We start from the raw sequence: 72,089 nt of genomic DNA, 5'->3' as shown, positions 1-72,089 counted from the left end.
AGAATCGTTGTCTCTGTACTAGTTGGCAGATCTGGAATGCTGGACGAGGCGGCTCAGGTGGCTCTTGCGCCTACAGCGTGATAACAGTCAGCAGTGCAGCAGGATGCAGTTCGAGGACTCGTCTGTCTCGAAAATGTCTTTAAAAGATAGGCGCTGGATGATGCTTGTGTGGCACTCATCCTAGCTTCTTTGCAGGGCTCGTGACCTTTCAAGGCAGATGGCCCAAAGCTCAGGAGAGTGATTGCAGGCAATGACATTGTCCTTTGTCCAGAGAGTATCCAGAGTGCTTCCCTTTCCTTTGTGAAACTGTCTGTCCACTGTGTTCCTTTACAGGGTGGGTTGTATTTTGTAGTGTGCTATAACTGTCTGTTGTAGTAATAATATAGTAGATATTTGTATACAACCCTTACTGGACAGTCCCTTTTATCATTGGGTAATAATTGTATTTTCGCTGTGTTGCAACTAACCGATGATCCACGCCATTGCGTATATAAGCCTGCTGTTCCACCCACGTTACCAAAATTGGACAAGGAGGTCTTATAATTCACTTGTATTCCAATCTGTTTGGATCCCTTCTGGTGTACTAAAGGTGTGGGGTTGATTGATGGTTTAGAAACTGAAATTCATCCCTGGACCACTGGTGCTCCTGAAGTTGATTTGTCACAGTGCTGTACTAAAATCCATGATGCGCTGGCATAATGGCTGTCAGCGTGACGTTCCCTTAATGAGAGAGAACATAGTGCAGAGACCCATGCTGCCATCACCGAGATCCTAGGAAATGGTGAGGCTCAGAGACGTTTTTATGGCAGGGAAAAAGGGGCACTTGCCCCGGGCCCCCACCTTGGAGGGGGCCCCACAAGGTTGTCTGTTTTAAATAAATGAGATTCCATTGTTCACCAGACTTAAATAGCATACATCGAGACATTTGATGGCATGTTGCTGAGTCTCTAAACCTATTGCACGTCTGTTTTGACAAGTACATTCTGCTCTAATCAATTCATCATGTAATGCTTTCTGTGTTCAGTGCGGCATACATAGTTTGTGTGTTCCTAAAGGCACGACTACTGTTGCATTCTTTCCTTCCTGTGGGAATTATGTTGATCATGTGCAATAGCCAAAGTTCTAATGCATATTGATAAATTGAGTGCCACAATAGTTCTGAAGTTAGCTCAGTGTGTTAAGCACTCATTGCAGAGATGTGTGCTCATATGCAAGATTAGAATAGCACATTCCAACGAGGCTGGCTGAGCCTTTCTTATGTCTGACGTTTATAAATCTGCCTGCATATGTACTTGGTTTTGCAGCACAACAGGTGCTATTATCAGAAATGTACCTGCACCAGATAGGGTCTGCTATAAAAACCAACATGTAATCCGTATGGTAAAGGTCTAGAAATTGGTTTGTTCAGATGGGGTGTTGTAAAACCTAGGCAATCACCTCCAATGATGAGCATGAACTGTTAGTCCAAAAGGTGAATAAGTATCCTAATTCAAGATTGTGGAACCAAAGCCTTCATGCTTGCATCCTGGCTTTGCCAGCAGACGATACAGTGATCCTGGTCAAATCATCTAATATCTCTTACATTGCTGTGCTGTCTTCTGTGAAGTTTGCCTTCTCGCATGGTGGTGGCATTGTTTAGCCCATTACCCGATCTTTCTTCTTATGGAGGCCATTGGAGTGGAAGGGGTGGCAGACAGAAGAGAGCGGACAGAAGATGTTGCAGGCCTCGGGCAAGCATATTTTAAGGTCTGCTCGCTTGACACAAAAAAGGTTTGCAGTTTTTGTAAAAAGACAAAGGTTTTTCTGCATGTTTATGAATGACAATTTCACAGGCTAATGATTTGGAAGTATGTAAAGCTTTAAAATACAAAAGACAACCCAGATTACAGCTGTTAAATCACATTGATTGGCATGCTGGTACTTATATACTTCCCTTGATGATGGAGAGAATGCAGCTAGAATCAGCCCCGTTTGCGTAACATCCTACTATGATATTTTGTTTTTAAAAATGGTCATGTTTGGTAATGTGCTGTGTGTACTTTCCAAGTCCATTTTATGAAATTAGATTATTTTAGTTCATGGTAAGAACTGGAAAAGAAAGTGTTCAAATGCAGAAATTGCAGAGTTGGTACAAATCCCAGCTTCACCCCTCAACCAATGTGTGATCCTGGGCATCTCGCTTAATCTTGTAATGCCTAACCTCTCAAAATTGCCAGTCCATAAACCTTTCAAAATTGTCAGACCTTCAGAGTGATTTCCTTCTCAGGGCATGATCTTCAAAAAAGCTTTCAGTTACGGTTTCACTGGCTGTAGGGTTGCCTCCACTGCAATAATAGGCATTGATATATTGCACTCCACAGGCAGTTGTTCCTGTGATCTCTAATGGTAACACTATTTGAAAACCATGTCCCACTTCTAATCTCAGTCTTTCTGGATACAGACACCTTCCTGGCAGCGTCTAATCTGCATCCACTACCCGTGCATTGGTATGCATAGCTTTCTCCTTCCTTCCAATTGGTCTCCTCTATCCAAGCTTGAGTACTTTTGCATTCTGTCAGGCAGCTAATGTGAGTTCTCTGTCTATTCTTGGTTACATGTACCTTTTACTCCCGGTCCTGCATTAATACTACAGGCTGCATACCTTCTTGGATCCTATTGATAACAAGTATCCTGTATCTATACTAGAACTGAAGTAACCTCTACGTAGATTGCTAATCTTGGCCTTCAAATGCTACTTGTTTATCATTCTGAGTAGATCAAGAATGAAGAGGGTAACGGGACTTGCTTATTTTGAAAGCTACAAGGCAGCATGTCAACCTATGGGTTGTGATCACAACGGATCGTTAGGCGGTTTGGTGGAGGGGGCCCCCAAAGATGTCCATGCCCAGGGCCCCAGAAGTGCTTAAGATGGCCCTGGTGAGGCTTCCCTCTTTGGCCAATTTCCAGTCTACATAGATTTTCGTAGCCATACCGGCTTGTGTAGCCTGGAAATTCGCCAATGATCACGTCACTTCCGATGGACATAATAGCAAATATCAATGTCCATTTTATGACAGAGAAAGGCTTTCAAACAGACCAATGTGCATTAGGACATGTTTTTGCAATGACAATTAGGAATAAATAAAATTAAATTCCATTCAACAGTAACTGGTCAAAAAGAGAAGTAATAAAGAAAATATTGTGCCAGCATAAAGTACTGTTCACTGACCAATCATTGCAATGCTACGCTATTACACTTACAACAAAATGTTTTTTCTAACGATTGTCTTGAATTTACAAATATTGCATTAGTAGTTGTGAAATGTGTGATGCTAATCTTGCAATGGCAAAGGGCCCACGATAAATTGTTAAATTGGACATGGGACAAGATTCCTTTGGACTTCCTTCTCCTGCCATAAATGGATGTGTTGAAAGCTAAGGATAGGAGTTCTGGTCCCTTTGAGCTGATACATCTGGTTAGAATGTGAACAATGTAATGGCTCAGCTAGAGTACTTAAATCTGTTACATCCCCTCACCAGCCACCACTAGAATTAATATTTAGAGAAACACCCAATATATTGTATGAGTTCCATCAAATTCGTACATTGCAAGTGATGCGGACTGCATGGTAGACACCTGGAAAAATCTACGTCTGGTGGCAGGGGCCCCTTCAACAACCGTGAAATTAGTTTAATAAACGACGTGACAGGCAGACCAGCCAGCAGTACTATGCTAATTCATTGTTTGCTTTGGTCAGTAATTTAATGTGTCCCACAACAGACAAAGCAGGGGATGTTTCCACCCTTAGCAGTGCGATGAAGGGCTGAATTCACCGCTATTTGAAATTCCCACCTGCTGTTGCAGGCTGTAGTTCGCTCGAATGCATTCCTTAAAAGTATACAAAAAAGAAGCAAGATCCTGCCTTTGTCTTGGCAACAAAGTATTCCAACCTCTCTAATAAATAGGCACTAACACAAATCGAAGTCCTTTCCTCACGATGCGAATTGCCACTTGAATGCATAACTAAATGTGTGTTGTTTTGTTTTACTGGAATGAAGCTTGCAGTGACATTGTGCATTAGAGGGGAGGCTAATCTCTAACGAGAGGTGTGAATGGGATCCAGTAGCAACCCAAACAATGAGCTATAACAGTCCAAAATAAAGGAATGTCAAATGAAGGTTCTATAAACATATACACATTAATAAAAAACACTGTGTACAGTGAGGAAAGGACTAACTAGAACACACCGTGTAGAAAGAACACAGTACATGCAAAGACAGAAAAGATACAGCACTCTGGGTAATGAGACAAGGAGAGGAAAGGCAATGAATTACCACAATGTTCATAGGACATGTTGTTGAGGCTGCAACTGGGATTAAGATGGCCTATCCAGTTTCTAGTGACCAAAGATGTACCCATGGTGCAGATATCAGTCAGTAAAACCTTTATAAATGGCTTGGTGGTTTGACAGCATTGGGCCAGGATTGAACCAGCTAAGCAGAGAGCTAGTGGGCGATCACTTTCCTCGGCTGGCTCCCTCCTGTGGATCAGCCTCCCTCTGCCTCTGCGTCTTGAGCAAGACCTCCTTAAGTTCTGAAAAAGCCTCAAGTCCTTCCTCTTTACCTCTTCCTTCTCCTCTTCTAGTCCCTGCTAATCCTACAGCAGTGTGACTGATGTGCAGGGCCCTTATGTGTCCTTGAGGCCTTGCCCCTCCACATCTCTCATCCCAGCCACTGTCGTTCTACTGCACTTACTTGAGCTCACCCTACCCATGGGTGGTTGCACTTACATTCTTCTCCTCTTAGCGCTTACCCTTAGCACTTCTCTATGAGCATCAAAGCACCTTATCCCTCACCACTTCACCTCTGCACTTGCATGTTCTGAAAACTCACAAGGCAAAGTAGGTTCTGTCATTTCAGACCGAGTCAACCGGATGGGGTGTTGGCCTCAAAACACAGATGAAGACCAAACAACAACCGGAACTAAGGAACTATTAAGGAACAGCCCAGATTTAACAGCCCTTTCATAGTGGAAAATGTCACTCCTTCGGCAGTAAAGTTCCTAGGGAGGCACGCTTGGTTGCACCTCAGAGATGTGAAAGTCTATGCTGGAGAGATCCTCACATCCCTACACCATTCGGAAGCAAGCCACAGAGAAGAAGTTCAGGACGTGCAGACTAGAACGATGATGAGGAAGAAGGACGCAGAGACTGTCCAGTAGACAGATAAAGAGTACATTGGACTGTGGTTCTTCCGAGACACTCTTTCTAGCTGCTAAGCAAGGAGTGAAAAAGCTATTGTTCTTGAGCCACAGAAATGTGCGAAAAGATTGGACTGTGAATCATTGAGATCCAGAACAAGGAAAATGCCAAATATTGACATCATCTTCGATGAATGGAAAAGGAAGCAGTTCCCTGATTCCTTTCTTACTGAGTTTCGCTTTGGAGGCATCCATGATAGTGCCTAATGGCAACATTCATCTGATCATTCTTGCTGTTTTCCTCTTCATTCTTCGTGCATATCCTGCGCTGGTTGGGAGAACTGTTGAAATTCACATGTTCCTGCAAGATCCGAAAAATGGTCCAATCATAAGGCGACTGCTCACAGTCATAATTGAGCAAATCTACCAGTTACCTCAGTATATTACAGAAAGTGCAGATGGTCATATCTGATGAAGATGCGCACAAACTGATTGGAATGGTCTTTTATTTCTTGATTGAAGAGCATCCTTATCTTGTTGGACGACAAACCAATACTCTTCTATTCCTTAGAGATCCCAGAAATCGACATGTGATAAATTGGCTGATAAGTGAAATTTGTAAGCAGATTTGCTTGCTACCTGAACATCTTGTTGAAAGTACGGATGATGCTGTTGAGTGATGACATTCACAATCTTCAGTTTTTGATCTTTTACTATTTGCTTGAAACTCATCCTCATCTTGTTTGGTGCAAAGATAACAATTTTGTATTCATCCTGAATCCAGTCAATCATCCTGCAATCAGCCTACTGCTTATAGAGCTTGTGGAGCAGATTCAACAGTAGCCAGAATATTTTTCTGAGATTCAAATAGATTTTTCCTTTCTTAAAAGTACTCATAGGCAATATGGGCCGCACTGATCGTAACAACAATGTTATGGCCTAGACTTGCTGAACTACTGACATGGGTGGTAGATAAAGGAGGGCCTTTAAAGATAGTGCCTCTAAGTAATCTGTGTTTCAGAAACAATGGCACGAGAAAACTTGGAGAAAACCAGAAATGAGGTTGAATCTTTGATGTGCTAGGAATGAGCATTGGAACATCAGTGATAATGGATCACTTCTGGGCTTGTGGATCCAGAGCTTACATGAAGCTGCCCAGAGATTGGGGAGGACTATGTTCTATAGTGAGTGTCCATATTCCAGTGTTGCTAATTCTTAAAAGTGACCTGAACATTGGCACATTTCTGAAAGCAGATGCTCACCTGAGAAAAAAGAGAACTGCTGTACTACTGAATAGAATGAAGAGAGAAAACTATTTCTCTGCCAAATCAATAGAAGCTTTTGATTCTATCCCATATGAGCACAGATTGTTCAGCCAGGCTTCATCGATATTCACGATAATCTTCATGCCAAGGATCCAGGTGGCAGCAAATACCAAGTGGTTACAGATAACCAGATGGGAACTGTTACAGACGATTAACACTATCATAATGGGATTCAATGCTATCAAGGAGGAGCTGAGGGCCATACGACTGATGACTCTTCAGAATAGATATGTCCTGGACATGATTACAGCTATGGATGGATGTGTTTGTGCCAAGATTGGAAAATCATGTTGCACATTTATACCTTCTCACGATTGTAAGAATGGCGCCTTGACAGAGGCCATAACGATGCTGACAAAGTTACAAGTCTGCATGATAGACGAAGTGGAAGACATTGCTGATGACAGTTGGTTTGGATCAATCTTCTTGTGGCTCCCATAATGGATGGCAGATATGTTCAACTTCCTTTGATCACTAATAGTGATGTTATTGCTTGGATTTTGTGTAATCAGGATAATTAACGCACAGTGCAAGAAGACTGCAAGAAAGGCAATAGGAATGCAGATTATGATTGATGTTGAATCAGGATGGAAAATGAAAGAGCTGACAGTTGAAGAAATCAGAGTCTATGTGAAGGCCAGCATCCATGCACCTGAGGGAACGAATTTCCTGTATCCAAAAGACCACAAGAAGTATGAGCGGAAATGGATCTACTGCAGTCCAAGTGGACAATGAATGCTTATGTCCTGGAGTAAGGATGAGCATGTGAAATCAGCAGGATGCCTGAAAGGTGTCATAAGAATATGGGTCCCAAAGAAGCATTTCTTTAGACGAGGATGTCTAGATGTGAAGGATGATGAGAGAGTGGTCAATGAATGCCCAGAGGGGGGAGTTTAGAGGTGGAGCCAAATACCCCCACCCAAAGCTCCTCCCTCATGCTACATATATGTTCCCATTGAGAAAGCCATACATGCATTCATGAAAATATGATGGCCATTTGAATAAAATCCCAGAGGAAGTAGGAAAAACAAGCAAGGAAGAAGCCTGTTGACATCATGAAAAGCAGAGCTGACATACTCAGAAGAAGAGGTTGAAGAGTATAGACATTCCATAGAAACAAAGAAGGAGGTGCTAATGATGATCAACATTTCGGGCTCGAGATGAAGATGCTCATGCTACAGAAATAATGAAGAAGATATCAAGTTATTTTACAAGTGTACAGATGCAGTAATGCAAGTAGACAAAGTATTCTTAAAGGCTAGCTATGTAGGGAATAGATTGCGGTGATGCGCCAATGTATATTCATAGGAATGTTTGGAGTATGGATGATTCCACAACGCATTTTAGCAGAGCTAGATCCAGTGGAAAAAAAGGCTTTCAGTGTGTCGCAGTTGGAAAAGCAATCGACATTCAGAGGTGAATCAAAGAAAGGCTTGGTTGGCCCAGCACCAGGACGTCAAGGCCACCATGAATCTTAATGTTCATGCAGTAGTTACAGAACGTGTGAAAAGAACAAACTTCTGTTTCAGATGAGGAGTGAGAACATCAAAGACGTCAGAGGTTCAAAATGTAATAGTGTTTTAAATGCAGAAAGACTCTGAAACATGGTCTGCAGTCACAGGGATGGACAAAAATAGATACTGGGACGAGCTGTATCGAAACCAAGAGACAGAGTATGCCTATACTCCCTCTTATTCTCAAGCGCAGAGAACATTTTCAAGGCCAATTTCAAAGCTTTCATTGACTGGAAGAAGGCAAGAGTGATGATAGATGACAGGCTACTTGGTGGGAAGCTTTGGTTATGACAGCCCACCAGCACTTGATGTTAGCCTGCGTGCTGCTTGCATAGGTGGAATATTACAAAGGGGTACAAGGGTGCCAACCAATTATGAAGGGACATGTACTAAAGAGCCCTATAATTTGTATAACCAATGGGACGTTGTGTATTTCATGACGTTCGTAGTGACCTGCACTAGAGGAGGACTTAGTTGCCCCACCTGACGATAGAGATCCTATCACCTTCCCTGACAAGTATGGAACATATACCTAGAGGTTTCCTGTAAGACTATCACTTTCCCAAGTACGTTTTTGTAGTTTGCAACGTAGAGTGTTTTTTATGAAATGCTTTGAGTGAGAAGATCGAGTGTATTCGTTGTTGTTCGTTTTACTCCCTGTTTTAGATAATTGATATTAAGCCAGGCACACTTTACCAAATTCCTGAGTCAGTTTGATTATTGATGTTTGAGTATCGTCTGCATCCCCATCTATCTCAAAGTATTGTTACCTCATATTAAAGGGCTTGTGTTGGGCACATGACTTGTTGAACATCCATTGGTTTGACTAAATATACAATATCAGTGTATATGGTTGGCAGTGGTCTGCCAACCATATAATGTATTATGTATACATTGAAGACATTTTAAGATTTTGGGCAATTCATATAGAGTTAAGACACATATGTATGCTCTTCATGTCTATATACATCCAATTTCATATATTCTTAGAATTGTTCAATGTCTTTTACAGTGTAACATCCTTTTTTAGACCAGCTCACTGCTAACACCGCTTTCTCCTTATAACAAGAATTCACCAAAAAACTTTTTTAATATATGTCTAACCTATCATTCAGATTTACCACAAGAGTCTCACTGAGTAGAGAGAGAGTTAGCAATCAACTAATTTGCTTTGGTAGGAGAAATGTTTGGGGCAACAATTAATGCAGAGAGTTTGTTCCCCCAATCAAAAGTGCCACTCCAATATCTAAATATTCGTAAGTTCTTCGCTAACACTGTCTTAAATACATATAAGATACATATACCCTTCTAAGCGAGTTCAGAACACACTTTGAAGACAATTACACAACTGTATATTGTATTGCCTAGTAGACTTCATCATAATAAAAAATGCTATCTGACTGCTATTTCAATCAAGCTTGTCCATTTGATTATATTATTTTAATGTTTTTGATTGTGTATCAATTTGGAGTCCTTCTTATCCCCATTGATTAGAAGGTGATGGCTACCTTTTGCACATTAGGCTTTTAATATTGGGGCTGTACCTTTTGCACTTTTCGCATTCTGCCCTTTACATATTTATTATGTATTATTGATATGTGTATTATGTTTACAACCATCTATTGTCTGTGCCAAAGCCAGCAGATTCAGCTACACTAATTATTTAAATAAATTGCATTAAACTTGTTTGAATTATACCTTCATTCCACTCCTGTTTTCTAATTCTTTAATACATATAGCGCCACTTCTATCCCTCACTGCTTTTCAAATAAGCAAATCAAGACTCAAGCCGATATGCATAAAGAATATAGATTTCCAAGTGGTACCACCTGGCATGACCCGGGCCTGCAGCTGGCATGCACATGGGAGTCTGCTATAGCCTTGTGTATGTTTCATTGTGTCATAGCTTCCTATTTTTGAAAAATCACAAAATCAGCAATCTCCTGAAATTACCTATACTGATAGCACAGGGCCGGACCTCCCTCTTCCCTGAGCAGGCAAATGGGTGGGGTTGGTCAAATGTTACTATTGCCAGTACACTCCAGACTGGTATGCTGACTTGTGTCCTAACTTCCTATTTTTGTAAAGGTCACAGAATCGTCAATCTCCCAAAATCGCCTATGCTGATAGCACAGGGCCGGACCCCACCCTGTGAAGGACAAATGGATGGGGTTGGTCAGATTTCTCTATCGCCAGTACACCCCAGACTGGTATGCAAATCTCAGGCTAGAGTTCCAGCCCACCAACTGTTGTGGGGTTGGAGCCAACAATCACGGAATCGGCAATCTATCGAAATGGCCTATACTGATGGCACAGGGTGAGCTGGAGCCAGCCCCAACATACAAACACACTTCCACCTTACTCTGTGGCTCACAACCTTTCCATTCAACAATTCAATACAAACTTTTGGGAGTACATTTTGCAGAACATTTACGACACAAAAACATGCAGTTTTCATCTTTACTTTCTATTCTCCCTTATTAAATAGAAAGACAGGTCTATAGAATACTTCACATACTGGGTCACTCACATACTACCCTTAATAGCAAGGTAATTTAGGCAGCGCCCGAGAGCATGACATGACAATTTTAGCTTTGCCATATAGATTGTAAATGGTCTGACTTTAAATAAAATGTAATGCTTTCTGTTTGGCAACAAAATATACATGCACTGCACTCTTTATTTCAGTCTTCCCTGCACACTTTTCAGTTCTAGCAAGATTCTGGCACAACCACATTGATCAACAACCTCTGTTCTCAATATATAATGATCCTTTTCCTTTACCCGAGGCCCTGAACAATATCTCATTCAATTTGGAGTATTTCTCTCACTCTCATTAGAGAATGTGCTCTTAAATCAATTGTTTCACTTTGTTTAAGCTAGAAACCATTTTCCTGAACAGCAAAGATTCAGATGTTCAGTTGGTATTTGGCAACCTGTCTTCTGTAATGCAAGGCACAGAAAGTGTCCAATAGTTTGACATTTCATTTTGCATCCCCTTCCCTTAAGGGATATTTTGGTTTGCACATAAATACAGTTGATCAAATGTTACTTTATAGGAGTATACCATTATCCACACTGGGAGAGAGGTTGGAGATTTCAAACTTCTCCAAGATCACCTTGTGTCATTTGTCTTTGTTGGAACTAATTAAATTATTAATAAATTACAATGGCTAGGGGTCTACTTCTGGATGCTTTCCCCAAAAATGTCTACATGGGAAGAGATACCAATTCGACAAAACCCCCACCAATGGTTTGTTCTGTTAGGATTAGGTACTTACAATGAAAATCACTCTGGGTTTATGCCCAGAGAGGCCATCAAGCTCCAGAATCATCTCATCGGAAGTATAGGAATCTGGTAAGACTGCCCCTCCAGACTCAATTATAGATCATCTCCAGAATCAATCTTTCTGTCCTGGTTCCCTCAGGATTTTAGTCTTTCTCCAGGTCTCATCCGCCTCTTTCTGTCTCCTTCCAATAGTTTTATAGAGCTCCAGTCAGTTTAGACAGCTCAGATTATTTCCGACAGCTCTCCTCTTTTTAGTCAGCTCATCATTTTCGCGCCTTGAGACACCTGTGTATAGGCGCGTTATAAATGCCATATCATATCATATCATATAATTCTGGACAGACTATCCTCATTTTGGCAAGAGAACCTTTTACACATTATGCATCTACTTTTAAAACCATATTTGAATGCCTAAATATCTAAATTATGAAGTACCAGCTCACTGACTCATGATTCGGATTGGACATTTATTGTCCCCCCCCACTTTGCAATAATTGGTTCCTTTAGTTAGTAGGCTCAATTTCTGGGAATTATGGCTCCACCCATTTGGAAATGGCATTTCTAGACATTTCAATAACTGGGCTTACATTCTTCAACATGACACATTTCTTCAAATTATAAATAAGAGTCACAAACTATATATATTTGAAGTTGTCTGATCATGCTGGACATAACACACTGTGTCTCCGGTCGGCATGTGGTTGCAGTTGTGAATGGCACGGTATTATGATTTATTCAAACAAGATAAAACTTAGAAGCCTCAGATTTTATAGACAACTATACAGTTCCCTTAACTACAAGGAGTGTGGCTCTTTAATCTGTAATTTATTCCAGGGATCTGCAATCACATTTCAGCTGTAACACCGGCTCCATCGGTCAGATTTTGAGAGAAGTTATATCATCAGATGAGGCTTTTCATAAGTCTTTCAAACATATTTGAACCATTGTTGTAAGTGTCATGGTCCTCAAGTTAATGAACACCATATGATTCTACACATAAACCTATTGAACTATTTTAATTACATACATATTATTAGTTCAATAATACAGCACATTTCTCTTCCCATGCCCAGTACGTAGCCCTGGCCTCTGGATTTTGGTGTCCAAAGCCTGCAATAAAGCACTTAACATTTGATGCCCATCTGTGCACTTATCTTCCTCGAGCAGAGGGCATAACTCCCTCCCCTGACTTATGTGACATTGTCCTCGGACATGTCAATTGCCATTGTATTTGTGGAGAGATCAGAAATTGAATTTCAATTCTGACTATTAATCAGAGTTCACATTCATTAGATGGGCACAAGCTCCGGCCCCAAATCTAGCACTTCAGAGCTTCAAGGGAATTCCCAGATGTCCTGTAAGTTTAGAGCAAAAGTCACTATTTGTTCTTTGAATCTGAAGTGGGGGAAAACCTCTTTGGCTGTAACCACAGCTTTTAAAGTCGGCACTGATGAACAGAAATGAGTTCTTTAAAACCCATTATTTCTGCAAAATATACATTTGACATGTTGTCTTGCATCACAGGAGATGCATTTTGATTCCATCTTCATTTTCTGTTGGCTTGTTTTAAAAGAGTTTTTCTGTAGCCACCAGTTTCCATAGTGTGTGCCTTTGAATTTATTTCTGTAGTGGAGTTGAATCTGTAAATGTAATTTCCATGCTGTGGAATGCACACATTTTCATGGTAGCTCTCTGTGATTGCAAAGCTGCATTAGGCCTCAGTCACATGTATTGACAGTAGGTCTCCAGTTATGGGCTTTGTCATTTGAACACAGGGCCCATTTAATTTTAGTTTTTCTTTTTCTGAAACCAACATTCAGTTACTTGATAGTTCAGAATTACATTCTGGCCTTGTCTTTGCCAACAGTGTGTTTTCATATTTCTGCACCATTTGGACTTAACTCGGCCATGGGCATTTCATATGTATCTTGCGGCTAAATTAACCCCACACTTTTTTATAATGACATAAATATATGGCACACACGTGTTATCTTTCTTTTCCTATTGGAATTGATTCACCCCCAGGTGACTATGACGAGTCCTTATCCGTGGCAATTTTAGATCAACAGCTATTGGAGTTGGACAGGGCAGTGAACTCGACAAGCAGCCCAGTGCCACCAATTTAGACTTCATTAAAAGTGACACATTTGGCTGAAACCCTGTCAGAAAATGTGATAGGGGCTTTAGATGCCCCTTCTTGGCAAGTGACAGCTATTCCCTGTTGGAGCAAAGCAAAAGAAATAAACTAAGAATGTGACAACTTTACCAAAACAGCAAAATGAAGGTTCACATACAATTTTGCACACTCTACGGGCTTGTCTTTAACCAGCAAATGTTAATCAAGTCAATGAAGCCTTAATTTCTGAATCGTTGCAAGAGGATAAGAACGTAATTGATCTAGGCCTCACCACTCACGTCCAGGTCGACCTGATTTCTATGGAACCCGTTCTAAAGGAGCAATCCATAGAAAATAGCAAGAAGAAGCAAAAATGCCCACAACTCGACAAAACGTGATTACCCATTTTTTAAATCCAACTCAAGTAGATTATAATAGTCTAAAAGCAAGCCTATTGAATATTCATTCTGATGGTGACTGATTTAGTTGAAGCAGGAAGCCTTCTGATTGTATTGAAAGAACTAAAGTGCAAACAATGACAAATTCTGGGCAGAGATTTTTCCTACTGTTGAACAGAAAAGATTAAGAGTGCAGGGTTTCTCATCCTCAGCTCAGGCTACTTCTTTAGTCACTACTTCTCCTAACATGTGTCAATTAGATGACACTTGTGAAACAAACTGTCTCTCGGCTGAGTTTAAAACATTTGAAGTGTCATCCAGCTCAAGCATTTCCAATATTCCTAACTTTGGAGGAGAAAAGACAGAAACTGTTGGTTTGATTATCAAATTCGAATTTGATAAATGGAGTACAGACAGAAGGGCTGTAACAATAAACCCTGAACGAATGGCAACTTTGACAAGGAGTAAAAAGATCAACTTCATGAGCCATCAAAAAAGTGTCAGTCATCATTGTCTCATCTGGACGATTTTCACACTTTGTATGTGGAATGCTTGTTTAAGGATTCTGAATGTGGCACTCTTAATCGATAGCATGTTCTGGCTTTGTTTTATCAAATACCAAATTTAAGATTGATTAGTACTTGTGATGTAGCCAAGGTGAAATTTGTGGCAGACTCTCACGCGGATTTGGTCCACTTAAACCTTTATTCCAGAATGATTAAGAATACTGTTATTTCTGAAGCATCAGCTCTGCTTTCGTTAGGATTTGATGTATTTGACTCATTGGGGACTGTAAATACGGGTCGGCGTGGGAGCCCTAATTACTAAAAGACAGAGACCAAATGTGACATTTGGTCCAGTGGAACCATTGAGAATTAATATTGAGGTGTCAATTGAAGTTGCTTGTACATTTTCTGTTAGATTATACCCCTATTTTTGTGTGGAATAAAGAATATAGCGGCAGCCACCCCATTGTTCAACCAATAGGCAATAGAAAAAGGAGTCACTGGCCTGGTCTTTGAATCAGTTTGAAGCAATGAGAGGTTCACCAGAAGTACTCTCTTTATGCCTAATCAAAAGGTACCAAGAGAATGCGCCAGGGAAACCCTCGCCAGGGTACAAAAACCTATGTTGCTTGAGAGCAGAGGTAGGAATATACAGGGAACATTGCTAGAGTGTGCAGAAGGATCCCAACTGGAAACTGGCTAGTGGAGCTCTGTATTCTCTTCTCCTCAACTGGATTTGCTCTATGACAGAGACACAGGATTAGTACGGGTTGAAGAATTATGCATGTTCCTTTCTATTGAATGGGATGCGTACCTCTTCCTTAAGTGGAAGGATCCGCTGGTATGGAGATGAGAGGCTGGATCTTGAATACCGAGGAACGGGTAAGACCCATGAATAACAATATATAAGCAGGGTTGAGTGGAGATAGAGAGGTAGAAAAGAATGGTCGTACGTATGTGCGTAAACCTCAACTATCAGAAAGGGCAGTCTTCAAGAAACATATTAAGTGCAGAGGAGCCCACGATGAGGCCATCTGACTTCTGGGAATTGTGGTCCCGAGAACGGCAATCATACACACCTTCTACAAAAGAATTGCAAATATTATCGTGGGCGAGTGATAGTTTAAGTTGGCATTCGCTAGAGGGGATATAAAAACCTACACGGATGTAAGGACAATCGGCAGACAGTCCAGGGTTCAAGTGACTGTTGGAATGGGATGGCGAGCCGCGGGAAAATAAAGGTTTCCTTATGAATGAGAGGAAATGAAAACAAATGATCTAAGAGAGGGCAAAGATTTCAGAGAACAAGGATTGGAGTAAGCACAGATAGGCGGTAACTCATGTAGCGCGGACACTTGAAGCAGTAGCAACGCACTGCTGTGTCGGTTACGGGACCAGATGTACTGCATCCGGATGAAGGGGCAGAGTCTCATACTTTCCCACCTGCAGCACTGTACCGCTACCAGGAGAACAGAACGCCATCCTGGGGGGAGGCATATGAATGGAGGATAAGAGACACCAACGGTGCCATAATCACCAGTACCGTCGAGCCTTTGTAACATTTTCAAACATATCAGTGCTTGTGCTTCCTTTAGAAAGGTAAACTATGGTTGGGCGCCAATTGTTAGTGCATTACATATGATATGATATGATATGATATAATATGATATAATATGATATAATATGATATGATAGGTTATTTATAACGCGCTTAATACCTAGAGGTTTCTAAGCGCAGATCCAGGGATCGAACCTGTGGTGCTCTGTATCGTCTTGCTTCCCAGGCGAGCACGTTGCCTACTGAGCTATCCTCCCAAGACAAAGGGGTGGGAATGTGATGCAGCGATTGAGTTACACCAATTTTACTCGCCTCATGGAATTCTAGGGGACATGCTCAACTCCTGAAGCATAGCTCTTTCTTTAGTAAATATGATATAATCTGTCTTCACGAGACATAGAATGAAGATTTTTTCCATTATGGATTGCTTTACCATTTGCTTTGAAATGGCCAGGAGGGGCCCTCAGGACAATCCCTTTGGTGGGCTGCTATGTGCAGTTGAAAACTCCCTTGGATTTTCAATGGATCAATTATCAACTAGTTGACAGGATATCCTGATGGTCAAACTACAATGGTGGAATGAGGTCTTATATAGATCCTAATCATGTATTTTGATGAATGTTTATTTTAACCAGAGGAATTTTAGCTACTATTTTGGATGTTTTATCACTCTGGTTGTCTGATGATGGGAATCATATTTTTAATCTTGGGGGGATTATGATAGTATATAGTGGATCCGGTACATTATCTTAAGAGGGTTCGCTCGCATGTAGAGGCTACCTTTAGAGATCGAGGTATCAGTATCCAAAATGAGTTACAGTCCTGGGATGTATTGTTTGTGAATGGCAACACTAAGGGCAACTGCCCTCTGCATTTATGTTGCAACAATATAAAGTCATCTTCTACTTTAGATTACATATTTATTTCCAGGCTCTTGAATGATTATTGCAGGTTATTAGATACTCCTGAATAAGAGGAGAGTGATCATTGCATATTGGTTTTAGATATCTCCATTCCTAGGCAAAGGCAATCAGATGTGTTCCCCATCCTTGCCCTAGATGTTAGACCTAGGGATGGTACACTGATCTGGAAACCTGCAATGGCTACATATTTTAATCTTATTGTTGATGAACTTTTGACCAATGACAAAATTGTTCTATCTGACCCCTATTTATATTCAAGCACCATACTGAATATACTTATAGGTTTTAAGATTGGCAGCCAGCTGACTAACAGTGGGATTAGGATTGTACATAAACATGATTTTGATATTATGATTCAGATCAAAAAGAAAGAACTCTGTGGAAATGTTGAGATTGAGGAAAATTAATACGTCTTCAGTCTCCGAAATTAGTAAATTAAGGTTTGTATATAGGAATTGGTTAAAATCACATAGAATTGTGATGACCTTTTGGCATGCTGAAGCTTTGCTTCAATGTGTAACGAAAAAGGATGATAGATTATTTTGAACTTTGATAAAGCAATCAAGCATTCAGGATTCACTACAAGCACAGCCTATTGCTGAAGACAAGTGTGCTGAACATTTCTCTACATTATAGCTGGAGCTTTCTGGTGGAAAGTAGTTATTTAAAGGGGAAAATGCAGTGTCTTGGCATTTTCATTTTAATACTGAGAAAGATTGTTACCAGCATTTTGAGGCGTAAACCTTCTAAAGCCCCATGTCTTGATGGTCTTTCTTACACCACTTTTATAACATATCCAGTTGTATGGGCAGCCATCATGTTTGGTCTATTCCGTAACCTAATAGTAACATCTACAATTGCTTTGTCTTTGAAGGGTGCCTTCATTATTTTGATTTATAAGCAAGGTGACAGATTGAATTCTATTAACTATTGCCGAATGTCTTTAATAGACGCCTCGTGTAAGATATGTTCATCTTTGCTTTTGAAGGAATAACAATCTTGGGCTACCTTGTAGGTGTGCTTGGACACTAGCCAATCGGGGTTCACGGAGGGAGTTGGCACCTCTTTAAATTGTTTCTTACTTCACTTGCTTGCAGATCAGACTGTGTATACCAAGAGACTTCTTTTTGTGGCCTTCTTGGACATCTCCCAGCGTTTGATTGTGTAAATAGGAATAGGTTGTGGCTTAAATATTACAAGCTAGGTTGTCCCGTGGTGCTATTAAATATTTGGATTGTGTTAGATGCTGAAACCAAAGTAAAAGTTAGGCTAGCTCAACGCAGTACCTATTCTAAATGGATTAGAACACAACGGGGCTTGCTCAAGGGATGTGTTATGGCTCGGTTTCTATTTAATGCCTATATATGTGATATAGGTAGGGCTATTGATCAGGTACACTTGTATCCTCCCCATTTGGGAGATGTACAAATTCAGTACTTAGCAAAAGTGGATGAAAATGTTTTTTGTGTCCAGACACCTCCATGGCTTCAAAGAACCTTAATAGCCTTGAACACCTTTTTTGTAGATCTCAACCTTAAGGTAAATGTTGCTAAAACCAAAATTTTAACGATGAAACGGCTAAGGTATCCAAAATAAAAAGTTAGATTTAGTTGGTTAGTGGCACTAAAATATAGATGGTTGTTAATTTCAAATATTTAGGAGAGACCATTATGATAGGCAAGCAAAGCAAATATTGGCTGGCTTTTATCGATCTTCCACAATAGCAGCAGCTGTGCAGCTTCTTATTCTGGATACATGTTTCAATTCCCCCTATACTACAGGACTACCACCAGAAAATGGTGCCAACAATGATATATGGTGCTGAAACGATGGTTAATCCTCTGAATTGGGCCACATTTGAAGCAATAATCTGGAAGAAAACTTTAGCACTTCCTCTGGATGTTTCATTGGGTATTACTAGGCATGGGTTAGATCTAACATCATTTCAAGCATGATCCAATTGGAAAGTATTTCAAATGTTTAGAAAGGTGCTATTATTTAAAAAATGAGTTGTTATTCAATAAATGCCATATGCTCCAGGTTTGGAGTGGGAAATGTAATGCAATTCTTAGTCAATAACTTTTCTGCAAGAGAGGAGATTCTCATTCAATCTCTGAAAATGAAGAAAGAAATCCCGGAAGTAGGTTGGATAGCGAATAGAACTTCGATAATGATGTATCACTTGTTTGATCATTAAAGGATGAAAATCAAAGCTTTTAATTCAATCCCATTATATATGATGAAATATCCATCGTGGTCTTTTAAGAATGACATTTTAAGATTGAAATTGAATTTATTTTTTATGCGTGAAGAGACATGTGCTTGAAATGATATTGCTTGCCAGGATCGGCTTTGTCGATTCTGTTCACTTGAGGTTGAGTAACTACAGCGCCTTCTTATTGGCTGCTTTGTGCAAGCTCCTTTTCATACACCTTTTATGCGTGATTTTGCTCATCATGAAGGCAGTTTATCTACTGATGCCTTTTGGTTTTGAATTTTAAATGTACAGGAAATATCATTGAATATTGCTGTTTAACTTATTAAAAGTTGATTTTAAGCAATTTATACCGTGATGGGTTTTATATGTGTTAGATGAGTTTTAGATACGTCTGTGGGAAACGTTTGCTGTAAACTGTTGCACACTATAAATAAATAAATAAATGAAAATGAATCAATACAATTGTTAAATCAACTACCATTTGAAAATGTTATTGGTTCCCATATTAGTTTGTGAATATGTATAAAGTTGAATACAGCATACCTTTAACACTGAGTTCGTTCCCATAGCGTTTAAACATTGCAGCTTTTAAAGACAACACATACATGTTGCCCTTGCACTAGAGACACTGGATTATGAGGTAAAGGCACATTGATTATAAAATTAAGTGAAAAAGAGGGCAACTGTATACTCATCTAACTATTTTAATGCATGCATTACAAATCTTTTTGAAATACTATTCTCCTGATGTTGACGATTGTGAAATTATGGGGTGGGTCCCGGAGAAATTCCCTTGACAAAGGAAAATACAAAATTAAACTTTTTGCTGCCTCAGCATGACATCACTCCTGTACCCTGTGACGAATCTGAGTAATTCTATCCTTCTCCCCAGAGGGGAACCACCCCCTTTGAGGCTAGGGAGGTGAGCCCACTAGGCAAGAACCTCCCTAGGTTCTGAGCAAGTGGAACCTCACTGGGAATGGCTTCCCTCTTGGGGACAAGGACTCCCATTCCAGAATAGAACTCCCAATTCTAACCACCTTGTCTACATATAAGAATATCGAAAAGACTTTTATATATCCCACAATATATATGCGCGCGCACCAAGCAAGTACCACAAGTACCTCTTTGCCTCGGTACTTTGAACGTGGATTGAAAACGAACGCTGCTTCTGCCGCTTTTCTACTGCAGCGTTGCATTTCATAAGCTGCTGGAGTGACGTGTGCAGAGCCACGCCTCCTTTGTGCAGTTCCCTTAAAAACGGACGTGCACGCGCACCAGCGCGCGCGCAGCAAGCAAGTACCACAAGTACCTCTTTGCCTCGGTACTTTGGACGCGGATTGAAAACGAACACTGCTTCTGCCGCTTTTCTACTGCAGCGTTGCATTTCATAAGCTACTGGAGTGACGGTAATCGCTACATCTGCAAGAAGACTAAGAGACGTTTATTTATAAGAGACGTTCAAGTAAAACGCTCTTTTTTTTACTTTTTTTTTTTTTAAACTTTGGTTTTATTGGCATTTTAAAGAATATAACAAGCAGGCTACATATGTAATCACCAATCGTTCACGATGCACTTGCCCAGCAAACTCCCCCCCCCACCCACCCTCCCGCCCCCCCCTTCAAACCCCTCTCCCCCCACCCCTCGTTTTACCAACTCGAACCATGACATAGGGAGATTTGGACTTTTCTTTTGCGTCCTTTACTTGGTAGTGAGTGTGAGCGCCGGCGTTTTTTGGTGGCCGATGGCCGGCCGAATGTCCCCGGGCCGTGGGCGCCCATCCTGTCCATAAGGTCCCTGGTACTTTTTGGTACAGTCTTTCGGCTTAGTCCCCCCGAGCCCCGCTCGGCTCCCCCTCAGGCTTCAGTGCACATCCCATCCCCAGGCCTCCCTTACCCCCTGCCAATTTTCAAGGAATGACCCAGAATCATTGTTCACCATGGCCGTTAATTTGTCCATTAGAAACAAGTTTTTCAATTTCTTTAGCCAGTCAGCCTTGGAGGGGGTCTCCGGGCTCTTCCAATTCTGTGCCAATGCCACTCTCCCCGCCCGTAGCATCGTTTCCCACATTCTGGGGTACCTGTAGAGGTCCGAGGTCTCTGGCGGGAGGCCCAACAGCACCGTCAGGGGGTCCTGGGGAAGCAGTTCCTCTGTGACCTCAGCCATCCAGCCCCTCACCTCTGCCCAGTATGCCTGCACCTTCGGGCAGTGCCACCACATGTGGCCTCGTGAGCCCCTCTGGCCGCAGCCCCTCGGGCAGTCGGGGGACACCGCCGTAAACATTTTAGACAGTTTCACAGGGTCCCTGTGCCATCCCTGCAGAATCTTAAAGTTATGTTCCATATCTGCCGTGTACAAATTACCGTGAAAAGCAATTTTGAAGATCCTTGCCCAAGCGTCTTCCGAAATCACCTCTCCTGCGAGATCGTTCCAATATGAGCGAAAGCCCCTCCGTTCTACCAAATTCACAGTGTTGAGGATTCTATACATTCCGGAGACGGCTCCCTTTCTAGAGGTCGCCATATCAAGGAACTTCTCAAAGGGGGTCAACTGCCTCCTCAAGTTCTCTCCCCATGATTGGTCGCCGAGGATTCCCTTCAAGCGTAGATACTCAAACACGGAAAGGGACCCCCGCCCAATGGCGTCCCTTAGGTCCTCATAGGGCAGGAATTCCCCCTCCCGGAATAGCTGTCCCACCCATTCCAGACCCGAATCAGACCATGCCTGTGCCTTGGAAAAACCCCTGTTTCCTAATCTGAATGGGTGTCCCCAGAGAGAGGACATTGGGGATGGCCACGTCGTCAGGTGCGCCGTCTGGGGGCCCTCCCTCCAGACTGCCCAAAGGACGCCCAAGGTGGGATGGGATTTCAATCTGTTCGGGATGAACCTGTGTGGCGCCCAGAGAAGATCACGTACCTTGAGGGGGTGAGCGTCCATGTCCTCCAGGTAAGACCAGTAGGTGCCCATCCCCTCCCTCATGTGCTCCAGGAGGACTCGCAACTGGGCGGCTCGGAAATAGAGCTGGAAGTCAGGCAAGCCGAACCCCCCCTCCTCCCTCGGCAGGGTCAAGACCGCCCTCGCAGTCCTCGGGGTCCTACCCTGCCAGATAAACTCTCGGACCGCCTTCTGTAGTGTCCTCATGAGGTGGTCGGGAATGTTGGATGGGAGAGAGGTAAAGAGATACAGTAGGCGCGGTAGCACGTTCATCTTTACTGCCGTCATGCGGCCGTACCAAGACAAGATCATAGAGCTCCACCTCCTGAGGTCCCTAGTAATGCTAGCCAGGGCCGGTTCATAGTTAGCGGGGGACAATTGGGATAAGTCTCTGGTGAGGAGGACTCCCAGGTAGCGTATGGAAACCCTGCCCACTGTGATCCCATGAAATATTCCCACGGGGTCCAGAGCCGGGTCGTTTACCCGCATGGGGAGAAGGACCGATTTGGAAGCGTTAATCTTTAGCCCCGAGAAGTGCCCAAATGCGTTCACCAGGGACAGGAGGGGGGGGAGGGAGGCGCCGGGGTCCACCAGGTACGCCAGGATGTCATCGGCGAACAGGGAGAGCTTGAATTCCACCTCCCCCCTCATTATCCCTCTGATCCCCGGGTGCGACCTCACCGCTATGGCCAGGGGTTCCATCGTAAGGATATACAACAGGGGGGACAGTGGACAACCCTGTCTCGTGCCCCGTGAGAGGAAGAAGGGGTCAGACAGCCTGCCATTCACTTGTACCCTGGCCTTCAGAGCTCTATAAAGAGCCGTCACCCAACCCCTGATGTGTGCACCGAATCCCATTCTCTGGAGGAGTAGCTCCATATATCGCCATTCGACCCGGTCGAACGCTTTCTCCGAGTCCAGAGAGAGGAGGCTCGCGTCAAGGTCGGAGTTCTGGGCGTGGTGGATCAAGTTTATAGTTTTACGGATGTTGTCCGAGCCCTGCCTGCCCCTTACAAACCCCACCTGGTCCCCATGGATCAGTGCCGGCAGAATCTTCTCCATCCGTTTCCCAATGATTTTGGCAAGGACCTTGACATCGATGTTTAGTAGGGATATAGGGCGATATGAGGAACATTCAGTGGGGTCTTTACCTTCCTTGGGAAGGACGACAATTATGGCCTCCATCATGGAGTCCGGGAGGGTCCCCCCCTCTAATACTGCGTTGAAAACTTTTACTAAGTGTGGGGCCAGAGTAGAGCGGTACCGTTTATAGAAGGACACTGTGAAGCCATCTTCCCCGGGGGAGGTCCCCGCCTTCATCCCACTAATAGCGTTACCCACCTCCTCCTCGGTCACCTGCCCCTCCAGTCCCTCGGCCATCTCCCCGGACAGGGCCGGTATCCGGACCGAGTTGAGAAACCCCTCTATCTCCTCGTCCCGCCCGTCATATTCCGAGGTATAGAGTTTTTCATAATATCTCCGGAAGGCCTCTCCTATGTGGGGAGTGTCATAGCCCGTGGTCCCCTCCTCGCTCCTCACTGCCTTTACCATTCTTTCCCTCTGGACCTCCCTCAGTTTCCAGGCTAGGATTCTGTCCGCTTTGTCCCCCTTTTCGTAATACTTCTGCTTGACCAGTTGGAGGCTCCGCTCCGTTTTGTGTAGGAGGAGGTCTCGCAGCTGGAGCCGATAATCGGTTAGCGATTCGAGCCGACCTTGATCCGAGGGGGCCGCTCGGGGCCCCACCGGTTGGAGTTGGGCAATTTTCCCCCTCAGGGCTTTCTCCTGGGCTTCCCTCCCTCTTTTGGCCTGAGCGCTCATTTTGATGAGAAAGCCCCTTAATGTGGCCTTGAAGGCTTCCCATAGGGTGTGTGGGCCCACCTCGCCATTGTCATTAAATTCAAAGAATTCCGTAATAGCCTCTAGCACCTCCTGGGCACGGACCTCATCCCTCAGCAGGGAATCGTTACATCTCCATCTCCCTCTGCGGTCGCTTAGCCAGCCTCTTGCAATGGTGGTTCGAACCAGCTCGTGGTCCGACCATGGGACGGGGTCGACCTTGTGGCCCGAGACGTATGGGTGCAGGGACTCGTCCACCAGGATGTAGTCAATTCTAGAAAAGGACGAGTGGGTGGACGAATAATATGTGTAGGAAGGTGTACCCGTTCCGGGGGAGGGGAGTGTGTCCACCAAGCCCAGCTCTGTGTTAACCTTCCGGAAGGACCGGGCCATGTGGACATCCGTGGGCCTGGAGAGCTGAGGGCCAACACGCCTTCTGTCTGAGTCGGGGTCGATTACCATGTTGAAATCGCCTCCCACCACCAACCCCCCCCGGACAAAGAGCTTGAGTTTCTCCGCCACTCGCTCCCAAAACTGGGCCTGGCCCTCATTTGGACCGTAAATCCCCGCCAGGGTGAGCGGGGAGCCCTGCAGGGATCCTCGCACCAGCAGGTATCGGCCTTCCGGGTCCTTCACTATTTCCTCTTTTACAAAGCCCACGTTTCTCCCCAGTAGGATGGCCACCCCCCTCTTCTTGGCCCTGTGGGATGCACAGAACACCTCTCCTATACCTCCCCCCCTCATCGTGGGTTCCTTCCCTCTTGCCCAGTGAGTCTCTTGCAGGAAGAGGATATCAAGACCAGCCCTTCTGAATTCTCTAGAGACCAGGGACCTCTTCGTGGGGGTGTTCAGGCCCCGTACATTGAGAGTGCCCACCCCCAGGGCCGGCAGACCCTCAGCCGTCATCTAGCGGCTCCACTCTCCGTGTCGGCTCACCTACACCACCCTTGTTTGGATACTCCCATGGTTGAATCCTTTGCACCCCCCCCCTCCCCACCCCTTCCGGAGGGCCTGTAACTATTCCCCAACTGCCCCCCGGACCCCCCCCAAACTGAAACCCCCCAACTCCCGCGTTGACCCCCTCCCCCCTCCCCGGCGTCCAGCCAAATTGTCCCGCCATATCTGGCTTTTGGCCGAACCACCAGCCCGCTCCCCTGGCCGGGCCGATCATTTTGGAAGCTGTTCCTCCTGAGCCCCCCGGGCCCCCCAGGGCCCCACCCCTATAATACATCCCATATACTTGCTGTTCGTCGGGGCGTAGTAATCGGTGCAACCACATGCACCGAACTGTGCTGTCCCAACCTGTGTGCAGCGATCCCTTTCCTAGTCATCCGGGTCTCTCCCCTCCCCGTCTTTAGCCGGTGATGGCGTATTCATTTTTCTGAACTTTCGTGCGCCGGTTCGCCTCCTCCTTTCCCCCGACGGGCCGGGTCCACTAGGTCCTGCCCTCTCCGGCCCCGACGGGCCCCTCCGGTCATTCGTGTCCGTCGCATATTCCAGCAGGGCTCCCCGGATGTCCTCTTCCGTGACCAGGGTAGTTCTTTGGCCCATGTATTCAAAAGTCAGGGAGAAGGGGTAGCCCCATCTGTATCGCACTCCCTTCTCCTTGAGTAACTGCGTGAGCGGGCGGCACATTCTCCGCTTGGCTAGCGTGTAGGCGGAAAGGTCTTGGAATATTGAGACCTGGGCATTGTTGTAGGTGATATTTCTGGCCTTCCTGGCTTCCTCCAGCACCTTCGTTTTTTCCGAATAGTAGTGGAACCGCACCAGTATCGACCGGGGGCCCCCCGGTCTGCCCCCCGCCCTATGCACCCTGTCGAACATAGGTTCTGTGGTCATCTCTTCGGCGAATAGGAGGGTGATGATGTCCCGCACTGCTCTGATGACGTCCCTCTCTGTCTCTCCTTCCAACTCCGGCACCCCGAAGATTCTGAGGTTATTCCTTCTCTCCCTATTCTCAAAATCGTCCATCTGTCGGGCTCTCTCCTCTTCTCTCTTTTCCAGGGCCTCCAGCCTCCCCTTAAATTGTACGTCTTGGGTCACTGATGAGGATTGATTGGACTCAACCTGGAGTAGTCTGTCCTCGACCTTTTCCACCCTCTGGTCCATTTTCTCGAGTTTCTGGGCTATGTCAGAGCGCATGTCCCTGATTTCTTGTAGGATCGAGGCGAAGCCCCTCTCCATAGCTGACGGGGGGGGGCCGCATCCTCCGGCTGGGCCATGGTTCTTTTGAGGCCCGAACCGTTGTTGCCCCTATTGGCTTCTTGAAAGCGGTACCCCTGCAAAGTCTCTCTCCAACTCATCCGGTGTATGACCCGAGGGCAGGGGGTCCGCCTTTTGCGCCCCCTTCAGGGGGGGGGAGGGGAGGCCTCCTCGGCACGGGCCGCAGGCGCTTCCGTGAGATGGGCCCCGCACCGGGGAGAAAGCTTCACCTCACTGAGGGCGGGCACACGCCCCACCGTCTCCCGGCGGGGGCCTCACACCCTATATCGAGGTCACTGTGGCCAGCCGGGGCCCGCCCTTGCTTTTTTTTTTTTTTTTTTTTTTTAATTTTTCCACCGGGGGGGGTCGTGGAAGCGGCCGCCCCCGTGGGACCCGATCCTTGGGGCCCTCAACAGGGGGGTTGCAGCTCCTGTCCCCCTGTCCCCCTTACACTTAGACTGATCCCCACAGTGGGGGGGGATCCTTCCGGGCGGGCACTCGCCCCACCGTCCCTCAGCGGGGGCCACCCACCCGGGTAGTAGCTTGAGGCAGGAGGGGGGCCGGTGCTCGAGCGCGCCCCCTCACCTTCGATCCCCGGCTCGAATCCCGCTCCCGCCGCCCGCGGATCCACGGCCTCGACGGGGGAGGAGGGGCCCGTCCTCCGCAGTGGCCGGGCCTGAAGGCGCGAGAGGGACTCCGGCGCACCCCGACGGGGGTTCGCTCTGGGGCCGCGTCGTCCCGTCTCCGCTCCCCGTTCCCAGCGCTGGTCACCGGCTCCAGTCGGGGCTGGCTTGGACTCCGCCCGCCCCTCGCCGCGTGTCGTCCGGAGAAACGCCTGAAGGCTGCGCTGCCCTGCTGGTTCTGCGGCGGGGCGGGCCGCGTATCTCGCCTTCCCGCGGCTCACACGGGACTCAATCTCGGGCCCCCCGGGGTCTGCCGACTCCGTTCTTTCGCTGCGGGGGTGCCCGGGGGGCAGCCGGCCGGAAAATGCAGGTGGGGCTCCGGGGGGGTCTCAGGGGGGGGCTCAATACCCTCTGACAGACCGGATCCGGCGGGAGCGATGCGATCAGGCAGCCATTGCCTGTGCGCCCCCTGGTGGCCTCCTTTTTTACTTTTTTTAACTTTTTTTTTCCTTGTAAAGTGTGCAGAGCCACGCCTCCTTTGTGCAGTTCCCTTAAAAACGGATGTGCGCGCGCACCAGCGCCCGCGCACCAAGTAAGTACCACAAGTACCTCTTTGCCTCTTCGCCTCGTCGTCGAGACTCGAGGCAGGTCTTGTGGTACGTTAACACCATTTGCTTGTATAGATAGGTAACAGTAACGTGGCCCTGCACATTTTGATTGTTTGTGCCGGTTGGTAACAATGAGAACTTTCGGCCTCAAAACTGGAATGCCGCCGTCTCTCATCACCCGCATGAACTCTGAATGTGCTGTTCTTCAACAAGTAAGCACAAATTTGAATTCTACACCTAACAGGACTAAATGATTCAAAGGGGGGTTGCCTAACATGGACATACAGCAATTTTGTAGTGGTTCTTTGTCAGCTCATAGAGCTAAAACTTGGCGGGTAAACAAACAGACAATTGTTGATAAAGAGAATTATGTCACTATGCCCGCTGAATCTGCACTAGCCAAAGATCTATGTAATGAGCAGTCAGCGAATGCCTTATCTTGCCATTCTATAACGGATACTATATTGCTTGAAAATATACCTGCGACTGTGCAGCATACAGCAAAGACTCAATCAGTTTCATCCTCTAAAGATGTAGTTATAATTGATTTAGATCCTAATGATTCTGCATTTTCAAACAAATTAATGTATGAAAACCTATCGAAATAACCAATAATGTTCTCTGACGTGTCATCTATCATGACAGAATCTAACACCTCCATTTCAATATCAGAAATAAGTGTCATTCACACCAAAACACAGGGATTAAACACTTCATTCTCTTATGAAACACCAGATTCATCCCTAAACATCACGTTACAAGCCATGAATCTAGCCATCCAAGCATTAGGCTATATATATCAAACAATAGATGCACAGCTGGCGACACAAGAGGCCTGCATGCAAAAAAATGTTATTATCACATGAAATGTTAAGGAGCGAGATTCAGTTGAATAATGCTCAGAGATCTGTGAGCCCAGTGCCAAGTACAACTACTAGCACCATAGCTTCTCAAACTGATCATGAACATGAGTCTAAAAATCACAGTTCCACCCTCTCTGTGAATAGGTCAAGTAAAGGAATTACCAATGTTCTCCCCCATATAGCTACCATCATATATGATCCTTGGGGGAGCACCAAGAGCTTATCTCAAACAGAAAATGTGATTCCGTTGGGGAAATCGAACGTGCCTCCAAAAGGGGCTCTATATTTTCACTTCGGCAACATCGAGTGCAAGTAAGCAAAATAATAAGAACAATATTGATGCAATAATTGTATCTGGAGAGATTCCACAACAACCAAAAAACAAAACATCTCAAAAACCTAAGACAGGAAATGTGAAATTACCTAAAAACGAGCACTCTATGAAGCACAAGGGAAGTGCTGCGACAAAACGTTTTATAAAAGCAATCACCCTCCCGAAAAAAAATCAAATACTCATTTCCCAGGCAATCAAGAAAAAATATGCGCAATAAGAGAAATGAGGACGCATCCTCCACTCAAGCTGTCCAAGCTTTGGATTATTCCCCCTTGAACGAACTCATACAGGTGTTATGCCCTCAAAATGCAACTCGTCCTCTGTTAGCTTGCAATTCGACAGACATTAACAATGTGAAGTCAAATGCGAGCAAAACAATTGGTGATAATAATATACAAAACAGTTATTGTGATAGATCTGACATCAGGAAGGCAGTTGATGCCTATATGTCAAACCGTCAACAAGCCCTAATAGAAATACCCAGGAGAGCTTGTGAATGCATCCAAAATAAAGATAAACAAGATCAGATTAACTCAAGCTTGACACTCAATCCAATCAAACAAACACACCCACAAACATCCAAAAAAGAGATCAAGAGGAGCCTAGAAAAAGTAAAAGTTGCCTTAAAGAATCCACTATGGCAGAAACATGCGCACAGGATAGCGTCTTAACGAGTGACCTGTCAGATACTATTCAGCGAATGATTGAAAATGCTCTGGGAAAGTCACATCCCACTCCCACATTAATGAGGGAGTTGGCACGGATGAAGAAACCCGGGAATAAGATCGAGACAGGGAAAAATATCTCTATCAAAGCGAATCCAGCTCCCCACTCGTTGATCTTAGCATGTAAGCCTCCGCCATTCACCCAATACGACCTAAATCGTAGGGCTGTTATGGCGATATTCTCTGACATCCAACAGCTTGAAGACGTTGTGTCAGGTGATTTGGTTCTGGTAGAATTTGTGGAATGCAAAAATGTGAATATGGTGAGACTCTGGATACAGTCGAGGGTGGTGCAAAATCTAATCTGGCAATCAAAGGATGCCTTAAACTCATTGGGTTTTGACCTTAGTATTGACTGTATCATCCAAGATGCAACCAAAAATTAACAATTGCATGTGGATCAGTCAAAACCTATAACACATGCCAAAACACAAAATCATGTCTCATTTAATCTACCATGTTCTTGTACACATAATAGTGAGCGCAAATAGCTAAGCCAAAAAAGTTATCCTATCCCTCACTTTAATCAGCCGGAACACTAGAGGTCATAAACATCTTGCCAACAATGATTCGCATCATTTGAATAGTTTTGACCTAATACTTCTGCAAGAAACTTAGTTAATTAATCCCCCAATTTGGGACAGTTATGAAGTACATTTGAATCCTGCTATTAAGACACAAATGGGTAGGCCAATGTCGGGTCTCCTTACAGCAGTCAGGAAAAGATGTGGTATTCTGTCACAATTATGGGCAATACCGAATGATTTCATGATGTTGGTCAAGGTTTCCATTTCCAGTGATGTTGCTTATGCCGTGCTAAACTTGTATTGGAACACACTCGCAATTACTGATGACTGCTTCTTCAGAGATCTAAACAGTTTACTAGACATGGTGGCTGGTGACCGGCACACAAGATCACTAATACTCGCCGGCGACCTAAATTTGAGGTATCTGGAGTATACGAGTGAGCCGGTTAATCAAAGACATAGACGGTGGCTAGCCCTAGTTCAGCACAGAGGGTTGCATGTTTTGAATGGAGCTTTCTCAGCAGATACACTGCCGGCTGCAACTTGGCACAGAGGTCCCAAGTCATCCATTATAGATTACATCTATGTAAACACGGTTTTATGGCCGGCTGTCCGTAATTTTTCTGTCATAGCTTCAGAAGCTAGTGACCATAACATGCTGACTGCCGTCTTAGGAGACCAAATGCAAAATGAAATTGCCGCAAAGGGATCGACGGAGGGCTGCTTGGTTGTAAACTCAGGAGGATGTCGTCTATGATGGTCGGAGGATGCTCTTATACATTTTAGTGATCTCCTTAAAGAGTCAAGTTCTAGCAATAAGAATACAATAGATAATTCGGGAATTGTTAAGTAATATGCTGCAAATATTTCGACAGACAAAAAATACTACAAGTAAACAACAAAATGAAAAACATCTGCACACATTTGACAACTTGGTAAGCGTAAGGAGAACAGCGTATCGTGCAGGATTGAGGAAACTTGTAAAGCATCCCCCCGCCATTCGATTACATCTTGCTGGGAAGTTACGTAATGAATATAAAAACTGGATAAGGTGTCATCGAAGTGTGCTCTATCAGAAAGATGGAGCGGAAATGCTAAAAATACTTGCTAGTAAGAATATTTCAAAAATGTGGGCAGAAATGAATCAATCTGTTGGTCTACGTCAGGTCTGTGTTCAGTCAACCGCTGTGGATACACAAACTTCGGTCTCGCATTTTACCAAACTTTATGCTGCACCTTGAGGTAGTTCCCCCCCTGGTAACCTCGATAGTATCATCCCATTTAACCTGTTGTTTAACAAGGCTGGGATATTCCAATTGATAACAACTGCTAGTAAATCAAAAGCAGTGGGGCCAGATGGACTGTCTAACTTTGCTATGCAAAAGCATCCTGAAATATGGGCAACTATTTTGCATTGCATTTTTACTGCAGTTAATTTTCATTAGAAACTTCTTCCAACATGGTCCCAGGCGATTACAGTTCCAATCTATAAAAAGGGCGATCGTCAGTCTCCAGATAGCTACTGCCCGATATCACTACTAGATGCCCCTGGCAACATTTTTAGTAGGATTATACTCAATGAACTTAATGATTGGGTTGAAAAGAAATCATTGCTAGACCCTTTCCAGTCAGGATTCGTCAGGGGACTAGGAACAATCTCCAATATATTTGGCCTCGCTATGATACAGGCTCAGCAGCTAAAGCGGGGTCTACCATTGTACCTTGGATTTATAGACTTTAGAGCCGCTTTCGATTCAATTGATCGAGAGCGACTCTACAGCAAACCTAAAAAGCATAATTGTCCAAGCACTTTACTTTCCTTGATAATCTTGCTTCATTCGAATACATCTATGCAATTACGTATATCCCTCAATGGCCTGCTATCGCCGAGGATCATAACACAGAGGGGTCTAAAACAAGGATGTGCCATGGCATCCTTTTTGTTCAATTTCTACATACTTGAAATGGGTGGATTTCTGAACAACTGTGTAGGGGACCCACCGATAATAGGATTACAGCGAGTCCCATATTTATTATATGCAGATGACCTCGTTCTCCTGTCACAGACTCCAGGGGGACTGCAAAACATGCTAAATCGATTAGGTGAATATGCTTAGGACAATAATCTAAATATCAACGTACATAAATCCCAGATAGTCGTATGTAATTCGAAGATACACTCAAGAGTGAACAACTTTAAATGGCACCTGCAGCAAGGTACAATGGACATTGATAGTCAGTACAGATACTTAGGCGTTATAGTGCAACACAAAAAGACACTGGAGCAATATAAATGCGAGATAAAGATCAAGTTACAATCTCTGGTGTCTCAATCCCGAATACTTCTACGAAAGTTCAGGAAGTTTTCAGAGATGCACATCATCACGTTTTATAAGATGAAAGTTACACCCATCTTACTTTATGGAGTTGAGGCCTGCTCACACAAGAAACGCATATTCTGGGATAGAATAGAATCCTCCTATTGGAAACAAGTATTGTGTCTTCTGAATTGTGCACCGATGGCGTTAATTGGCTTTGAACTAGGACTCACATCGCTTTACTCACAAGTAGTGTGGAAACAATGTGCATTCCTACGAAAAGCACTAACTGGCCTGGAGAAACCAACCATTTTGAAGGTTGTAGCTCACAATCTCCTTACGTCAAATTGCGCCTTCCCTCGAAAATGGCGCAACCATACGTTAGATGCACTTAGTGATGAGGCAATCACCATTGATTTACTGATATCAAATCCTGATCGGGCCAAGGTAAAAATATTTCGGCATGATTGGTCTGAAAACATCATCAAATGCTCAACCTATAAGGATTTTAACATTGCCCTTTTCGGGTTGAAGAAGCATGGCACAATCGCATCCTATCTTAGAAAATATCCAAGCTCTCACTTTAGGAGAAAGTATATGAGGTTTAGGTTGAACCTATACAGCACCTGTGATATACTTCACAGAAGAAAGATCATTACAAGTGAGCACATTTATTGCAGACATTGCAAGAATAGAGAACAGATTGAAACTATACAGCATCTATTAGTTGATTGTGAAGCAGTAACAGAGACAAGAAACAGGTGCTTTAAGAATAAACGGACATTTCAGAGTCATGTAACCCAATTTCAGAAATGGCAAACGCTTTTCTCTAGTCCAAGAATTTCAATTCAAATAGCAATCACGCAATTCTTGGATTTAATTTTATTAGATGAGCGCTCAAATGAGCTTGGAAAAAAATTGATTAGATGATCGCTCAAATGAGCCTGAAAAATTTTAACCTTATAAAGTGTGATCTATCTATGCTGTATTTGATCTGATGGGAAAGCATTATGCAATGCAGACATAGAGGACGTGTCGAGGAGAGTTGTATTAAGAGTTTAGATTACTTTCTTCCTAATTCTCTCTATGTCTTCAATGACAAAATTGATGAAATAATGTTGACTTGTATCATGTAATTGATTTGAAAAGTTGTTTTACGACTAAACAAATTAATAAAAAAAAATATATATATATATCACCTCACATATATATATATATATCCCACAAGAAATGGATTTCACAAGAATCCTTCTTTCCGCCTCTTGGCTACAGCAAATGATGAACACAGCCTGAATGCTGTTGTCAACGAAGATGTACACTGCTTCAACTATGCCTGTGACTTTTATAAGAAGAGGATGAATGGTAAATCAGGGGGGAACTCTTAAAGAGTCAAGCAAACTGCTATGCAGAGGCAAGCCTCTGCAGTCTTGACGTCCTGGAATAATAGAGCCATTTTGGGCCACAGGGCCAGTTGAAGTAACGAGGAGGAATAAGACGCTAACTGAAAGACTGCGGGTTGGTGTTCCATCTGACTGAGAAGCCTAGGTCAGAATGGGAGTGAAGACTGAGAGATATCTGGCCCCTCTGATGGCGCTACAATGACAGAGCTGTAGTGGCTTGGAAGCCTGGCAACTGATGCTGAGACCAGACCGTACGAGGGAGCTCGGATCCCCAAGCTGTGCGCTCGTCGGGCTGTGGTCGCAGAGTAGAATAGCCATGGGGAAAGCTGACAATAATAACTATTGGAAAACATATCAAGGTTATGGGAGCCTCAGAAACTAGAGAGTGGAAAAACCCTGTGAAAGTGGGATTGAGAGAAATGCAAACCTTCTAATTAATGAATGGGGAATAGGATTGTTTCCTTCAAGAAACAGTTTTAAATAAGGAGAAACTGTAATCCTTAATCTGGTAATAAAGACGGGGAAGAATATCCTACTGTAACAAAGGACATTTGAAGACTGAGAACAAGTCAGGTGGTCAGGTGTAAATTCAACCGCACTGAGGTCTTTCTGAGGCTAGTGTAAAAAGGCTCCCCATTTTCCCTTTTTGTTAACTGTTTTCTGAAGTGGTAGGGCCAGTTAGTTGGATAGATTCAGATTAAAGGACTTTGATAGGTAAGAAACTTCTCCCATAGAAATAGGGCACATTTGGCATATTGAACCTTTCATCGTGTGTCTTGTCTGGTTTTATGGGTGCCCTGAGGCCTACGGGCATGCAGCGTGGTACAAAAATTTAAATAAATAAATAAAATACATATATCTAAAATAAAACCCGAGTGCTTCTTCTGCTTTGCCACCATCCCTAGTGTTTATTATTATTCCTTTAATCCTAGCAGACATCTGTTAGGGCATCTGCTACTCCTATTGGCACCCGACAGTGCTGGTTGTTATAATCTGGACTGTGCATGTGTGCCCAAAGCGCTGACACTGAACATTTGGCCTCCCTCGGATGACAGGGTCAAGGCCACTGGTTTTTGCCAATGGATTGTGCTGGTCTGAGTCACCTCCAACAACAGACTGTTCACCTGCAGCAGAATCCGTATGAGGGGTGGAGGCCCTATGCCCCTTGCCTGAGGAGGAATCACCTCCATGATTCAACCAGAAGAGATCTATACTGTGAGGCCTTATTGACATGAACATTTAAAGAGGGGCATGCGTCACTTGAGAAAAATGCTTCCATTGTTTTAGGCAAGGTGGGAATGGTGTACTAAAAGGCCGATTAAGTGCCGTTCACAGGGTCAAGCATCTGTAATGTATGAAAGGAGAAAACCTCGAGAGCAGGGCAGGGTAGTGAATCAGGAAAGAGTTAATGCTAGAATGGTGTCCATGTGTCTTGCAAAGCTAACTGTAATAAACCCTTTTGCTCATCTCATTGTCTGAAATTAAGACTATTCGTTTTTTGACGTCTACAGATTGGACCTGGTGCTCAATGTGGTATGGTGGGCTGCCTCCTCTCCCAACGTGCACACTGAGAAAATATATGTGTCCTTATTAAAATGTCCATGGGGTTTATCGGGAGGACGTAAGGCAGGTTGGTGAGTGCTATGCATGTGAGGCTGCTCAGGTGAGCTGAGAGTTTTAATAACATGGGTAAGCCAAAAGGTGATATGTTCAGCAAATATGGTAGAATTGGTTGGATACTTTGCGTGGGGTGTGGTGACTTGATGTCTTGATGTCTTGATCATTGGTTTTGCCTGTTTTATTGTTAATTGTCTTTTTCTTTACCCTGAAATAAATCTGGCAAAATGTTGGGAATGGTAATTTAGGTAGGCTGGAGTTTTAGTGGAACACTGCAGGTATATGTATATGTCTACCACTCTGCCATCTGCTCTCTCGGCCTTCTCTCTCCTCACGACTCCATCTCCTCCTCTCTCACCTCACTAGGTTGGCTCTCCTTTCACTGCTAGCTCAAATTTAATTTCCTCTGTCTCGTGTTCAAATCCCTCTATGGTTTTACCCCACCTTACCTAACCTCCCTCCTCACTTTCTATACTCATTCTTGCTCACTCCACTCTGCTGATCTTTTCCTACTCTCTCCTCCTCCTCCAACCTGTGCCCCTTTCTGCTTCCCCTCTTTCCAATTACTCGCTCCTTTCCACTGGAACCACCTCCGTCTCCTCATCCACTTTATTCCCTCCAATTCTACGTTTCGGCACTTCTCTAAAATCCTACCTCTTCCATTCACCTCCCTAACACCTTTTTGCTTACTCTCTCAACTATCCACACCTCCTACTCCCTCTCTCACTGTGGTCCTTCTCCACTCATGGTTAACCACATCACTTACGTAAATTGTTCCTTATACTGTTTTCTGGTTCATGATTCAATTGTTATGTAATGCTTGTTGTATTTTTCTTGTTCCTTTTGTAAAGCGATTTGGCGTCAAGCGCTATATAAAAATTTAATAAATACAAACACAAATATATGCGGGTACAGTCCAAATTCAAAAGATATGTGTTGTGAGACAGGCATGGTATCAAGAGAGATGACACAGACAACACAAATATAGTTCAACCAAGCTTTATTAATAATCAGGATGGTGTAACATCTAACTAACCCTATGCTATTGCAGGTATTCCCTGCTTAAAGAAATCTAAAGGATGTCTGTGGTCCTCATTACAAGTTAGACAGAATAAAATCGTAAATACCGGCATGCCAGTGCTACCTTGTTCGTGTGACACAGCTGCCAGAATCTACGGTTGATTCTTTGTCAGCATGCACGTGCATTCTGGCATGCCGGAAATGGTTGTACGGGCATGCCGGTAATACCACCAAACTCCCTCAAAAAAAACACACAAGCACCCTCACTGCAGCTGACTCTGTTTAAGGGCTCCACGCTCCTGGACCTACCTCCACTGTTGTTACCAGTACTGGTATTACCGTGACCGGAAATAATGTGATCGCTGTAACAGGAAATGCACCGACAGCCATTAATAAAACACAATCCATTGCAATTCTCAGTGCACATGAGTCAGAGCCACATCCAAAGCACTGACAAAGAACCACAGACATGTCCTCAGAGCTACCAGCAGCATGGAGGCGCAAGCCGCGGTTCAGCGAAGCTGAACTAAACATGCTGGCGGACACGCTAGTTGAAAACTCTGATGAAGTGTTCAACATTTATCTATGGCGGCAACCACAATTGTGCAAAAGGGCCATCTGGAAGGAGGTGGACCGGAAGGTCTCAGCGGTCGGGACAACCACCAGAACAGTTGGGGACTGCCACAAGAGGTGAGATGATCTATGTCTTAGAGTGCGGAACCTCCTGTCTGCACACGGCAACCAAGGGCACGGCCACAGGAGGTAGACCTGCATCTCCTATCCAACTCCAGCACTGGGAGGAAACATGCAGCAGCGTCATGCACCTGGAGGCGATTGAGAGAGTAGGAGCTGCAGAGGCTGAAGGTGTAACATCTGATGAGGCTGGGGAGTACCCGTAAGCCCAATGTCAGATCACACACCTTATAGCCTGTATGCAATTTAGTAGGCCAACATGTGAAGTATGTTGTACCCAACGCCAGTAGAGCACTGCTGGCGGCCCAGCCCCTTCAACCTGGTTACACACATCCACATAGAACTTGCTCACAACCCACAGCCATACACCACTGACACAACAGACAGGCCCCCTGAATGGTCCTCACAAAATGCACCTGCTGTTGTCTCTGCTGTGCTACCACATGGCCAAAGTCACGTCAGTGTCAAGCACCTCTCCCACCAGCAAATGACAAGATGCACACATCAATGATACATGTGGCCCACTCGTCCCACCACCCACCATGGCCCATCCTGCTAAATCATCACCAACGCAGCAACTGCCATAGGTAGCAGTCGCATGTGTAACACATCTGTGTCACAAGCAGCCACAACACCATGTCATACAGCTTGTGTGGGACACCCACAGCACCCAAAATGGGAAACACCAGTACCCCAAGCAACAGCTACTGCATATGCCATGTCCACACACCACACATGCACCCACACAGCATCCCCGACACATGCATGTGTGCAGCATGCCATGGCCATCACGATGTCCATGACAAACACTTGTGAATGAGCGTGATGCAAATAAAATATCATATCATATCATAACGCACTTACAACGGAAAATACTAGCACTTATGCCCATCACTGATACCCTGCCTTTCGGACCCCCACAGGCACATCATCTGCCAATGAGGATGAACAGCCTAGCACATCCAGGACCACCAGGCCATGCCACCGCTGGACCACCACCACATCCTCCAGGACTTTACTGCATCCACCAGCAGAAAAGAGCGGGGAACAACTCCTGCACCACAGCCACCCACAATCCAGGAGGCACTTGCTGTCCAGCCACCACCCGGCCAGGTGGCACATGCCCCCCAGCCACCACCCAAGCCAGTGGCACATGTCCCCCAGCCGACAACCGACAAGGAGGCACCTGCACCTCTTCCGCAATGCGGTCCACCTGAAAACATTGGGATGACGGTGGAGTCGAAAGTGTTCATAGCAACCACAGCTATGCAAAATCTGAGGATTTCAGTCCCATGGGCCAATGGGCACAATGTGCCCCCAACCCAAACAACCACCACCCCTATGCAATGTCAGGGATATTGAGGGGGGCCTGTCCAGGATGGAGGCACGACAGGAATCCCTCGCCTCAATGGTTCAACAACAACACCTGTATGAGGCCCAGCTCACGCGGGAGGCACTTCAGGACATAACCAGGAGGTCCGCATAAGCAAGCACAGGACAGAGCCACAGGAGCCATTTATCATATGGCACGGCGTGTGAGGGAGGGGAACGGTGTCATGTCATCCCTACTGGAGTAAATATCTGTGTTGGTGCAAGCACTCTTGGACCAAAGGCACATGCCCATGCCACTGGCTCCATCCACAAGTTCAACTACAGGGAGTTCCCGTCCAAGCTGCCCAAGGCGTCGATCTGAGCAGCTGACTCGCCTAGCAGAAGGGTGCACCCCTCAGCCTAAAAGGGGATGAAAATAGGACACAGATTGGGTGGGTGTGGGGAGTTATAGTTGGGGAGGGGGTGTGGGGATAGTTGGGGGGTGGGGAGGGATAGTTGGGGAGGGGCTGTGGGGAGGCATAGTTGGTGAGAGGGTGTTGGGGTAGTTGGGGAGGGGTGTGGGGAGTGATACTTGGGGAGTGGGTGTGGGGATAGTTGGGGATGGGGTGTGGGGAGCAATAGTTGGGGAGGTACATGGCTGAGCAGTGCATCAAGCACCTAGAAGAGCACACATGAGAAACAGGGTTGCGAGATCCCATGCAGCTGTCCAACCGTGTGCTGGTATGTGCCTGTGTCAAGGAAGTGTAGCACAGACACAACCTTCAGCAAGGGGGGGCTGGCTGTGCAGATATTAATGAGGCTCACCGGGTCAGCATATATCAGGTCCTCTATTGTGGTGATGGTATCCCTGTCTAGCCGGTACAGGGTGCGAATCTGAGTGGGAGTGAGGTTGAATGGTGTGGACCTTAAGCAAGGGATGGGTGGCTGCCTGCGGGCTGCAGCCTGCTGGACATTGGGGATTTGCTGAGCCATGAGAGCCCTCCTTCTCCTCAAGCACCTCTGCTGCATCCTCCGCCTCACTGCCTCTTCAATTTATAGCTCTGCAGGAATGGCCTCCAGCTGCTAGCATTGCGGTGTTGGAAGGGTGTGGAGTGTGGGACAACCCATTGGGTCCACCTGTGCTGATCCTGAGCACCTGTGGCATGATTCTACACACCAGAATCCACTTAACGCCAGGTCCGCGGTGCCCATATTTCTGGCATCGTTTTCACATTGTTACCGGCATGAACATGCTGGTGATTGCGTGTCCGTGCACCTCAGAATTTGCACTTACTTATGACATGTGGGTATCTCAGGCACAGCTGCTGTGTGTCTACGCAGATACCCGCAATGGTGTTGCCAGATGAGGTGGGTCACTTGCGAGGTCAGTGTTTCCGCCATCGCGACTCAGACTATGCCAGTACAAAAAAAGGTGCCAGATGGTATGCCGGCACTGCTACTTCTGGACTGGCATACTTACAATGAGGTCCTATGTCAGTAAGTGCAAAGCAAAAAGTCTAACCTTGCCACAACCTATGCTTGTCTTCAAACTATAACAAAACTAGTGGGGAAATGAGCTCAACTAAAAAGTCAGTGTTTCAAAACAAATATTGAAAGAGCGGAAATGTAAGTTCCTCTAAAGCTCTCTGTTTCAAGTTCAACAAAGCTCCAATGTAATCTTCTTTCAGCAGGGACTGAGCAAGCTCTGAAGATACCTTCTGTAGATTCACACATATTACAGTTCACATCAAAGGGGTCTCCCTTCTCCAAAATCAAATGCAACAAATGTTCATACACAATACTGGAGTCTTGGGACTCCCTTTCCCAAGACAAATGTTCTCTAGTATTACGTCTCATTGTTCTCTTCCCCAACAGTGCCTTACAGTAGTTACTTTGCTACCAAATGTTGGTTGCCACCTCTTAGTTGCTTGTCAAATATTTTTGTGGCTTCTGATCTAGGCACAGTTGTCAGACCACATGGTCCACTCGTCATAGGTTATGCATCCAGTAACCACATAGCTGGCATATGATTGGTGTCTTGATGTTAGCAAAGTTGACCCTAGGAAATGTAATGGACTAGGTGCTGTTGTCAGATCAGACGGTCCACCCATCACAGGTCATGCAACCATACATTTCCTATAGCTGATATTCAATGATTCACAAGTTTCAGTCTTTCACTTTACTCTGGAGGTGTCTCTTTGGCAATGATGGTGTTTTGCCAAAGTCAGCAACATGTACAAGTGTTCATTGTATGGGCTCAGTAGCCCATCACTTTTTCAACATTCTATGTTCACCTTTTTTGTGGTTTGGGTGCAATAGCCCCAGTTGCTATGTTCAGTCAGACATTTCATTATGGTCAGCATTCAAGATTGCAAATGTTCATCTTTTGTTACGTTCAGTATTCAAGATTTGCAAATGTTCAGCTTTTCGCTGCGTTTGATATTTAAGATTGCAAATGTTCAGCTTTCCATTACTTTTGGCATTCAAGATTTGCGGGCCTCGGGCTCACTAGCCCTTCCCAGAGGACCCCTGCGTCCCAAGTGTCTACTGACACTGATCAGATTGCAACTCTGCTTCACCGGGTGTTTCCCTCTTCGCTACCGGCCGTCGTGCTGGGCTCTGACTCCGCTCTTAATAGCGGTTGCTCTCTGCCTTCCTGAAAAGGGTTCCCAGTCTGGCACTTCACTTCCAGCGGGACTTCCAGGAACCTTGTCAGTGTTTTGGCCATTTGGCATCTCATCCCTTCTGCACAGCACTTTTTAGGTTCTCCAGTCCTCATGCACCTTCTGCAGCACTCTCACTTCTCGAACCTCTCTTTTCCTCCTTTTGCACACCACCTTTTATATGTTCCCTGATTATTGATGGATTTCAGGTAGAAAAAATTATTCCTAATTTCCTGACTTTGTGTAAACTCATTAGTGTGACATGCCTGATATTCATGGCTACATGCATCTAAGCCTCTCACCCTCGTCACAGTACCTAGTCGTTTTTACAATGGGAAATCTGCATTGCCTCTAGTTTCCTCTTCTTCTTCCCAGTACTGAAAGGGAATTTACAGGGGAAGATGGAATGAGACTGACAATAGCCCATAAAGGATAAGGGAAGGGAGGGGAGGTCATTATAAGGAACGGGGGATACCATGTCTCGCCTTCAGGTACCCTCTCTCCAATCCACAAACACCCTCCACTTAGGTGATCCTCCCTTGCTTGTCCACCCCCAGGGTCAGGATCCAAAAGCGATGGCCCTTTCCTGACCACCTGACAGAGGATGCCAGGGGATAAGATGTGAGAGTAACCTCAGGTTTCTCAAAGTGGTTGCACTTTAAAGAGGCCAATCTGTCTGTGTTTCTGGTTTAGATAGGGAAATAAAACAGGAAAGGGATACATGGTATTTGTTTGGTGGGACAGTAATGCCCAATATATAAATAATTCAAAACAGATTGTTGAAGGTCAAGTGCCCTTAGACCTTTTCAGGATCACTCCACAGAGTCTCTTAGTATATCCCCTTGCCTTCTCAGGAGCACAAAGGAGTGGAGTCAAAGAGTAAATGCTACAGGGGTAAGAGAACATGGGGCACCACAAAAACATAGTTAGGGCACAAAATGGGCAAAGGGCAGTCTAGGCAGGCAGAAGCCCCTTGTAAGGGCTTGCCTGTGCATTGTTTGTTTACCCACTTTAACAGTATGACTTGTGACATTTTAGACTCTTGGCATTTCCTGACACAACTTAAAAAACATCATTGGATTTGTGATAAGATAAACCGGAAACGCAAATAATTGGTATTCCAGTCGTATATTAGTATCAAGATAACTTGATAACATGAATGGGATATTAGAATTATTTTAAAAGTAATCATTCCACCAGTGTCTGAGTTTTGAACCATGCTGACCATTCTAATGGGTTAGTTTGAATGGCTTCTGAGGGGCTACTGTAGAGTAAGGGGTAGTTTCAGCTTTCATAGAGTACTGTAAGATTGTTTAGCGTGTTTTGGGAGCACAGAGCGCAGCACCACTGCACAGGATCAATGTATAGCATGTTTTTTTTATGCAGTGCCACTGCATGTGTTTAATGCAAATGCTTCAAGCTATGTGTTGCCAGTGCAACATATGGAGATGTAAATGAAGACAGGCTACACAGGTTAAAAACAAACCATTTTCTCATTTAAAAGCGCATTTTATTTTTCATATTCAAAATGCACACAATTTTTTTTCTTTTTACCTGAAATTCCTCTGTTGCAGGAGACACATTTGAGGATTAATGAACTAACCGCATTAACAAAAAACTAACACGCTAACTCATTAATAATATAATGTGTTCTACACTGCAAAATGAGGCAGGCTGAAACTCATTTCAGACTACATTCAGATTTTTTTTTCTTTGCTTCTATTTGTGCTCTGTCCACAGTATTTGCAGGATGCAAAGACTCGAATAAGCAGGAAATCAGTTTGGTTACAGTTGCAACTGTATAGGCCAAGCCATTGTGTGCAGAGGGTGGATAGGGCATGATAGAATTTTATTGGTTAGGATCCTTTGGTAGGAGGTAACCAGAGTTTTCTTGTATAATCTCGAGGAAGAAGCTAGGGAGGGACATCTTGACACAGTTCGGAGAAGGACTGGGTTGATAGCTGGGGATGCCTGATTCCTAAAACAGATTCAACTTGGTTGCAGAGACTGGGATTTCCAGTCAACAAGTCCCAGTTTGAGTGACAGCAAATGCTTGTCCTTGCTGGGTGAACCCCTCCACAAGGCGACCAGCCAAAGAAGTTACATGCTGAACAAGCCTGGTAATTATCTCGCTGAAGTGTGGGGGCTGAGTGTGTGTGCGAAAATATTCAGTCAGCATAGGAAAGGAGATTCCTGTGTTTTACCCAGGTGTTTAATGTTGCAAATTGAATTCCTGTTCCTTGCTACTCTCTTCTCAGTTTATCACAAATAATGCTGTTACTGTGCTATTTCATTTATTTCTGTAAAAAGAGTGAGATCGTGTTTAAATGCAACTTTTATAATACACAAAAATATCTGAAAGCAGACGGGTGGTGTGTTTTATTTTCTCTTTCCTTTGTGCATTTACCAATACAGTGCTGATGATGTGGGGAGATGTTTAGACAGTGCAATTGTCATTTTTAAGGTAGCTAAAAATAAGACTTGGCTGCAGCTGTGTGTACAATGTCATTCAGTATGAGCAATTATAACTAACTGTGTGTGTTATAGTCTGCCGGAGGTCTATGAGTCGGCAGAAAGAGAGGCCCTGGATATAGCTCACCAAACGTAAATAAGTTGGTGATAGATACCGCATGATAGCTCGCTGCCATAGATAAGACTACAAGAAATTGCCCATGGTGGCACACTAAAAATGAAAATGTGGTGTTCCTGAAATGCAAGCCTGAGGTCTTTCTAGTGATCACACGAAAAATCTAAACAAAAAAAAGGGGTTCTGGATATTGGGGCCATATATAAAACAAAGGAATTATGCTCACCAAAAATACCACCAACCACGCATACCAACCACGCATACCAACCACGCATGTCTGTGTCCTGAAATAATGCATATCCACTGTATTATTATTTTACATAACCCAATCTGAATACAAGGAGTGATTGTTGCTAAATTATTTTTCGGCGGTAAGAAAATACCGCCAGGCCCCAAATCTACACAAAATACCCAACAGTACTTGCTAAGTCCTTTCCTTGCTCCCCATCCATGTGACTTGCATATTTCAGTAAAAACATCATCTACTTGAATGAGTGGAGTGTGAGTGGGCGTAGATACGACTTGGTCCTTTCATAAGCATTCCTGTTGTTAGCTATGTTCCATTAATCATTTAGAGGGTTGTCATCAAAAGCACTTTTAAAATAGTTGGCTCCAATTTCCATTTTAAGACTGGGTATTTGTGTTCCAAAGGAGAAGGCTTCCGGCCAGAGAAAGTGGGATTTGTATTTCTGCCCCTCAACCGTGTCATGTTGACATTATTTTCCTCCTGTAGAAAACCCCCATTTTGGTTCTCTGGGTTCATTAAATATTCAAGGAAAGTTGTTAAATTGAGTTTTTCTTCCCTGCCTCCTTTTTTTAGACTGCTTGTTGGCATTGTGGCCAGCTGAATCTGATACAGCCTGCTATTTTGCATCTGCTTTAAGTCCCCTATTTTCGCAAATCCACTGAGGGCGGCATAGCTTTTTTAGCGGCTGCTCCGGCCTTATGGAATTATCTTCCTATTTCTCTCAGGGCTATCTCTGATCATCTCACTTTCAGAACAGCTTTACCAACTTTTCTCTTAAATCCTTGAGTTGCATCTCTTTCCTTCTCTTTCTTGTTTTTGTCTCTCACTCACCAGTCTGCTGGTTCTTTTGTTATGAAGACCTGTTTCCTAACACCAGGATACCTTTGGGTCATTGCAGCCCTTTATAAGTTTCATAACATAACATAGCAGAGTTCTGTCTCAGAGGATGTTTGGGCCCATGTAAGATTCTTACGAAGGTGCTGCCCCATTGAGAAAGGAACGTCTTGTTGTTTATCTTCTAGTGTACTCTAGGTTATCCTTAGATATTCTAAATGCATTTTAACTCATTTCGCTATCATCTTCTCAACAGATGTACTTACACCATGGTGCAGAGGGGGTTCTTTCTCATGTCAGCATTGTCAACTTTGATATAAACACTTCCCAATATCTACTATGCTCTTGTGATGGTTTTGCGGGCATGTTTATGATGTGGTAGCCTTACCAGGAATTTTTGACTTTTGCATTCCCTGTCCAGTTAGTTGACAATTTTTTGATATGGGGTAAGAGTTTAGGATTCTCTCTCATCATGGGCTTCCAAATTCTAAAACAATCACATACCCAAGCCCACCAAGTCCTTAATGTTCTTCTAGGTAGTTTGATGGAATCTATAAGGAGCAGTCTTCTTCTTGGAAGTCAGAGGTCTTGTTTTAGATGAGGTGTCTTTCCAATTTGCCATCGAAGCATCACTACTCAGGCCCATATTGAGGTGTGAAAGAATATAGTAGGTTGATTTGTATTAGTGGTATATTAGCCTCTTGGAAGACGTACATACCTTTTGAAGATTGTGCTTCTGTGAGCTCTAGTTAGATTAGTTACTAGAGCTTAACTCATGTCATTTTTATCAGCTGGATCCAAATAAAGGAAAGAAATAGACAAACCTTTTTAATATTGTGTTCTACAGATGATGTGGCTCTTCACAATGTCTATGCTTTAAATTCCCCTTTGCTTCCTGTTTTTAATTCTTCTCCAAATGTAGGGTCTAGCCATGCAGAATATTTACGACTGCATCCTGACTTCTTCTAGTGTTTGGGAAGTCTTTTTTTTGACTGGTTGTTTCTCCTGCGATACTGTCCAGCACCATTTGACGGCGTCTTAATTCCTTTCACACATTTCACCTTGCTCCAGGGTCTGTTAGGAGTTCCAGTAGAAGGGTAAACGGGTCATGTGGAGCTTATTTTTTCAACCAGAGATTATGATTATCTACCTCTCTTCTTTTCTAGATCACTTGTGGAGAAGCCTTGTAGAGTACATGTCTCTGACTAGCAGCTTAGCTTCTGATACTGATACTGCTGTATGCTTATCTCTCTTGTTTCACTATTTTTGGGCTTGTGTTCAGAAGAAGGTGTATCTGTTCAGACTAGTGGCACCATTCTGGCATAAATGGATTGGGCCCTCATATAAAATAGCTGATGCTAGGACCAACATGTTTTTTTTTCAAGGTGACCAGATTCTGTGCCTATCCTCTGCACTCTCAATGCGCTCACTCAAAATAGAATCTATTTCTGTTAGTGTGAAACCTAAATGGAGGGTCATCAGCACTTTGTTTGTTCATGGCTTGTCCATGGCTATTCAGGACACTTGTAGAAGGATTTGGATTTGGGTTTAGCATATCTATTCTGGGGGTTCAGCAGTCAACTTTAAGAGCCTTTGCAGAACCTTGTCAGGCATCTGGAATCTATTTCGGTCTCAGTCAGCAGATTTGTAATTGTTTTTTTCACTTGTTTTACTGATGTTCTGATAATTTTCTCCCACATGGCTTGCCCTCAGGTGTGCACTTTTGAGCCTTTTGAGGAAGTTCCATTCAGGATACTCTAAATCTTTTACAGCCTCTCTTTGACAAAGGAGACTTTTCCTGCCCCTGTTGAATATGTCTTTGGTGGCATCTATTCGCTCTAGCATGCTTCCTCTCTTGGAGGGGCAGCAGTTTAGTTCAGTCAGCATAGCTTAAGACTTCTGACCTCTTGGTCAGAACCTCAAGCCTCAAAATGAGAAGCAATCATTCTATTAGTAATCACCATTTTTTTAATTTTGATTCCCCCATTGAATATGAACAGTCACAATTTGAACATGTATTTCATTTTTTGGGATGGTAGATATTGACCTACTTTGTGTAGTTCATTGTAGTTGAACAAAAGGTATCTTTGTATGGTAGCCATATGTTGAAAGTGCTTTGGGTGTGCAATGACAGTTTCAGGGAAAGCATCTTGGTTTTTTTTACCTTATTAAAAGCTGCATATGGCTAATGCTGGTAAAATCAGCTACTGGCATTGCTCTGGGCAACCCTCCAGACTGACATTTTTAGCATGCCATGCCATTACAGAAAAGGAAAGACCACATGCTAATCAGGCTTAGTCCATCCCCCAAAAGGTCACAACCCTTCTTATTAATAGCACAGACAACTTCTGACATGTTTTGGCCTCATTGGGCATCATCGGTGGGACAGAGAGTAGCATGAGTCTCTAGGAGCAGCCAGCTTGTGACCCATGTACAGGCATGCTGATCCCAATAGGGTCAACTTCATCAAAACTGAAGAGTGATGGCTGAAAGGTTTTGAATGAATAATATACGACTGTCTCAAGATATCTGTGAAGATATGAGGATCATTTGCCACTACCTGTATATTCAGTGATTCTGGGAGCTCTCTGCTGTGGTATGTGCTTTTTGTTGCTGCTGTTTGAATGGTGAGATGAGGGGCTCATCTTTCGCATCTCTCAATTTTGGGTAAATTGTAAATACTACAAAATAATATTTTGTCATTTGGAGAAATTGGGCTGTGATATGCGTTATATTGGCAGAAAATTGACGTTCTCAGCAGTTCTTGATAGTTTAGAAACTTTATAAGCCAAATTGTCTGGATTTAATAAAGTTCTATAATTTCTTTTTTGACAGACATTAGTACTTTTGGTGTGAGATCCATAACAGCATTATTTCACAATGTCGTCAGAGCCACTTTGTTTGAGTCCTGCCTTTATTGGCAACACTGCAATGAAGGAGGACATAGCAGATCCACATTGTAGTCTTGCCTATTAGGTAGTGCTTTAGTGCCACCTCTAGGGGTGCACTCTTAGATTTATTTATTGGATATTTGCAAGGTGTGTATACAACAAATGGTGTTTCAAGGTGCCACAAGACAAATAACGGGGGGAACAAGGGAAAAAGACAACAATAACGGTCCTACTCTGCCTTGTGACATTTTGATCGTGCAAGTGCTGTAACAAGAAGTGGGAGGGAGAGGGGGGAGTGCTGGTAGGGTGAAATGTTAAGTGCTAGGGTAATAAGGGAAGCGCAGGGTAAAGAGGAGAAAGTGCAAGTGAAAAGTGGGGTGAAGGAGGGGGGGCGAGGGACAGAGGAGCTGGGCGAGTGCAAAGCGTAGGTCAGGAGGGCAAGTGCCAGAGATTGCATGAGGTGCAGGTGGTGGGGGTGCACATGCTAAGTGTGAGTAGGGGACGGACTGGGCGGTGGGGGCCTGGTGTCCTGTTGAACTCAGAGGGAACAAGGCAGACGGCCACTGAGGCAGACAGAGGTGTTAGCAGGGGAGAGGGAGAGGGTAGTAAGAAAAAAAAAGGAGGGTCTTGAGGAGCTTCTGGAACTTAAGGAGATCTGGCTCAAGCCTGAGACTGCAGGAAGACCATTCCAGAGGAAGGTGCCTGCATAAGAAAGAGAGATTTACCCCCCACTCTATGCTTAGAGAAGTGTCTGCTCTGCAGAAAGTTGGAGCTAGAATACCAAAGTGTTCTAGCAGGGAGGTATTTATGGACAGAGAGTTGGATGTAGTGTGGTCCCAGGCCTCAGAAAACCTTGTGGGTGATGCAGAGGGCCTTGAACTTGATCCTAGCAGCAACTGGGAGCCAGTGAAGATATTTTAGGGCTGGGGAGATGCGTCCCTGGGCTTGAAGTCAAGGATAGGTCTTGCAGTCCTATTCTGGATTAGTTGAAGGGAGCAGAGGGATGATAAAGGAAGATTGAGGAAGAGTCTGTTGCAGTAGTCCAGCCTGGAGAGGACCAGAGTGCTGGAGACACTCGGGGAAGGTGAGGAAAGGCAGCTGATAGTGGGCCTTCTTGGCAAGGTCTGCGATGTGAGGAGAGAAGGAGACAGAGGAGTCCAAGATGACACCAAGATTTCTTGCCTCAGAAGAGTGTAAGGGGAGGGGACCCATAGAGGGCAGCCAGAGGGTAGGAGGGAAGGAGGGAGCTGGGGTCCCAATGAGAAGGATCTCACTCTTACTGGCATTAAGGCAGAGATCATTGGCAGCACGCCATGCCTGAATAGCAATGAGGCAGACAGGGATGAGAGAGGAGGAAGAGAAGGCAGTAGAGGGAAGCTTGAAGGAGAGCTGTGTGTCATCTGCATAACACTGGAAATGAGGAGAGAAGGAAGAGATCAGGTGGGCCAGACGGGGAAGCTCTATGTTAAAGAGCCACAGCGAGAGTATAGAGCCTTGAGGGATGCTGCAGGTGGAGAGTGTAATACAGGAGAGAAAAGGGCCCAGTTGAAGCTTGGAAGGCAATTGGGTGAGGAATGAGGTCCACCAGTCAAATGCCAGGCCTGTGATGCCAAGGGTGTCACGGAGCTGATTTTTCAGGGTGGCATGATTGACTGAAGATCCAGAAAGATAAACACGGATGGAGAATTGGAATCGAGATTTGAGAGCAAGTCTTCACGGGTGGTCATTAGAGCAGTTTACATGCCTCTGGCTGCTCTGAAGGCAGACTGGTGGTTGTGGATTCAGTATGTTGGATCAGTTGGGAGATGACAAGCTTCTCCAGGAGGTTTCCCAGGAAGGGGGTAATGGAGATAGGGTGGCAGTTAGCCAGGCAGGAGGGGTTGACAGATGGCTTCTTGAGGAGAGGCTGCACAAGGGAGTGCTTGAGAGGTAGCGGGAAGGAGCCAGTGGCAAAGGATTGATTACAGAAATCTGCCAAGGCTGGTGCAAGGGAGGCAATGTTGTCTATGATAGTTCTGGAGGAGCAGGGGAGCATCGGTTTGGAGGAGACTTTCATAGAGAGGATTTATCTAGAGACCTCACCCAGTGCTATGGGTGATAAAGAGGAGAGTAGGAGGAAAGGGAGTGGGGGCCAAGGGAGGCCTGAGAGCTGTGGTGGGAGGGTGGGGGGAGTAGTGGAGAGTGAGGACAGGATTGCCTGAGATTTGGTTAAGATGTGGGAGGCCAGTGAAGTACAGAGGGTCAGGGAAGTCAAGGGAGAAGTTGAGACTGCAGTAGGATTGGCAAGTTCCTTACAGGTTTTAAACAGTTTGCCCATGCTGTTCGTGGCCACACAGATGCAGGCATGGATATGGGCCCTCTTCTTCGAGTGAATGGAGAGTCTGTATTGCCTTTGGAGCAGGCAGAAGGCCAGTCTGTCAGAGGAAATGCCTGATGCCTGCCACTTCCAATCAGCAACTGCACTTGTGTTTCAGAGAGGCTATGTCGGAGTCATACCAGGTGTTGTGCTTGGAGTCAGGAGTCATGAGGATCCTCATGACAGGGGCAAGGATGTCCAGTGTGTTGGTGATAGAGAGGTGAAGATTATCAACGGCAGAGTCAGTGTGGGAGTCAGTGGCAGGAAGCAGAGGGAAAATCAAAGTGGCGTCAAAAGCTGTAACAGACACTCGCTTCATCAACGAATGTCAGAGAAAGAGACTGGCATTGCCGGCAGAGGCTTAGCTGAGGGACCTGAGAGATCCAGGTGAGAGGACAGGAGAGCATGGTCAGAACAGGAGAGAGCTGTGTTGAGAGGGTTGGAGATGGGGATGTCCGCTGTGATAAGAGCATCCAAGGTATGTCCGGCTGAGTACGTCAGACCGGAGGGATGGATGGTGAGGGAAAGAAAGTCACAGAGGCTGCAGAAGCGTCCAGTGGCCGAATCAGGAGAGTTATGGTGAATATTGAATTCTTTAAGGAGGAGAAGCTTGGAGGTGGATGCAAGAAGAGAAGAGGTCAGGTGAGACAACTCTGAGTGGAACAGGGGTCCTTTGGACAGTGGCAAGACAGAGCTGGCAGTGAATCACATCTCAGTGAGATCAAGAATGTCAAGGTCTTCAAGAATGAGACAGATATCAGAGGAGTATTTAACAGCAGAGCGAAAGTTGAGGGTAGCTCAGTGAAACTGGTTGCCATGTTTGAAGGTCTCCCGAGGAAGGGTACATGGATGTGGTACGCCCAAAGGTGGTGGAGAAGGTGAGAGAGGGGTGGCAGATGGAGGAGTGGCAGCAGAAGGGAGGAAGTTGATGAGAGAACGAAGACGCCTATCAAGAAGCTGGAGGTTGGGCTGAGAGCCCTGGGTCATGACAGTGCCATTCAGATAGACACTAATAATGCACCTAGAGGATGATAAGTCTGCCTAGAGTACTTCCCATCTGGGAGATGTAGAGAAAGGGGAGAGGACGGAGACCATGTGGGTAGTCCATAGGTCCGGAGAGAGGGCGACACAGAGGATGTCTCTGACAGTCTGTCTGGATTAAGCATTGACATATGTGTCATTGATGAGCAGGCCTGGATTGGAGAGCAGGAGATTTTTTTTTAACTTTTTCCTTCCAGGCTTCGAGAGAGAGAGGTAGGGTAAGTGATAGAGTAGCAGTTAGAGTAAATAGGAGAGATGGCGAGCACCATGGAGGGAGGGAGAGAGCAGAGAGATGGAAAGGAGGAGTGAGAGGGAGAAACTACAATGCACGGATAAACTGCAATGCACAGAGAAAATGCACAATGCACGATGAACTCACCAGGCGGCCTAGCAGCAAGACAGTTGCATACAAGTCATTGGGATGCTTCTTGCTCCAGGCAATAAAAGGAGATACCACTGCTCAGAGGGGGTCTTGCAGATATCTTGCTTCAAAGGCTACTCTACGTCCATTTAAGTGTCTGCATGGTATCCTGTCCTGAAAAGGAGCAATATCAGACATTGGGCCTCATCACGACCCAGGCGGTAAGGGGTTTACGGCGCCGTAAACAGCGCCGACCCTTACCGCCTGAGTACGAGGTCCCTTAGCGCCATGGCGAATTTAACACCTGCTTTTAGCAGGTGTTAAAATCCATGGCGCTAAGGGACCATGGAGTTAATTACGCCACCGTAATTTACGGTGGCGTAATTAACGCCTTCCCCACTCCCATTATGCCCTATGGGGCAAAAATGGGAATGGGGAAGGGTAAATGGGGATTGGGGACTTACCGCCCCACCAAGGTCCTAATGGGGCGGTAAGTCCGCCAACCACCATGGCGTAAACGTAGTTTACGCCATGGTGGTAAAGTCACGGCCCAGGCGGTAACTTACCGCCTGGGTCGTGATGAGGCCCATTATCAGAGGGCAGTATCAGAGGGCTTGCTTCCTAGTCGATGGCAAAGAGTGTGAAAACCCACAAACAGCCAACAGACGACCCATTTTATCTGTGTGACCTGTCCCCTGGCCTTTCTCCCTGGCATGAAGAGGTTCAAAGAAATGCCTCTGCTGTAGCGATGTTGACCTTTTCCAACACGATAGGACACTGCCCTGGGCATGTCAGCACTCTAGCACTCTACTGGACTGTTTCAAGAGCCACAGCACCAGTGTCAGCAGTGCACAGAATGCAGGATCCACAGCAGCAGTGACACCCTCTAAGCACATAGATCCTGCGTGTGCTGCGTGGTTGTCACTGTCCTCACGCCACACACCATACTTCGTCTGTAGTCTCAGACAGTTATAACTTAACTGTAATGTTGCAAAGGGGGTTCTCTCTGATTTCACCACACGAGTTCAGTTACACAGACTTCATAATTCCTGCTGTGCTTGTCTCATCGACGACAACTCATATGTACCTTCCGTCACAATTCCTCAAGCCTGGAAATTGTCACCACATCAAGAGGCCTTTAACTGCTGCCGCTGAAACCAGAGGAGACACTGTTGTACGCCTCAGGCCTCCTGCTGATACTGTCACCTGGTCCCACCTCAAAAATGCATTAACACTATCGCGAAATCAGATCTTCATTCCATGTTTACTGTCACTTGGGTATCGCTGCAACTTCGCTCACCGTCGAGGGGTGGGGTGGGGTCAGAGCGCCTGTCTAGATTTCCTTTAGTGCCCCTGTGCCTCCGAACTCCCAAAAAAACACTCTTTGCTGCTCCCTGTGCAGAGAAACGTTATTGTTCCGTGACCTTAATCATAGTCACGCTCCCAGGCACCATCTTGCTGATGCCCAGGTCTACATAAATGACACATTGTATTATACATAATTACACAATCACTTTTGAAGGTAAACAGGCCACACTTTATTTCAGCAATATTTTTGTCACAGATCATGGCGGTGACCCCAGGTGTCTTTTACATCAACATAATCGGTTTACCATGACCTTGACACTAACAGCCCTGCTGACCCGCCAGATGCCTGTTTTGCCCATTAGCTGCCTGAGCTGCCCACAGGGTTAATTTCAGAATCCAAGGGCCAGCCGGACAGTACAATGCCCAAGCCTGGGGTGAAATTCCACCGAATGGGTAACCCGAGGGGCCACACCAACCATCCATGCCGGCTTTGCCTATTGGACGCAAGTGGACCCCTCAACCAACCACCCGGGTATCAAAATCATAGTTCATCTTAGTTCAACATTTGGTCATGGTCCGAACATTTTCATAATACATTGTGTAGGTCCCTGTCAACAGCACCAACAAAATGCGACACTCAAATAAACATACAGTATAATTACACACACCAATCTTCATAACATGATTGTAAATGCGTAACCCAGTTTATGGCTCAAAATAAACCCTGCCAGAATAAGGGGTTGGGAGGAGGGACTAACTTCTCCTAGGCACGGGCGGCGAGAAAGAGGAGGAAGTCACAGCTCAGTGCCCCTTTCTACCTCGGCCCAACAGATGCAGGTAAGGCACCCCCTCACCTCGAGACACAGCACCACCTTCCCATTGTCCCCCCGGATGTCCCAGCTGTGACCACAAAACCTCCCGCCATGGCCCACAGGGCAGCCTCTAAAGGCATCACTCCTGTAGAGCCATGACAGCACCTCCAGAAGCCAAAACTATTGCATTGGAGTGCAGCTAGGACTGAGATGACATGTGAGGAGGGGCAAGCTCTGGGGTGTTGTTTGGTTATTTACCCACCAATTGACTACCAATGGTCATGCTAAAATTAATAGCCAGCCATTCGCCTATACTACCTCTAAAAAAATGCATTCTTCTGGAATATTTTGGAGCTACCTCTATCAAGCAGTAACATCTTAACTCTGCGCTGAAGTCCTGTTGAAATAATCATTGACACAGCCAACAGCTCTGGCTTTAGTACAGGTATTAGACAAACCATTTTCCAGGTCCTAATATAACATGCCCAGGCAATCACACCATTCTCCAGCTATCTTGTGGTCAGGTAGTGCCATTGTGGCAGAGCCTAGCAAATGCCCATTCTATACATACACAAACGCCATTTGTTGTTCCATTATAAGTGTGGCCCTAATGGGTCAAGGTTCCATCCATGACATGGAGCCAGTGGGCAGTTCTGAAGTTTCTAATATGCTTCATGTCCAACATGCAATCAATATGCAAGTTTAAAATCGTGATATTTCATACATTGCTGCCTGCTTCTAATCATCTTCTACTGAATGCATGTGTTTCTAAATGGAGCACATACCATGTTATTTGGCTGTTGTGTTTCTCTTATTGAATACTTTAATATAACGTAACACTAGATCGTGTCGACTAATGTGCTCTGGGAATGATATTTCTAGCAGGCAAAAATGTTAAGATTTCATTGCTGGCATAATTGCTCGCCTGCCAAGGTGGGGTGTTTCATTCTCTGGTATTTAAAAAACAGAGTTTGTTTTAAAGTCGTCCACCATGGTTCTAATCAGCTGACAGATTCCCGCCCGTCAGCCCTCTGCCAGCTGGCGCGAGCAGTGACAGACGTTCTTGGCAGAGGGTCAAATGCGCGCCACATTTCGAGCAGCTGGATGAACCGAGGAGCTGCTGCGTCGAATCCTTTCATCTGTGTGTCGGCGATAGCGCAGTGACATTTAATTATAGTCTAACGTAATTTTGAAAAACAAGTCGGTGACTAATTAATTGGGGGTGAGAGCATTCGCGCAGCCATTGGGACGCTACATAGCGAAAATCGTGCATGTAAAAAATACATTTGATGTGTAGACTTTGTGTTCTGTTAACAATGAGCAAGCACATCAGCTAGCCAGGCAGCTGGTGTCTTGCAGTCTAATGGGCTTGTTTAAAAGGATACATCTGGGGTGGGGACTCTTGACCCCCCCTTTGCCCTCCCTTCTCGCACACAGGTGTTGCCTGTTTTGCTTGATTCTTCTACCCTGCTCCCCCTCAACCTCCTCCAGCCTACTTCTGCAGGAGTCTGTCCTGATACATTCTGGTTTCACCATCACCGTCTTGTGGCCAATGCTGGATGTGACTTTTATGGACTTCATTCATTCACTGTGCGCCACTCTTTCTCAACTGTCATGCTGGACTTCCTTTGCATCTTGTACTCATGGTGGCCCCGAATCATGCTGTTCCCATCTTCATCTTGTATCCTGACTTGCAACATTGTGTTACTACTGACTTCTGCAATTGTATTCGCTCTCCACTCTTGCTTCTCCACTCTTTTTGACTACTTACTGTCTGTTTTCTCCTCCTTTCCCTTCTCCCTTTTCCTATCTCCTCCCCTTACTTTCTTCTATGCACTTACTCCATCAGAATTGTCCCTGGACCTAATATGTTTGCAACCTCGTCTGTTTCCTCCCCACCCCCTGTCCAGCACTATCTGAAATGTCGTCAGGCCTAGTACGATAGTTAATTTCACATCCTTACTGTTCATGGCCTGTAAGAATGTCATTGTATTTTCCCTTGTTCCCTCCCTTGCCTTGAAGCGCTTTGAAACACATTGTGTATATGCGGTATATAAATAAACTATCATATCATATATCATAAGGTCTCAAATTCCACCTTCCAGACATGGCATGGCAGAGCACCCAGCTGACGCCCATGTTATTCGCATGGAGTTCATACACACTGGGTCAGATTCACAGAGCATTTTCCTATGGGATTGCACCATTATGAAACGCTTCTGTGAATCAGGCCCACTGTCTTTCTTTCCATGTCACATGGCATTTTGGGTTGTATAAAATGGGGAATACATGCTTCTTCAAAACGTATTTAACGGGGTTGGCCAAATCTTTGACCAATTTACGGAGGGCGGGTCTACCCTCAAGTGGCAGACGTGTGGTAGAGGTTCAACACATTTGCATTCAGCCAGTGCTGCAGTATAATATGGGCCTGATTTACAAAAAAAATTAACACGGGACAGCCCCTGTTATATAGTGCTTGGGATGACTGCATGAGCTGGTAATGCAAGATAGAAAGTAGGTGTGACTGAGAGAAAGTTTATGTGTGAGTGAGAGAATGTGGTGAGAAGGTTCTAGAGGCAGGCAGTTGGAGAGCCCCTGCCTGGGTGATGGGTGCCAGCGGTTCCCTCTGTACAATCTCAATGTAACTACATATGCTGCAATAAAGGAACTTATGTTGGACCCTTCCTTGTATGCCTAAGGAACATACATTATTTCGGTCCATTGAAAAAAACGTTCCTAAATCAGGCCGCACGTGTGTTATGCAGCATGGCTTTTTATTTCGACAGCTTTGCAGTAATGACTTAGTTCACATATCAGCAGAACAGGAATACTGGACAATAAGTACTTTGTTAACATACATGATGTGTTGATAAAAGTCATATGATTTAGCTACATGTATATTGTATTCATTTTAGTAACTGGTCACAGTGATGAGTTCGAACATTACTATATATGTGCTCTTTTTAAAAATTCGGCATATGTGGCTACTAAATATGGACTAATTTATAAACAGTAGTACTTTACTTCAGTACTTTACTTCAGCTTTTTTTAATCAATGATACAGTTGTTTCATAAACAGATATAATTGCTACTTTGCTTCTACAGTCTGCCCAAGATGCAGTTGATACAGTCAAAGGAAGTCTAGCCGATAATTTCACCAGTAGGTTTTGTCATTCAACAAGGGGCTATAGTGCCTGCACCCACATGGCCTGCCCATTAAAACAGGCACACCCTCATGCTTGAGCGCACTCACCTTTCAAGATGGTTGAACATTCGCCCAGAAAAGTGAATAGCCATGAGAGCTCAGTTTGAGCCTCGTTACAGATGAACAATGAAGCTGTCTGTTAAGAGCCAAGAGGCATGGTATAAGCCATCTAAAGTTCTCTGATGGTTCTCCACAACCCTGATCCCACCAGCCATACAGAAAATCAAGAGCGCATCCATTGCCCAACGGGGGCTCCACACGTACGTAGCCCTCGTATGATTGGACCCTTGGGATAAGTCAGCACCCATTGAATGAAAAATTGAGCAGCATTATATATTGCAACATTCTTGAACACCAACACAGAACATGAGACACTTCTTATGCAGGTCAGTGCTTCATATTTATTTTGCAGATTTCAAATTCATTTAAAGATTGTAATCATTGGATCATAATGAATAACTGCTTATGAATGTATCCAAGGTGTACTCAAGCACTGTGCACCCATTATCTGGCCAGTTCCTATATGTGGGACAGTGCTGAATTAATTTATTTAAAGTGTGAAACAGCACCAATGCTTATAATGCACTAGGAACATGTTTAAAAGGGGCACTTGATGGGCATTTAATCTTCCAAACTAGCCATATATTTGGTAAACCAGTGGGGCATCTACATTTACTTTGGTGTCACTGAGCCCCTGTTTCTCAACGTATTGGTTCCCTTATCAAAAGGGTGCTCAAGGGTGCAGTGGGTAGCTGTACTAGGCAAATGATCATCACATTGGATGACTATTGATGGGAAGGGGGTGACCCCGTCCCACCCTCCTAAGCACTTTAGAGTAAGGCAAGCAGCATTTGAAGCACCATGATGGGCCTTAAGGGGGGGACTGTGGTAGGACCCCACCCCAATATACTCAAGCCACATAGTGTAGCGCAGGGTTGAGGGCTGTTAGTAACCATAATTAGGAGACAAGGCCTGCACGGTGAATGAAGTATTTAATTCACTAGGCCCTAATTGTGAGACGAGGGAAACTTCCAGCCATGCCCAAGCTCTCATGAGGACAACCCACACCAGCAACTTCCATAAAGCTCATTCATGTTCTAACAGTGTTGCAAAGATATTTTCTATCCGAAAGGAATGTGTTCTACAAAGCCGTGATCATAGACCGGCGTCTGCTGTGCATGTTATCTCACACTGGCTGAAACCTGACCCGGCCCACCCCCAGGTGACCACGAATTAAAGCCCATATAACTGACTAAGTCCCAAGATCTTTGAATTTCATGGTACCAGATGACCTTCGACCACTAACCCTAAAGTAACAAGTCCTGACTGTTCAAAGAGAACAGACACTGCACGTCTGTGAGATACAATCATATGATTTGTATTGCAGGGTGCTGGGAGGGATAACATATAGTTCAAAATTAGGATTAAGAACTAGGAGCCAGATGACGTGGAAGGGAGTGTGTGAAATGTGTGTGTGGAGGTTAGAGTGCCCCAGAACCTCCTATGTGCCAGTCTTAAAGCCTGCCAGCTGCACAGTATAATGATGCATTTGATGGAGGCCAGAGCATGGGGGGATGGAAACCCGGTGCTTGTAGCCCTCGATGCCGAGGAGACATTTGATTCGGTGGATTGGAGGTTCCTGAAGGGGGTTTTCCAGAAATATGGGCATGAGAGGTATACATGCACTTTTTGCAGCCCCAACAGGGAGAATGACGGTGAACGCACGATTGTCTAAGGTATTCACATTACAGAGGGGGACGAGGCAGGGCTGCCCCCTCTTGCCCCTCTTGTTTGCTCTGACAATGAAAGTGTTGGCCAAGTTACGGAGGGCCCCGGCGGTGGAAGGCGTTAGAGTGGGTGGGCGGGAATTCAAGCTGGGACTTTATGCAGACAATGTATTTGTGTTTCAAGATGGTTTCCTCTTCCCTCATTTCCAGGTCTGTCAGGCACGCCTCATATTTCATGTCCAGGAAGTCTTCTGGCAGTTGGTTGTTTTCCATCCCTTCAATTTTGTCTTCCAACCTGTCCACTATGCCCTTTAGGTCACATATGGAGGCCTGAATGTCCATCCTGATCGCTTTTATTTCTTAGGGAATTTCTTTAAGGTTGTCCCTGGTGAGGGCCGGGCTGGGCGTGCCCCCTCCTGTTGCCATCTCCGCCTAGGTTGGTTGGCACTCCTCTTTGCTGCCCACTGCGCTTCTTCTGAATCGTTGGAGCAACTGCACTCCCGCCTGGGCTGCTCTGCTATGCCCCGGCCGGCTAGGGTGTTCTTCCAGCCTGACCCTCGGCCCGGTTCTGCACGAGCCACCCTGGGCCCTTACCACCTCTTTGTGAGTCTGTCACCTCCTCAAGGTCCTCCCTGGCCACCAGGTGTTTTGATTAACTCGTACCCGTAACCAGGGCCTGGCCCTTGCTCATGGGGCCTGAGGCCCCAAGTGCCTCATTCATTTCCACAATGTGAGTTGTACTGTAGGCCACCGGCCTCTCAATCCCTGTTTCACCCCACTGCCGGTCAGGTCGAAAAGTCGTTCTCCGGTGTCTTGCTCCACTGACCAGCGGGGTACATTTGTAACTAGGCCCGCTTTACACCATCAGCATGAGTGTGGTCTCCTATATCCCTGTTGGGACTGCCTGGGCTTGGCTATGCAGGGACTCCAATGCTGCTTTGTTTCACAGTCTTTTTCCGGGTCTTGCCCTATTCTGTACACTTTCACTTTATGGGCATGGTGTTCCCCACTCCACTGCTAATACGTCTTGTTTTTTCAGCCCCCAGAGCAGGGGAAGTGAATGTCACCGCAATTATGTATCTCCAGTATATTCCTTCGAGCCACAGCTCGTAGGATTGCCAGGGGGGGAGCGTGATCCCCAATGCCTCAATGTGCGCTCTAGCGTGGAGCCCAAGACGACTGCTGGCTACACGTGTAGGTCGATTGCCCTGGTGCCTCCTCCGCCTGCCCTACTTCTCACCTGGTATGTTGGGGGCTGTGGCACCTCTACCGCTGTCTTTCTTGCCTCTGAAGTGGAGGTGGCGGGTTTGTTCCCGCTCCTGGGGCTCTCAGGACACCCAGTCTGAGTGTTTTGGAGCCCCTGCGTCACTGGAGCTCCTCTCGCATTCCAGCTCCCAGTCCGCCAACGGCTCCTGAGTTGGGGCTCTCTGAGGTGGTCTGGCCCCTCTCACCTCCAGCTTCCTTTTGTGGATGGTGACTTCCAGACCCGCTCTTCGTCAGGAGGTGCCAGTCCGCTGGTCCGATACGGTGCGACCTCCCTTCAAGTGTGCTCCATCACGCCATTCGGCGTGTAGCACTGCTTCTAGGTGCTCGGTGTCACGGGGGATCACGGCACACTGTTCCTTGCTGAATTAACGTGGGGTGAGCCCTGCAAGTACTCCTGCTACAGAGCTTGGACGGAGCTACAGCATTACACAGCCATCGCAGTCCGCGCCTACTGGTGGTCTCGTTATAGCAATCTTTGACAACATTGTTGCCAAGATTTTCACTATTGTCACTAAGACTAAGCCTGATTTGAACATTTACATCATCGACCTATTTCACTGTTGGACTCTGCTGGGAAAGTGTATGCCAGGGCACTATTTAAACAATAAGCCCTGAGCCGGGGGTGGGGGATGTCATTACTGCATCAGGTAGTGCCCCGGGGCCCATAGTTATACTTAACGAAGGCTAGTTAGGGGCTTATTGCTATTAGTACCAGGCCCATTAGGCCTTTGACGTTGCACAACTTAAAAAAGAAAGAAAAGGTATGGCCCCGACGGAACAGGAAGAAGGGACTATACAAAGTCCCTTCTCCCTTTCCGTGGTGGCCACTGAAAAACAAAGAAAAAATGTAACCAAAAAGATGGCTGCCAGGATGCGGGGAGAAGGGACTACATATAGTCCCTTCTCCCTTTCCATGGTGGCCAGGAAGCGGCTGCAAACGGAAAGGTGACAAAGGCTTTGTCGTGCTGATAACGATCTGGCGAAGGCCAACAAACTTGCTTGTTACAATCTCATTGTCCCTCACTGGGTACTTATAAAACATATACAAGCATGGATTGAAGAGAATAATCTGATAGCGACCCACAGGCCGAGTTTTGTGCTGGAGGAAGCACTGTAGAGCAGGTCTTTAGGCCTAACCTTCTAGTCCATAAATATGATATATTGAGAAATGGATACTTAGATACAATATTTATTGACTTACAAAAGGCATTTGATGAAATTCCAAGGTGAAAACTCTGTGAGAGGTTGATCGGCTTGGGAATTCCATGTTCATTGTATAATGCATTCAGGTCTCTTTAGTCATATAATGAAGCCATTGTAATACGGGATGTGGGGGGTACAACTGTACCTTTGAGAGTAGAAAAACGAGTGTACCAGGTCTGTGTCGTGGTACCAACATATTGCAATCTTTATATCAATGGTGCTATAGAAGAAGAACTTTTTTCAGCGACTGATGCCTCTCGTTAGGAACAGATAAATACCCAGTGTTGATGTTTTCAGATGATGCAGTATTGATATCCTTGACTTTGTCTGGGTTAAGAGAACAGTTGAAATTATTTACCATATTTTGCAACAACAACGGTGTTCTAATTAATTATTCCAAAACTAGGTCTATGGCATTTAACAACCCAAGGGAAAAAACACTGAAGCTAAACCTGGAATTTGAAGGGTTTCCCTTTGAACAAGTGAAGATATTAGATTATTTGGGTGTAAAGTTTATGGGTACAGGAAGTTAGTCAGAGCACCTTCACAAATCTAACCTCACACTGAGCAGGTGTAGCGTGCCACTGCTCGATTTGAAAGAGAGCATGAGAATGGTGCAATGAACCCAACTATTAACATGTATGAACTGCAATCCCGCCAGGCTGTGCTTTAAGGATCAGAGTTATGGGATCACTGTAACACTATAAAATTGGATGTTACTGAGAAAACGTTCATAAAGCCTCACAGGAATCCCCCCAGACAAGTTAGGACTAAGTTATATTGGTCGTGAAGCTGTACTTAAACCATTACAACATTGGGTGCATTTTTGGATTCCACCCGCACTTAAAAGATGTCATACAGCAAGGAAGGGGAGGTAGCTTACCTTGGGTGAAACATGTGAAAGAGTTATGATTGGCTTGAATGTCAAACGAGCCATAAAATCGGAATTCTGCTGTGAAGAGCTGGAATAGATTCTTGATTAGGGTACGAACAATATCTTGATTTGATTAACATGAATTTGTCTCGCAGGTTATCAAGCGAAGATGTGGCATTTTACCTTTAGGCATAGGTGTTTTTTCAATGGGGCATGATCCCCTAATTGAGTGAACGTTATGCTCATTTGCCCATTGTAACTTAGCCTGGGAAGAGCTTATTTCAAACCTAGATTCAATTAATTGAACATTCACAATACTTCCAGAGCCACTAAGGCATTTAGATTTACTAACAATGTATCCCGTCCTCTCTCTGTGGCACTTTTTTTTATATCATGCATGGATGTGTAGGAAGAGGGTAATAGATAATTATATGTAATGAACTGCCAACTTGCAGATAATTTGAATTGGTAATCATATTGGTTATTAGTAACCAGCAATGCTGGATGTTCACTTATGAAGTTTTGAGGGTTATGATGTAATCACTAGGAGAGGTTTTAGCATTTCTATGTATAGATGTGGAAAAGCTTTGTTCAATATACATTTTATGATATAGCTATTCCATCGAAGCATGGGCACTTTGTTATTGTCTCCTTTACCTGGAATGTAATGGGTCTGTGTCACCTGGTTCTGTGTTCTTCCTTGCTTCGGTTTCACTGTTCTTCAGGATGGCTTTTCGGCTTTTTCGCCATTTCTCTGGAGACCTGCTCCAGTGTCTAAACATGGTATCAGCTCCATCGGGACTCTTCTTTCTCTCTCCCTGTTGGCCTCCAACTCTCATACTTATTTCCCTTCTGGGATATGCTTCAGTCTGGCAGACCTGTTGTGGTCTGTAGTCAGCGTGTTTTACCCACGGTACATCAAGTTGGGGCTCTATGTCAGCCCTGGTCAAAAGTCCCTCCTGGGACTATCAGCCTCTGTACTCTTTCTGTTGGTTGCTCACTCCTTAGGGCTTCTCGGGCATTGTTTGCATCATTTAGTTTGCCGCTGTGCATACCACTGTTCTACTCGAGTCACTGGCTTCCCTCAGCCAGCCGGTTTGAATCTCCCGGATTTCTCTTCTTGGTTCTCTGGATACTAACAATTTTATCACGCAACACTAGTGCTTTCCCAGCCTCTCAACATAGTCCTTCCTTTGTGTTGGACTTGTATTCTTTATAACTCTGTATGGTTTCTTTGTCTCAGTGGTTGACAGACAGTCATTCTTCAGTACTCCTGCGTTCTTACTCTTCACCATACCATACTGATTTCTTTCTTCAGTAATTACAATAGCATATGTAGGAGCAGTCTTGGTGTCTGTCGCTTGATAGAACTGTATTGGGTGTTTGAGAATAATACAAATGGGGTTCCTTATTAAAACGGGAGTCTCTCCCTCTGCTTTCCCAATTACCACCACCCCTAGGGGGAATGTTGCATAGTGGGCTCACCTCCTAGCTTCACAGGAAGGGGCTCCCCTCTTGGGGAAAGTGACTGAATTCTTCGATTCATCACAGCCCTCATATAGAATGCAGTTTGATGAGGGGAAGTAGGAGTCATGTAGATTACAAGTATGCACTCTGAGCATTTGTTGAGACGTTCTGTATGGTTGCGCCATACAATCGATGTAATCACCTGTTTAGCACTGTCTTATCTGCCACAATGTTGGTCCACGGTGCAATCTGGGTCTTCGCTCGGGGCATGTTGTGGGTTGTGCAGTGATACTATTTTTCTCAACTGGATTTTGCACAGATTTTATTGTGTGAATCGTCTCACTGAGCAAGTTTGCACGATGTAATTTTAGCTGTGGAGATACGGCTTTGCTCCTTTTTTTAACACTTTTTTGGGTAAATCAGGACCATGGTGTCCAACCATTCTGAAGTATGGGGCATGTTACCATTCCTATTCTTGAGGGGACCTAAAGCATTCACATTCAATATCACCCACCTTCCGTCTTTCAATGTGACATCTCCACACCCCTGGATTCTATCCTGGCTGCATATTGATAGTATGTCGGTGTCATTATCAGCAGCTGGATCATCATGTCTGCTGGCATGCTTTGCAGGTCATGAGATTGATGGTGAGTTATTTTGAGTTACATTCTTTTGATTTCTGAATGTGCACAGCCCAAGAATGCACTGAACACTGCTTTAAAGCTTCCAGCATGATACAGCCAATTTTCAAGAGATGTTTACATACCAAGCACACTTTGTCTGTCTGGGAGGGAGAGAAGATGCCTAACACTTCCAAATAAATGTTGCACGGATCATCATTCATCTCGGAGATTTCAAAGTGTGTGGGAAACATGCAGCTCCATAATAATGGGAGGCTGTAAGCAAGAGGAGTTGCACAACATGCAAAACACCTACTTCTTTATGGAATGCATCTTAGTTTCCACATCACAAAATAGATCTCATGTATCTTTTGCTATGTTAAATATGCAGTATGGTGGTGTTGGTCGGGTAATAATAGTGTTCAACGTTCTAAACAATAACATCTACGGAGCTAATGCACAACGATGCAGCACATCATTGCCTTGCTACCTTCAATGTAACTATCCCAATCTGTATATATTTGTTGATACACAATGTGTTATGTTATGGGTGATATTTTACAAATTGTGTTTCACTCACCCAAGGGAATGGCACCCAATTCTTGAACTCCCAATGCAATTTCAGTATTACAGAAGGTGCGCAACTGAGAGACAGGGAGTCAAAGGCTACCCCTGTTCAGAGACACAAGGAAGCTAGGTTAGGGTTGTAGCATGGATTAGATGTACCACATACTAGCCCGGAGGCAGGTCACAAAGAGAGAGGATTATGAATCCATGGAGAAAAATACTTTAATTGAGATTTAGACATACATCTAAAAAGTTGCAGGCCTATAGTTCAACAGGAGGCCGTAAAAACATAAACATAAACCAAAAGAGAAAAAGTACATTTACACAGTTAGCTACAAATTCTTGTGAGGGTTAGTAGCAGAATTATTTGTGCATTTTCCTGAACTACTCATCAGTAGCTGTACGCAATTGTTGTTGACACGATTCACAGTAGGTGTTTCTAGTTTGGAACAAGAATAGCCAACAGGTGTTGCTGAATGAAAGGCTGTTGTCTGTAGGGACCGAACTGTCATCAGGACAGTATTAATGTAGAAGGTATTGTGGTGTACCTATAGGAGAGGAATGACATGGAATGTGTCAAAAAGGGAGTGACCTGGGTATCAACTCCGAGTAGAAGAAGAAAGAGGTGCTGCAGGTCCAGGACCTACCTTGGGGATGCTGTCTCATGAAGAGGATTGGATGAAGAAACACAGGCCAAAGGTCCTGTGAATTGATTGATGATCCTGCTTTGTCTAGGATCTAGAAAGAAACGAGCGTACTTACCTAGTGACTGAATCTAGGATGAAAGCTATTAGGTCTATATCAGAGGGGTATGAAACATACCTTCAATAGAGATTCTTAGATTCTTAGGACCAGATCAGGATGATGTTGGTATATTGGCAGACGTAGTAGATTTATCTCTGTGCTGGTGTCCAAAAACAAATGGCTGCTGCAGCAATTGGACGTCCGCTGGTACCTAAATGGAAGAGTGGAGTCAGGGACTATGCATCTTCAAGGCAGCGTTATTGTGTTAAGAGTATCAAGGCTCCTGGTGTGAGGAAAGGCAGTGCGGTGTAGTGCAAGGTCATGTGTGGCTAACGGTGGCTCGCGTCAATGGTGGCGATCTTGGAGAAAAAGTGAAACATTAATGAACGCTTGAACCCCATCGAAAAAATGGGATGCCGAAGCACCCAGACCCCTGAGGGGGGCTCCCGAAGTGCAGGTGTCAGACTGCCAGGCTGAGCAGCACGTAGGTGGCCGTTCGCAGCTTGCCTGGTCTGGAGGGAAGAGCTGTAGCGTAGTCGTCTCGTGGGTAGCGTTCTATCTCTGCGCATGCGTGTTGCGGGGCAGATGGAGCGTTAGTAAATAGAAGAAGGGACAGCAACAGGCTGCTAATTGCAGCAAGGCCACTTCTATAATACTAAAGGTTTGTGGTCTACACACAGAAGGCCGTTTTCCAGCATTTGCATTGGGGCAATCCCTGTAATAACAAGCATTGGCAAAGCCAATAGTTTGGGTGTTTGCTGCAGTTTATTGTTTTCACTATATAGATGCAAGAATGCAAAACATACTTGGGCCGTGTGGTTGGTTGTTTGTGAGTGACCACGATGGTGGATACATGGGTCTGAGTGAGTTTTGTCTGCACACCCAGTAGCAATGATCTTTAACAGAATTACACACAATTTAACAGAAAGTCACTTGCTTAACAGGAATACTCAAAAGAAAGGGGCTGTTTACAAAGCAAAGGGCCTCATGACAAGTTTGCTGGTCCGGAAATAAGGGTGCTTGTTTCCGGACCGGCAAACTGCGGGTTTGCCTGCCAGAGCCGCTGTGCCCAACAGGTCTGTCCCTGTCGGGCGCAGCAGTCACGGTAAGCAAATCCGTTACGGAAGCACCAGCACTGTTGACAACCGGCACCGGGAACTCAAGCACCAGTAATTTTTTACGGGTCTCTATAATTTCTTATAGAGCGCCTTTTGCCCATAGGCCTCAAAGCACTTACAAGAGACAAACATGAAACAATGCAAATATACATAACATAGAACAAGGACAGTATACAGAGAATCCAGGGAACCCTGTCTAAATACTATTTCAGACAACACAACAAAGTCAAATTACAAGACCCAGGTTCGAAGAGCCCATGGGGAGATATTTGCACAATCTCAAATACAAGGACAGGGTACTGGCTCCACACCCCACCAAAATACAATCTCTGTTCCCCTGGGCACACCAATCTTCCAGTTCTATCCTGTGCAGAAACTTCAGATCGAAGGAGCACACAACCCTGGCCCAGATCTTGCACAAAGCCAGGCAAGGACTTTGTTACAAAGAGCATATCTTTGTTCTCTCTGAGAAAGTTTCATGACATTAGTGATGACAAAGTTCCTATTGTCCATAACCAGGGTTTTGATGGATTCATCCTGCGGTATTGGCAAGTTGGATTTTCTTAAATGCACACTCCTTAAATTCACCTGTCTGGGATTCGTTGACTTATACTTACCATCCAGACAACCCGTCACAGGAGCAGCAGCAGGCCCAAGTGGGGCGAGACTCTAATTCTGTGATGGCTTACTTCCTGAAAAGGGGAGGGATGATGGTGCTTTTTTCTGACAGGCAACAACTCGAGACTAGCACCGATGCAAGGTGCCCCCAAAGTAAGTAGAGGGTTATTGGCTTCCTTTAAAGGCAAAACTGTTTGTGAGGAACAGTTCACTTTGCTAACAGGCAGAGGGTTCACAGATTGAGCATGGGCTGCTTGCATGTTTTTTTCAAAAATAAAAAGGTGGTATTTCTTGGCAGAGAAGTCCAGAGAAACTAGCCATGCATCAAAATCAACAGACGTGTCACAACTATTCAGTTCTTTTATAAGGGTTTTCTTCCAATGTCACCAGGAATTCCTCTCAATATCCTCTAATGGAACTGTAGGGGAGGTGAGGGTGAATTTAACAACCCCCTCCACCCGACGAGAAGATGCAAATATGGTTGGAGTTGACCAATTCCCATTATTTTGAAGAGCTTGAGGGGAAACCTGAGTGACCTTCGCGACCCCATCCACCCAACAGGGCATTATCCGTGGGGTAGGGGTCGATGGTTCAACGCTATTCACATGATGGTTTTTAGATCTGACTACCCCGGGGGCTGTAGAGTTTTTTTTTTAACTTTGCCCTTAGTTACTGGGGTCATTGAGAATTGAGCCAGGTCCAAACATTTGGTTGGAGTTATACAGGCTCATCATAGGAACCCAAAGACTCAGGAAGTGTCTCAAATTGCCTACCACAAACGCGCTTTCTCCTATGAAAGCTAAGGTCCAAGACTTCTGACACCCGGCCCCTTTTGAGCGGGGGTAGGGTGGCCGGAGAGTCGGCACAGGTTTAATCAATTTCAACATCAGGTGGCAGGTACAAGACGTTTATTAAAGCAGGAAGAAACAAATTAGGAAATCATTGTAGCACAAGTGCTAGGAAGCTGGAATCAGTATAGCTTGCTGTCGGACTGCTGACAAGAAGGGAAGAACCTCAGCAGAACGTACCTGTTGCACAACATTTTCTGTGAATCAGAGCAGGAGTGTGGGAGGCTGCACACTCATATCAAAATACATGGGGCAGCAGGACCAGGGATGTCATTTAGGGGTCGCCAGAGGTCGCACCTGCGACCTCTGAGGTCTCCCTTGCGACCTCTAAAAAAAAAAAGAAAAGAAAAAGGATTTTTTTTTTTGTAATGCAATCTCCTGGGCTGTGACCAGCACCGTGTGGCTCTTTTAGTTATGGAGTGCACAAGTCTAACACTTTCAGCACTGATCCTAAATAAGAAAGAATATGCCTCAACTCAGCCTTTCATCCTTCTGAGGTCGATAAATGAGTACCAACACAGGTTTGGTGATAATGGGTGTATATTTTTTCTATATAAAGCGCTTAAACGTAAGTGCTATATAATAACACATCATTATCATTTGGTCATGGACGTCTGCTTTCATTCACAGTAATTTGATAATATGGACCTATACACACTGATCTTAACGAAACATATGGCGATCCATTCTTTTGTGAAATGTATATCACATTATAGTGATATTGTAACCAAATTTTTCGAAGTGTACAATGCTATGTGATGCCACTTCCTGTTTTGTCAACGGGTGAAAGGTTGTGTTGCATTGCTTCCCACGATATCACTTCAGGGTGGGGTCAAATGACATCACTTCCTGTGATGTCATCAGGGGTCAAGGCTCATGTGATGTCTCTTCTGCTACCCCTGGCATTCTGGTGAAATGACGTCCCTAAGCAGGAGGCTGCCGCCATTTCCCAAGGCATGGAACCCAAAAAAGGTTCCAGGGGCACGTTTCAGCAGAGCTTGCTGCAGCAACTTCTGGAGGACTGGAAACCACACGACGCAGTGTGCACACACCCAGTTAGAGGAACAGACCCTACTGGGAGGAGCAGGAAACTGGAAAATGGAGAGGCCGTCAAGCCGCACTGCCGTGCTACACGGACAGCCGCTTCCAACAGCATGATTCAGCCTCATCTGCAGATCAATGGCACGTTACTGAAAAATTACCGCCGGACCTGTAATGAGGCCCAATGTCTGCATAAAAAAGGGCTGCCTACATTCCCAGGAAACTGTATTTAACACACACTACCTACTAGATCTGCAAATGAGCAGTCATATGCACATTAGGCTGTGTAGAAAACGTCCCCAAACATACAGCGAGAAAACGTGCTGACTAGCCAAACAGTATGGAGTGATTGTCTACATCCTAGCCATCAATACCAAATAATGGTTGTTGTGTTTTACAACCTTACTTGTGTCGTGTTTTATAGCCTTACCTGAGGCCCTTGGATTGTTAGGACAGGGTGTACGGGTTAAGCACTGACGTGATGTCTATAATAATGATCTAAACATTGTATCCCTGACCTAAATCACAAAAGTGAATGCTACCGTCCCACAAAACTTTGCTCGTCCCACAAAACTTTGCTCGCGACATTGCCATGAATTGTTGTTTTGCATGTTACATCCTATAAAGCATTCCATTCAGGGCTAAATAGTGAAATCACTGTGCTTCACTCACTGAAGACCATCATGCTTATTGCCTAATCGAATAGCGCTCACTCGGTGAACCGTGAAAGCAAAACTGGTATGCTGCTGCCCCAGAACATGAAAACAACAACCGACGGGTTATCAGTCATGAGCACTAAATGTTAGTGGACACAAGAGATTACAATGTATCTTTTTTCTAGGATCACAGGTAAAAAGAGGAAGCCGCGGCCGTATTTGTGTTACACTCTGGCAACTGGCCAATCACCTTATGATCTGCTCCTTGGTGAGCATAATGACCCATTGCAAACAACTCAGCAAACCCTTAGTCAATCGCTTCCTTTTACCAATCACTAGGACTTTGATTTTCTGAATCTGAACTTGCCGTTTGTGATGCCAACCTTGCCTAGCCTTCATAACCTTGCAACAGAAAGTCCCCATGTACTGTTGTCACGCGTTACCGTGCGTTTCTCTTAGAGCAACAACGTAAACCTAGGAACGGCTCCGAATGTCTCGTGAGATTTTTAGGAATTTGAAAACTTCTTCAAAAGGAAGGGCAGGTGTCTTTAGCAAAAGCCGCTTGCCCCAAACATTCCAACATAACACCATTGAAAGATGTATTTTGGGTCATTCAGCATGGACTGGAGGTTGGGGGGGCTGTCTTTAAACGTTAAATAAAGCTCCCTCCCGTCCAGTTTCTAAATAGCTGGCTGTCTGTGAATACATCATGTTCTTACTCAGTACATAAGCAATTCAATCAGTGAGTAAATCGCCTCAATGTTGTGTCTAGTTTTTCCAGGACCAGTGTTCTTAATAGCTTTCTAAGTGCTCATTTAGGGTTTCATCTCCCCTGCAGGCTGCCTGTCCCATCATAATCTATAGCTATTAACCACGGCCTCAAATACATTAGGATTTTGCCACAGTATGACGCAGTAAGGATGTCTTATAATAATACACATATTCCATAGGGCGGCACCAGTCTTCTTTAACCATAGGCTGCCTCTCTTTAAATATGCTTTTGCTGGCCAAAGACAGACCTCTTTCAAAGGTGTTAACTTATAGGTGACATATTTTACCCTGACCTCGGTTGTTCTCTGTGGGGCAGGCCGAGCCAAGGGGGGTCATTACAGCTCCACCGGACCCGGTAAATCCCCATTGCCGGATGCCAGTAAATATTACTCGCCATTCCCATTTGAGTCCCATTGGAGTTAGTGGGAATGGGGAGGCCGGATGCCCTGGCACCATTCATGAATGGTGCTGGTGCATCCGTCAACGTCTGCTTGCGGGTGCCGGTCTGACCTGGCGGGTGGAAAGGCACCCGCTTGAAGAACTCGTAGTTTGCCGGTCCGACAACAACGGTGCCGGTAGCTTACCAGCACCATTGTTACCGGACCAGCAAACTTGTAATGATGCCCAATGTGCTAGGGGAATAATTACATTTAAGGAGGCGCTCATGTTATGTACCCTGTACGATAAACCCAGGGAGATCAGCCACAGTAGTTTGCATTAGGAAACTTTTCCATTACAACCTATGCATTATACAGCTGCCTTAGAAAGGGTTTAGCGTGCCCTCAATATCGTTTCTAAATGAGTTGAGCCCGCAAGGATCTTCAGCCAGCTATGAAAATCTCCCATGAAAACAGGCAGGAGGTGAAATAGAACCAATGGAAACTGAGTGCTGCTTTTGCGTAAGATAAGAATGAGCACACACTGCATAGGGATATATGAGGGTTGTCTCTGTAATGGATTGCATACCCTAGAATAAGCAGTGTTGGGTGATAGAAGCGGTGGGTGCTTTAAGGGAAGGGCAGTTTAAGTCAGATCTGACAGAGCGGGTGAAATAGTGGTAGCTCTGCCAATGCTGCAATTACATGGGGTGGGGGTGAATGCATCACTCACTGGTGATCATGGAGAGGAGGAACCGCACACGTGCACGGGCAAAATTGCCACAGTAAGGTGCGAGAGTGGGGTTGGGTGGAGTGGCAGGTAATGGCACAGTGGGAAAATGGGCTAGTACATGCCAGATTTGGCCCTCAGAGAGCAGGGGTGGGGCATGAGTGCAGTAGAACATGGGGCACATAGTGACGGAAAGAAGTGGGCAGATGTAGGATAGATGGGTCTGATTGTCATGGACCTGTTAAGGTGGAGCTGAGGTTGGGCATTTAATGCTGCCATGGGCACAGGGATTTGTTAGTTTTCACTCATGTGAATATAGGTAGTGCAGTGTTTTGTTAAAGGAGCTTTGGGCAGATAAATGGCAGTTTTTGTTGAAGGTGGCATAGATTGCTGGAGTGTGTATCGGAAGAGGAGGGAATGTGTAGAGGAAAATTGGAGGGGCATTATTGTTGAGACAGTATAGGTACAGGAGCTAATAGTGCCAATTTTTGGAGCTGTCAGTATGGGAAGAATTGGACTTTTAACAATGACGTTGGTATGACCGGAAGAGGGGGCTTAAAATATAGGGACATAGAGAGACAAACGTTAGAAAACTCAGAATAGGTAGAACTAATGTGAGGGGCTGATGTTGTTAACATATAACTCTAGTTTGGGAAGTAGACGCGTAAGGGCACGCGTTGTCACATGCCAAACCCCTCTTCGCTCATATGCAGTGAATCACTGCACACAAGGAGCCATCATTATACCACCCATCACAACTTCAAAGTCACAGGGCAGGTGGGTAACCAACCATTGTGATGTTGTAAAACCCACAATGACACACCCCAGGATGGAAAGTAGTTCATGACTTGGAGTCACCCAGCAGCTGTACCAGAAATATCTCAAGCTCTCTGAAAGATCTTGAGTTGTGACATATCTAATGTTGCTGAAGAGAGCTCCCTATACCCTTAAAGATCGTCAGAGGTCCTGGCACAATCTGTTCACCGATAGGCTGACCAGAAGCCAGTCAAAACGTGTAACTTCTACAAGGACGTCTGACGCACCACACTGCCCTTCCACAATTTGCCATACTTCTGCATCGTAACACACATGTGCTGTGCCAGTCATTTTCTCAATGTCA

This window comes from Ambystoma mexicanum, chromosome 7q (genome assembly GCF_040938575.1).
Source record: "Ambystoma mexicanum isolate Mex_15411 chromosome 7q, UKY_AmexF1_1, whole genome shotgun sequence".
Taxonomy (NCBI): Eukaryota; Metazoa; Chordata; class Amphibia; order Caudata; family Ambystomatidae; genus Ambystoma; species Ambystoma mexicanum.
This window is presented reverse-complemented; position numbering follows the sequence as displayed.